Below are 72,089 nucleotides of genomic sequence, written 5' to 3'. Positions count from 1 at the left end.
CTTTATTCAATCATATATCAATGGAAATTTTAGCTGCTTTCGTAATTTGGCTGTTATCATAAATGATGAAGCAATAAACATAGGGGTGCATGTATCCTTTCAAATTAGTGTTTTTGTATTTTTGGGGTAAATACTCAGTAGTGTGATTACTGGATTGCAGGGTTGTTCTACTTTTAACTTTTTGAGGAACCTCCATACTTTCTTCTACAGTGACTGCACCAGTTTGTATTCCCACCAACAGTACAAGGGGGTTCCTTTTTCTCCATATTCTTAAAAACACTTGCTGTTTCTTGATTTTTTTTTTTTTTAATTTTAGCCATTCTGACAGATGGGAAGTGATATCCAATTGTGGTCTTGATTTGCATTTCCCTGATGATGAGTGATATTGAGCATCCTTTCATGTGTTTGTTGGCCATCTGAATGTCTTCATTGGGGAAATGCCTGTTCATGACTTCTGCCCATTTTTAACTGGCTTTTATGTTTTTCAGGGTGTTGAGTTTTGAGTTTTATAAGTTCTTTATACATTTTGGATACTAACCCTTTATTGGATATGTCATTTGCAGATACCTCTCTCATTCACTAGGATATCTTTTCGTTTTGTTGATTATTTCCTTCACTGTATAGAAGCTGTGTATTTTGATGTTGCCCCAATAGTTTAATTTTTGCTCTTATTTCCTGGCTCCAGGAGACATCTAGAAAAATATTGCTGTGTCACATGTCAGAGAAATTACTGCTAGTGCTCTTTTCTAGGACTTTTATGATTTTAGGACTCATATTTAGGTATTTAATACATTTTGAATATATTTTATGTGTATGGTGTAAGTAACTGACCCAGTTTCATTTATTGGCATGTAACTGTCCAGTTTTCCCAACACACCTGTTGAACAGACATTCTTTTCCTCATTGCATGTTCTTGTCTCTTTTGTCAAGAACAAATTGAGTATATAATTGTAGGTATATTTCTGGGCTTTCTATGCTGTTCACTGATCTATGTGTATATATTTGTGCCACTACCATATTATTTTGATTACTACAGCTTTGTAATATAACTTGAAGTCTGGAATTGTGATACTTCCAGTTTTGCTTGCCTTTTTCAAGGTTGCTTAGGCTACTAGGATTTTTTGTGATTCCATACAAATTTTAGGAACATTTGTTCTAGTTCTATAAAAATATTCTGTTGGTATTTTTATATGGATTGCATTAAACATGTATATTACTTTGGGTAGTATAGGCAATATAACAAAATGTGTTTTTCCAATCCATGAACATGCAACATCTTTTTTCCTTTTTTCCTGTCATCTTCGATTTTTTAGTCAAGGTTTTATAGTTTCCAGAGTACAAATCTTTCACCTCCTTAGTTAAGTTTATTCTTACATATTTGCATTAATTTTGGTGCAATTGTATATGGAAGGAATTGTTTCTTTCTTTTTAATGTTTATTTTTGAGACAGAGGGAGACAGAGCGCAAGTGGGGGAGGGGAAGACAGAGAGGGAGATACAGAATCTGAAACAGGCTCCAGGCTCTGAGCCTGAGACTGATGCGGGGCTTGAACCCACGAACCGTGAGATAATGACCTGAGCCGAAGTCAGACGCTTAACTGACTGAGCCACCCAGGCGCCCCTAGAATTTCTTTCTTAATTTCTCTTTCTGTTGCTTCATTATTAGTGTAAAGTAATTCAATGAATTTCTGTACATTGATTTTGTATACTGTAACCTTACTGAATTATTTTGTCACTTCTAGTAGTTTTTGTATATATAAAATTTTTCTACATGTGTATTATATCATCTACAAATAGTGAAAATTTTAGGTTTTATTTACCAATTTGAATGTCTTTTATTTGTTGTTGATGCTGCTTTTGTTGTCTGATCGTTGTGACTAGGACTTCAATATCGTGTTGAATGAAAGTGGATACAGTGGATATCCTTGTCTTGTTCCTGATCTTGTGGTGAAACTCTCAGTTTTTCAACATTGAGTATGACGTTAGTTGTAGGTTTCTCATATATGGCCTTTATTACATTGATGTATGTTCTCTCTAAACCTACTTTATTGAGAGTTTTTTTTTTTAATCATGATGTTGTTCTTTGTGAAATGTTTTTTCTGCATCTATTGAAATGATCATTTGGTTTTTAGTCTTTATCTTATTGATGTGATGTATCACATTGATTTATGAATATTGACCCACCCTGCGTCTCGGGAATAAATACCACCTGATTGTGGTTAATTACTTGTAACGTCTTGCTGGATTCGTTTTGCTAATATTTTGTTGAGGACTGTTCCATGTATATTCACCAGACATGAATAGTTAATTCTATTTTTTTCATAGTGTCTTTATATACTTTTAACAACAGGGTAATGCTGGTCTCACAGAATGAAATTGGAAGCTTCCTTTTCTCTTCCATTTTTGGAGTAGTTTGAGAAGAATAGGTATTAACTCTTTTTAAAATGTTTACTAGAAGTTACTTGTGAAGCCATCTAGTGCTAGACTTTTGTTTATCAGTATTTTTTAAATTACTGATTTAAACGAATTGCTGGTGCTCAGTCTATTCAAACTTTCCATTTCTTCCTGATGCCATTTTGTGAGGTTATGATTTCAGGATTTAGTCCATTTCATCTAGGTTGTCCAATTTGTTGGTATATATTTTTCATAGTATTCTCTTATAATCCTTTGCATTTCTGTCATGTTGGTTGTTATTTCTCCTCTGATTTTGATTTTGATTATTTCAGTCCTCTCTCTCTCTCTGTCTTCTTCAGGTTTTTATTTAAATTCTAGTTAACACATATGATAAAATTGGTTTCAGGTGTAAAATTTAGTGACACCCATTTCTCATCACAGGTGCCCTCCTTAATACCCGTCACCCATTTAGCCCATCCACCACCCACCTCCTTCCATCAATCCTCTGCTTATTTTTTATAGTTAAGAGTCTCTTAATGTTTGCTTCCCTCTCTCTTTTTTTCCATTCTCCTATGTTTATCTGTTTTGTTTCTTAAATTCCACATGTGAATGAAATCATATGGTATTTGTCTTTCTCTGACTTGTTTTGTTTTTGTTTTTGTTTTGGGTCTCATTAAAGTTTTACCAAGTTTGTTGATCTTTTCAAAGAACCAGCTCCTGGTTTCATAGATCTTTTATATTGTTTTTGTTTTTGTGTTTAGTTCCTATTTTCTTTATTTCTGCTTTAATTTTTAGGTTGTTTATTTAATATTTTTCTTACTTTTTGAGTAAGCATATATTGCTCTGAACTTTCCTCTCAGAATATATTTGCTGTATTCCTCAAATTTTGGATCGTTGTATTTTCATTTTTAATTGTCTCCATGTATTTTTTAATTTTGTCTTTAATTGTTGTTGCTGTTGTTTACCCATTCAATGTTTAGTAGCATGTTATTTGATCTCCGTGTATGTGAGCTCTTTCCATATTTTTTCTTGTGGTTGAATTTTAGTTTCATAGCATTGTAGTTAGAAAAGAGGCATGGAACAACTGCAATCTTTTTTTAATTTGTTGAGTCTTGTTTTGTCGCCTAATATATGATCTATTCTGAAGAATGTTACATATGCACTTTAAAATAGTGGTATCCTGCTATTTTAGGATGGGATATTTTAAATTTACCTGGCAAATCCACCTGTTCCAGTGTGTTATTCAAAACCAGTGTATCCTTGTTGATTTTCTGTTTGGAAGATCTATCCATCAATATAATTGGGGTGTTAAAGTTCCTTACTATTATTTTATTATGATTACTTCCTGAATGTTTGTTATTAACTGATTTAAGTATTTGGGTGCTCCCATATTGGTTGCATAAATAATATATCTTCTTGTTCTATTGCCCCTTTAATGATTATGCAGTGTCATTTGTCTCCTGTTACCATTTTTGTTACAAAGTCTATTTTGTCCCATATGAGTATTGTTATCCTGGCTTTCTTGTCACGTCCATTTGCATGATAAATGTTTCTCCATCTCTTCACTTTCAGTCTGCAGGTGTCTATTGGTGTAAAATGAGCCTCTTGTAGGAAACATGTAGATGGGTCTTTTTTTTTTTAATCCATTCCATCACCCTATGTCATTTGATTACTTAGTCCATTAACATTCAAAGTGATTATAGATAGATATGTATTTACTGCCATTTTGTTACATGTCATATGAATTAGAAAACTTTTTTTTTTGTATTTTTTTCTCCATTCCTTTCTTGTCTTGTTCTCTTCTCTCATGATTAGTTAGCTTACTTAAGTGATATACTTGGATTCTTTTTTTTTTCTTTATTCTTTGCGTATCTATCACTGGTTTTTGATTTGTCATTAACATTCAGTTTTTATATAATACCTTTGGCATATAGTAATCTATATTAAGTTGATGGTTGCTTAAGTTTGAGCCCATTATTTACTTCTTTCTTTCCCACATTTTAGGTGGAAGGTGTCATGCTTATATCCCTTTATTTTGTGAGTCAATTAACTGATTTTTACAGATATACTTATTTTACTGCTTTTGTGATTCCCACTCTCCTTACTCTTGCTTATGGTCTTTCCTTTCCAGTCAAAGAGTACCATTTAACATTTCTTGTAGGGGAGTTTAGTGTTCATGATCTTTTATAACTTTTGTCTGGAAAACTTTTTATGTCTCCTTCTATTCTGAATGATAGCCTTGCTGGATAGAGTATTTTTGGCTGCAGATTTTTCACTTTCAGCACTTTGAATATATCATGACACATCCTTCTTACCTAAAAAGTTTTTTGTTGAAAAATCATCTGATATCCTTATGGAATTTACCTTGCATGTAACTGCTTTATTTTCTCTTGCTGCTCTTAAAATTCTCTTTATTACTGCCTGTTGCCATTTTAATTACTATGTGTCTTGATATGGACTTCTTTGGGTTGATTATGTTGGAGGCTGTCTGTACCTCCTGGATCTGGATTTCTGTTTCCTTGCCCAGATTTGAGAAGTTTGTAGGTATCATTTATTCAAATACATTTTCTTTCCCCTTTTCTTTCTGTTCTTCTATTAGGATTCTTATAATGGGGATGTCTTTACACATGATGATGTTGCTGAGTTCCCTGAGTCTATTCTTATTTTGCATAGTTTTTCCTCAAACCTGCTCAGCTTGATCGCTTTCCACTACTCTCTTTTCCAGGTTGCTGATTCATTATTTTGCTTTATCTAGCCTACTATTTTTTTTATCTTTTATATTATTAATTTCATGTATTGTATTCTTCATCTCTTTTCTATTCTCATTAAGAGTCTTACTGATGACCTCCACTCTTTTCTCAGGTCCACTGAGTATTTTTATGTTCATTACTTTAATTCCCTATCAGTCATGTTATTTACCTTCATTTCACTTCGGTCTCTTTCTGTGATTTTGTCCTGTTTTTTCATTTGGGACATATTTCTCAGTCTCTTCATTTTGTCTCACTCTCTGTTTCTATGTGTTAGGAAAGACAGCTACATGTCCTGCACTTTAAAGTAATGGCCTTATGAAGAATAGGTTCTCTAGTGTCCTGCCTTGTAGTGGCTCTTGTTCACCATAACCTGACACTTCAGGGGTGTCTCTGATGTGTAATGTGCGTGCCTTATTTTTGTGGCTGAGCCACCTTTTCCTTCAACCCAGCCATCTGCAATGGCTCTCTTTGACTATTGTGGATAGTATTTGGTCCCTATGGTGTTGGTGGGCCAGTCTGGGTACTTCTAAGACTTGAGTTGAGTCAAACCAAGCATTTGCCAGTGATACAGTAGCACTAAGATGCAGGGTGTTTTCCCTGTGTTGCCTTCTGAGAAGCTTTCAGTGAGGGGTGGGGTTTCAGCCTGACTAGTTTTCTTCCTCCAGCCCACTGCTGGACCTTCCTCTGACTGCTTTGCATGGTTACCTTTCCCTCTTTCTGGGGAAAAAGTCACTTTGGAGTGGTTCTGGTCACTGTAGTGGCTGCTTTCACACTGCCAGGTTTTGACATCACCCTGAATGGGCTCTGGCCAAGAATGTATTGGAAAAGGCAGATTTGCCAAAGCATAGCATGGGAGGTGGGGGGCAGGTGACATTGCTAGCAAGCTTTATGTACCACCATTCCTCTGCAGGAGAGGGCCTGCAGTTCCTGGATTGAGTTAGGTTGTCAGGATGGGTGGATTGGCAAAAGGTGAGTGTGGAAGGGGAGGTGGCAGTACTAGCAAATTAGGTAGTGTGTTCTTCAGGTGGCTGAGTGTTTATGTTGAGGGAGGGAGGAGGAGGGAAATGGCTTGTGTTAGTTCCTTTGTTCTTAGAGAAGATCGTGTGATTTCTGTCCCTCCAAGACATGCTTTGAAATTAAAAACTTTCCCTCCTGTATTCTCCGTGAGCTTTTCAAACTGCTGATTCTATTTTATATCTACATAGGCTGTATGTTGTGCTTTCTCTTTAAGAGTAAGGACTTGGTTTCCTCTTGTTTAACCCACCTGCTCTCCCAGAGCTGAGCTCACCAATTTGTTTTTTTTTTTTTTCTTTTAAGTTCCAGGTTTTAAGTCCTGCTGATTCTAAGACCTCATGAAGTTTGGCCCCTCTGTTTTTCAGAGCCAAATATTATGGGGATTCATTTTCCCTGTGCAGGCTTCCCAGTGTGGAGGTCCATTTATCTACTTTCTCCATGCCCTCAAGGTTCCTCTCTCCCACAAACTGTCTCATGAGTCCCTTTAGTTCCTAATGGCATCTCTGCCATTCCTATCCCCCTCAATGTGGCCTCTTCGTGGGTCATTTTCTGGGTTATTTACATTGATGTGAGTGTTATCTAGTGGTTTCCTGGGAACCAGGTGTACCTAAGGTCCTTTTACTGCACCATCTTCCCCAGAAGTCTATGTTTTGTCCATTTTATTCATATTTTCTATTATCCAGTATTTGTCTGCATTGATGTTCTTTGTTTTTTTTTGTTGTTGTTGTTGTTTTTTTATAATTTATTTCCACTTTAAATTTAATGAATTTCTTCTGTCCTCTTGCTTGGGATTTTGCCCATATCTCTTATTTTCTAGTTCTTTTAAGGTGTAACAACAGGATACTGATAACTTTCTTCTTTTAATATCTCTGTTTTCTGCTATAAATTTACCACTTAGCTCTGCTTTAAATGCATCTCATAAGTTTTACAATGTTCATTTTTGTTTTAATTTGTTTCTAGATATTTTCTAATTTCTCTTATTATTTTTTCATTGGCCCAGTGGTTGTTTAATATTATAGTCTTTAATTTCCACATATTTGTAAATATTTCAGTTTCTATTAATTTTCAGTTTTAATCCAGTATGATAAAAATTATGATTCCAATATTTTTAAAAATGTTATTATGACTATTTTTGTGGCCTATGTGTGATCAGGCTTGAAGAATATTTCATGTGCACTTGAAGAAAATTTACATTTTGCTATTCCTGCATGTCGTGTTCTATATATATATATTAGGCCTAAACTGTATATAGTGTTGCTTCATATCTTCTATTTTATTGTTTATCATCTCTGTGGGTGTTCTATCAAAAATTGGATGTGAAATATTGAAGTTTCCAAATATTGTTGAAGAACTTTCTATTTTTTTCATGAATTTTAACAATGCTTACATCATATATTATAGGATTCTTCTGATTGATGCATATGTGTTTTCAATTATTATATCTTCTTGATGAATTGACCCTGTTATCAATAACATCCTACTTTGTCTCTTGTTACAGTTTTTAAATTAACTCTGCTTTGATATTAATTTAGTTATGTCAGCTTCCAATTGATTCCTATTGGAATGGGGTCCCCTTTTCTGTACACTTTCAACCTATTTGTTCCTTTAGATATAAAGTAGGCCTCTTATAGACAGCAGTGTTGGATCATGTGTTTTCCTCCATTCCATCAATTTCTGTCTTTTAATTAGAGAGTTTAATCTATTTACATGTAATGTTCCTGAAAACAAAGGACTATTTGTTTCCTGTATGTCTTACAGGTTTTTTTCCCCTCTCATTTTCTTCATTACTGCCTTCTTTTGTATTTAGTTGATTGTTAAAGTGACATACTTTGTTTCCCTTTCATTTCTTTTGTGTATATTTTGTAGTTATTATGTTTTGATTGCCATTGGGACACATAAAATCTTAAAGTTGTAAAAATATAAGTTTAATTGATAACAACTTAAACTTTAACTTCATACAAAACGTCTCCTGTAGAACTTCACTCCCTTTTATATTATTACTGTCACAACTTACATGTTATTATATTCTGTTCCTTTAACAGATTTGTAATTATTTTTAAGCATATGTCTTTTTAATTATGCAAAATATGAAAAGTAAAGTTGCAAACTAAAATTATAATAATTTTGGCTTTTATATTCACCCTTGTATTCATATTTATGAAAATTATTTATTTTTTCATATGTCTTCAAAATTGCTGTCCTGCATCAATTTATGTTGATCCAAAAGACTCCATTTACTATTTGTTTTATGGAAAATCTAGTGTTAATAAACTCCTTCAGGTTTTAATTTTTCTTTTAGGGATGTTTTAACTTTTCCCTAATTTTTAAAAGTACGTTTTACCAGATGTAGAATTTTTGGTTGACAGACTGTGTTCAATACTTTAAATAGACTATCTCACTGCTTTTTGGTTCCCAAGACTTTGAATGAACACTGGGCTGATAATCCTGTAGAGAATCCATTAAATGTCATGATTCACTTTTGTATTCCTGCTCACAAGCTCCTCTCTGTCTTTGGCTTTCAATAGTTTGATTAAAATTGTCTCAGTCTTATATCTTTGGGATTATCCACTTGGAGTTTTTGAACTTTGGACTTTGTATATTGATGCCTTTTATCAAATTTAGGACATTTCTTGCCATTATTTCTTTAAATTAACTCTCTGAATTATTTTTTCTTCTCTCTTTCTCTTCTGGGACTTACATAATATATATATATATATATATATATATATATATATACACACTTAAATGTTTATGACAAGTACCTTAGGTTCCGTTTATTTTTCTCCTTCTTTTTTTATTTTTTATTTACTATTATTATTTATTTTTATTTTTGAGAGAGAGAGCAAGCAGGGGAAAAGGGAAGAGGGAGAGAGAGAGAGAGAGAGAGAGAGAGAGAGAGAGAAATAATCCCAGGCAAGCTCCACATTCAGTGTGGAACCCAATACAGGGCTCGATCCCATGACCTTGAGATCATGACTTGAGCTGAAATCAAGAGTCATACACTCAACTGAGCCACCTGGGCACCCTAACTTTTTCTCCTTTTTTCCTTCCTTCTCTATATACTAAAAAAATTTCAATTTCCTTATCTTTAAGTTCTCTACTTATTTTTTAATTAAAAAAAATAATGTTTATTTTTGAGAGATAGAGATAGAGTGCATGTGAGGGAAGGGCAAAAAGAGACAGAGACATAGAATACAAAGCAGGCTCCAGTCTCTGAGCTGCCAGCAGAGAACCCGACACTGGGCTCAAACTCATGAAATGCAAGATAATGACATGAGCCAAAGTCAGAGCTCAGCCAGTCAAGCCACCTAGGTGCCCCTCTTATTCTTTCTTTTTCCTACTCAAATTTGCTGTTGAAATCTAGTGAATTTTGTATTTTAGTTATCATACTTTTTATTTCCAAATTTCTGTTTCATTCCTTTATGTAATTTCTACATCTTTGTTGATATTTTCATTTTGTTCTCATGTCATTTTCCTGATTTTCTTTAGTTATTTCTCCACATTCTCCCTTAACTGAGTATATTTAATATAGTTGTTTTAAAGTCATTGTTTAGTATGTCTGATGTTTGCTCTTCAGAAACAGTAGTGTATTTTCTCTGTTCTTTTGAATAGGTCATGGTTTCAATTTTCACACATAAATTATTATTTTTATGGAAAAATTTGTATTTAAATAGTATGACATTGTAACTCTAGAAATCAGGTTTTTCTCCTTTCAACAGTGTTTGCTGATTTTTAGTTGTTGAATAATTTTCCTATATTTTTCCAAACTCTTTTTGCAAAGATTATTCCTTGTCATGTGTTACTGATGTCTCCCTTCCTTTACCCATGTCCAGAAATTTCCTAGAGTGCAAAGAACTGAAACAAACACAAGCACATAAAAATATAAAGAGAGAAAGTAGGAAAAAAAAATACCTATCTTAGTTTTTACTGCTTTTCTCTGTGCTTAGATACTTCAACACTTATTTTCTTAGTATAAGTATTAGCTCAAGGTGAAAGCTTAAAGTTTTTTCTCAAAAATTTCTGAGCATGTATCTTGCCTGGGCTTGTTCATGGTTTTCTAAATGCTTCGGTATACATGGCTGTTTTAGAATATTGTAGTTTAACAAAGATTTCCATCCCAGATTTTTCTCCCTTTCATAGATCATCTCTTGTATGTTGGAAGGCATCCATAATTTCTTGTCCCAAATGTCTATTGGTTTTAAGTCCCTCTGGAAGCTTTCACAGTAAATGTCAACTGCTTTTTCTCCATTAGATCTAACTTAAGCAAAACAGAGATGTTCATCTTGCATCATTATTTCAGGTAATGCCCAGTCATAGTAGAAAATAAATTACACAATAATTTGAAAATTAGGTATGTTGTTTCCTCTGAATTTAGGCATGTAATTGGGAACCAAGCAGCTCCCAATTCAAGACTAAGACTGCTACCACACAAGGAAGGGTGTGAACCAAGGGTGAATAAAAACACTAGAAAATATTCTTAACACTTTCAAAACAGATTTTCTTAATTGGATGTTTACTTGGTTGCTTTAAGTCTTTGGGGCGCCTGGGTGGCTCAGTTGGTTAGGCCTCTGACTTCGGTTCAGGTCATGATCTCACAGTCCATGAGTTTGAGCCCTGCATTGGGCTCTGTGCTGACAGCTCGGAGCCTGGAGCCTGCTTTGGATTCTGTGTCTCCCTCTCTCTCTGCCCCTCCCCTGCTCGTGCTCTGTCTCTCTCTGTCTCAAAAATAAATAAAAACATTAAAAAAAGTTTTTGAATGTTTTCCAGAGCATTGATATAGTGGTTCAGATAGTTTTTAAATGTTTCAATGTTTCTGTGTAGATTAAGAGGTTTGAGAACCTTAGTTTCCAGTTTTGCTGATGTTATTCCCAGTGGCACAACAGGAAACAGAATATATGGTAGTTATCATCAGCATGAAAAAAAGGAAGAATGAAAAATATTTCTGCACTTGAAAAGGGGAATATGTCAGGAGGAGCCAATATGGTGGAACAGCATGGAAGCTTTTTGTGTGTCTCACATCCATGAAATACAGCCAGGTCAACACTTAACCATCCTGCACACCTAGAAAACTGATCTGAGGATTAAGACAACAATCTTCACAACCTGAAGCACAGAAATCAGCAGGTATGTGGTGCAGAGAAGTGAACTGGGGAAGGGAGAATCCGCAGGGGGCGGGGAGCTGTTTTTGTGTATGGAGAGAGAATAGAGATCAGGGGAGAATATGGGAAAAGCAACCCCCCCAAATCAGCTGGAGAGAAAGTGGAAAAGTGGAAACAATCACAGGGACTGAACTAAAAAGGGAGAAAGTAGAAAGAAGAGGGTTTAAATTCCATTAAGACTCTATAAACAGGGGAAGTGCAGAATATGAAACTCCACAGCTCAATACCTGGCAGTGTCCAGCAGTGTTATGGTGGGAAAAGTGAATCCCCAGGAGCAGAGTGAAGTCCAGGGGTCTTCAGGCCACATGGGGAGAGGTGGTTCCCCATCTGGTAGAGGCTTTGTGGCTCCCCCAAAAAGGCAAAGACCCCAGCATCACATTCGCTGGTGCTGGAACAGTGTCTTTAAGGGTGAAGCCTGGGACCAGAAGCGTGTTGTGATTTGCCATAATCCCTGAAACGCTGCTGCTACAGGATCTGTGAAATTTTTCTGGGGTAGGCTGGCACCCAGCCACAGTCTCTCGGCATCGGCAGCAGCACAGTCCTGGGAAGGTACCTGGGTATGGCCAGCACCCGGCCATTGCTCAGTGAGATCCTCTTGCAGAGGGGCAGAATGGGTCAAAACCTCAGTCCCCAGGAAGTAAGGGGTAGGGGAACACAGCTGCAAGTAAGATAAAAGTCAGGAGGGAGGTGCTTCCTGGGACATAGTCACGGACAGTGTAAATGTGGGGAGTGGATGGAAGCCAAAGACAAAGGACAGATGCGTGATTGGTGATCGGGAAGAACGGAGTTCTGATACAACAGACTGGGTAACGGGGAGATGCTATTTTCACTGCTCCCGAACTATATGCACCACGACAATCCACCCCAGTAAGCTAAACAGCGTCATCTAGTGGAGAACGGAGCTATTACACTAAGCCCCTCCCAACTGGGCCAACCTTGCTCTTCATGAACACAAGTCTCTTCACCTGCTAGTTTACGGACTATAAAGTGCTTATTGTTTTAATTCTAGATGAAGTAGAAGTAATTTCAATCATATTTCAGTCTGTTCACTGGTCCATCTATTCAATTTTCTTTTTTTTCCTGTTTTTATCTTTTTCATTTCTTTTCTTTTTCTTGAATACAAAAAGAGAAAAACAAGTTTTTATTTTCAATTGTTATTAAAAATATTTTCCTTAATTTTATTTCTACTATATATTTTACTTTTATGTACTTTTTTCAAATTTTATTGTACTTCGATATTTCATTTTATTCTATTTCAGTGTATTAATTTTTTCAAATCTTAAAATGATTTCCTGTTTTTTTTTTTTTCTTTCACCTTTTTTTCTCTAATGTATCAAGCCCTTTTCAACACCCAGAGCAAAACACACCTAGGATCTAGATCAGTTATTTGATTTTTTTTGTGTGTTTGTTGTTTTTAATATTTTAATTTTAATTTTTTTAATTTATTTTTTTAATTTTTCTTTAACTTCATTAATTCCTTTTCTCCTTTAAAAATGACAAAATGAAAAAAAAAATTAAAAAAAAAAAATAAAAATGACAAAATGAAGGAATACACACCAAAAGAAGGAGCTGGAAGAAACTACATCCAGGGCTTAACTAACACAGATACAAGCAAGATGTCTGAACCAGAATTTATAATCACAAAAATAACAATAATAATAGATGGAGTTGAAAATAGATTAAATTTCCTTTTTGTGGATATAAAAGAAGTAATAGCTACTCGGAATGAAATAAAACATACTATAACTGAGCTGCAATCTCGAATGTATGCAGCGGCAGCAAGGATGGATGAGGCAGAACAGAGAATCAGTGATATAAAGGACAAACTTATGGACAAAAATGAAGCAGAAAAAAAGAGGGAGATTAAAGCAAAAGAGCACAATGTAAGATTTAGAGAAATCAGTGACTCTTTAGAAGGGAACAACATTAGAATCATAGGGGTCCCAGAAAATGAAGAGAGAGGGGTAGAAGGGTTATGTGACCAAATCATAGCGGAAAACTTTCCTAATCTGGGGAAAGACACAGATATCAAAATCTTGAAGCACAGAGGACTCCCAGTAGATTCAACCAAAACTGACCATCAACAAGGCATATCAGAGTCAAATTCACAAAATACTCAGGCAAGGAAAGACTCATGAAAGCAGCACAGGGAAAAAAAGTCCTTAACGTATAAAGGAAGACAGATCAGGTTTGCAGCAGACCTATCCACAGAAACTTGCCAGGCCAGAAAGGAGTGGCAGGATAGATTCAATATGCTGAATCAGAAAGATATGCAGACACGAATTCTTAATCCAGCAAGGCTGTCATTCAGAATAGAATGAGAGATTAAAAGTTTCCCAGACAAACAAAAAGGAGTTCATGACCACTAACCAGGCCTACAAGAAATTTTAAGGGGGACTTTCTGAGGGGAGAAAAGATTAAATAAGTATATAAATAGATACCAAAAGCAACAAAAACTAGAAAGGACAAGAGATCACCACTAGAAACTCCAACTCTACAGGCAACTTAATGGCAATAGATTCATATCTTTCAGTACTCACTCTAAACGTCATTGGATTAAATGCTCCAATCAAAAGACACAGGGTAACATAATGGATAAGAAAAACAGATCCATGTATAGTCTGTTTACAAGAGACCCGCTTTAGACCAAAAGACACCTTCAGATTGATAGGGGATGGAGAACTATCTATCATTCTAATGGTCAACAAAAGAAAGCCAGAGTAGCCATACTTATATCAGACAATATATACTTTAAAATAAACACTGTAACAAGAGATGAAGAAGGGCACTATATCATAATTAAGGGGTCTATTCACCAAGAAAACTTAACAACTGTAAACATTTATGTTCCAAATATGAAAGCACCTGAATATATAAATCAATTAATCACAAACATAAAGAAACTCATTGATAATAATACCAAAATAGTAGGGGACTACAGCACCCAAGTTATATCAATGGACAGATCATCTAATCAGAAAATCAACAAGGAAACAATGGCTTTGAATGACACACTGGACCAGATAGACTTAACAGATATATTCAGAACATTTCATCTTAAAGCAGTGGAATATACATTCTTCTCAAGTGCACATGGAATTTTCTCCAGAATAGACCAAATACTTGGACACAAATCAGCCCTAAATAAATACAAAAAATCGAGATCATAACAGCATATTTTCAGATGACAATGCTATGAAACTCGAAATCAACCACAAGAAAAAATCTGGAAAAGTAACAAATACTTGTACACTAAATAACATCCTACTAAAGAATGAATGGGCCAGCTATGAAGCTAAAGAGGAAAGGAAAAAGTACAAGGAAGCCAATTAAAATGGTAACACCACAACCCAAAACCTGTGGGACACAGCAAAGGCAGTCATAAGAAGAAAGTATATAGCAGTTCAGGCCTTCTTAAAGAAGGAAAAAAGGTCATAGATATACAACCTAACCTTACACCATAAGGAGCTAGAAAAAGGAAACCAAATAAAACCCAAAACCAGCAGAAGATAGGAAATAATAAGATTGGAACATAAATTAATGCTATCAAACCAAAAAAAAAAAAAAAAAAAAGTAGAACGGATCAATGGAACCAGAAGCTGGTTCTTTGAAAGAATGAACAAAATTGATAAACCACTAGCCAGTTTAAACAAAAAGAAAAAGGAAAGGACCCAAATAAAATCAAGAATGAAAGAGGAGAGCTTGCAACCAACACAGCAGAGATAAAAATAATAATAAGAGCATATTATGAGAAAATATATGACAATAAAATGGTCAATCTGTAAGAAATGGACATGTTCCTAGAACCATAAACTACTACAACTGAAACAGGAAGAAATAGAAAATTTAAAATGACCCATAACCAGTAAAGAAATTGAATGAGTAATTAAAAATATTCCAAAACAAACAAGAGTCCAGGACCAGATGGCTTTCCAGGGGAATTCTGACAAACATTTAAGGAAGGGTTAACACCTATTCTCTTGAAGATGTTAGAAAAAATATATAAATTGAAGTAACACTTCCAAATTCATTCTATGAAGCCAGCATTACCTTGATTCCAAAACTGGACAAAGACCCCACTAAAAAGGAGGACTATAGACTAATCTCCCTGATGAACATGGATGCAAAAATCCTCAAAAAGATATTAGCCAAACGTATCCAACAATACATTAAAAAAAAATTATTCACCACGACCAAGTGGGATTTATACCTGGGATGTAGGGCTGGTTCAAAATCCGCAAACCAATCAATGTGATTCATCACATCAATAAAAGAAAGGACAATAATCATATGATTCTCTCAAAAGATACAGAGAAAGCATTTGACAAAATACAACATCCTTTCTTGATAAAAACTCTCAAACAAGTAGGGATGGAAGGGTCATACTTCAAGATTATAAAAGCCATATATAAAAGACCCAATGCTAATATCATCCTCAATGGGGAAAAACTGAGAGCTTTCCCCCATAGGTCAGGAACAAGACAGGGATATCCACTCTCACCACTGTTACTCAACATAGTACTGGAATACTTAGCCTCAGGAATCAGATAACACAAAGAAATCAAAGGCATCCACATCAGCCAGGAGGAGGCCAAACTTTCAGTCTTCGCAGATGACATGATACTTTACATGGAAAACTCAAAATATTCCACCAAAAAACTGTGAGGCTGATTCATGAATTCTCAAAAGTTGCAGGATATAAAATCACTGCATAGAAATCTGTTGCATTCCCATACACCAACAATTAAGCAACAGAAAAAGAAATCAAGGAATCGATCCTATTGACAATTGCACCAAAAAACATAAAATACCCAGGAATAAATCTAACCAAAGAGGTGAAAAATTTATACTCTGAAAACTATAAAAAGCTTATGAAAGAAATTGAAGAAGATACAAAAAAATGGAAGAAGATTCCATGTTCCTGGATAAGAAGAACAAATATTGTTAAAATGTCGATACTACACAAAGCAATCTACATATTCAATGTAATCCCTATCATAATAACTCCAGCATTCTTAACAGAGCTAGAACAAAGATTCCTAAAATTTGTATGGAATCAGAAAAGACCCTGAAAATCAAAGCAATCTTGAAAATGGAAACCAAAGCAGGAGGCATCACAATTCTGGGGTTCAAGCTGTATTACAAAGCTGTAATCATGAAGACAGTATGGTACTGGCACAAGAACAGACACACAGATCAATGGAACAGAAGAGAAAACTCATAAATGGACCCAAAAACCTATGGCCAACTAATCTTTGACAAAGCAGGAACGAATGTCCAATAGCATAAAGACAGTCTTTTCAGCAAGAGGCTGGGAAAAATGGACAGCGACATGCAGAAGAATGAACCTGGACCACTTTCTTACACAATACACAAAAATAAACTCAGTAGAGATGAAAGACCTAAATGTGACACAGGAAGCCATCAAAATCCTTGAGGAGAAAGCAGGCAAAAACCTCTTTGATCTTGGCTGCAGCAACTTCTTACTCAAAACATCTCCAGAGGCAAGGGAAACAAAAACAAAAACAAACTATTGGGACCTCATCAAAATAAAAAGCTTCTGCACAGCGAAGGAAACAATCAGCAAAACTAAAAGGAATGCGATGGAAAGGGAAAAGATATTTGCAAATGACATATCAGATAAAGGATTAGTATCCAAAATCTATAAAGAACTTACCAAACTCAACACCCATAAAACAAAAAATCCAGTGAAGAAATGGGTGAAAGACATGAATAGACGTTTCTACAAAGAAGACATCCAGATGTCCAACCAACACATGAAAAAATGCTCCACATCACTCATCATCAGGGAAATATAAATAAAAACCACAATGAGATACCACTTCACACCTGTCAAAATGGCTAATATTAACAATTCAGGAAACAAAAGATGTTGGCAATGATGTGGAGAAAGAGGATTTTTTTTGCACTGCTGGTGCAAATGCAAACTGGTGCAGCCTCTCTGGAAAACAGTATGGAAGTTCCTTTAAATTTTAAAATAGAACTACCCTATGACCCAGCAATTGCACTACTAGGTATTTATTCAACAGATACAGGTATGCTGTTTCAAAGGGGCACATGCACCCCAATGTTTATAGCATCACTTTCAACAATAAGCAAAGTATGGAAAGAGCCCAAATGTCCATCGTTGGATGAATGCATAAAGAAGATGCAGTACATATATACAATGTGGTATTACACGGCAATCAAAAAGAATGAAATTTTGTCATTTGCAACTTTGTGGAACTAGAGGGTATTATTCAAATGAAATTTGTCAGTCAGTGAAAAAGAAATATATGACTTCACTCATATGAGGGCTTTAAGACACAGAACAGATGAACATGAGGGAAGGGAAGCAAAAATAATATAGAAACAGGGAATGGGACAAAACATAAGAGACTGTTAAATATGGAGAACAAACAGAGCATTACTGGGGGCATTGTGGGAGGTGGGATGGGCTAAATGGGTAAGGGGTATCAAGGTTTCTACCCCGATATCATTGTTGGAGTGTATGATAACTAACTTGAGTGTAAATCAAAAAGAAAGAAAGAAAGAAAGAAAGAAAGAAAGAAAGAAAGAAAGAAAACAAAAAACCAGCAAAGGGAAATATGTCTACGGAATGCCTAAGGAAGATTTTCCTATAGCACACACAAAGTTTCAATGACTTTTCTTTGACATTGAGTTGAGTGAGAGTAAAAACAATATATGACAGCCAAAATTTAACGTGATATTATACAACATTAACAGAAGTACAATACTTGAAATAAGGGAAGAGATATTCCTGTTCTACTTTCTGAAGTCAAACAATACCTAAAATATTCGTTTTCTATCTGGAAATTATAGGTTTTTCATGCATTACATGATTTGAAAATAATGATAAAGATAGTAATTAGATTGGACAGATTGTCATGTGATAAATATTTTTTTTTATTTTTTTTTTAAATTTTTTTTTTAACGTTTATTTATTTTTGGGACAGAGAGAGACAGAGCATGAATGGGGGAGGGGCAGAGAGAGAGGGAGACACAGAATCGGAAGCAGGCTCCAGGCTCTGAGCCATCAGCCCAGAGCCTGACGCGGGGCTCGAACTCACGGACCGCGAGATCGTGACCTGAGCTGAAGTCGGACGCTTAACCGATGGAGCCACCCAGGCGTCCCTGTGATAAATATTTCAAATACCTTTGTTTATCTTTTGTGAGAAAGAAAAGTTCACTGGAGCACATGAAAGCTCTGCAAATATGTGAAAAGGTACTGTGTATAAAATATAAAGAGCAAGTTTGGTCTGCACTCAAGGAGCAATCTCAATTTACCATGTTTGTAAAGGATTATTAAACTAGGATCAATGGTGATATCTAAAAAAGGGAAAACAAAAATACATACATACATACATACATATATACATACATAAGGACACATAAAACCCCTGCTAAGATAGGTATTTTTTTTAACACTCTTAATGGTCTAATTGACAGCTTCAAGCATTACATAAGAAGCTTACCATAAGATTGTATAATTTTACCCATGAGTTACTCACATGGGTAAAATTTTTATTTTAAAATTTTTAGATATTATAGATAAAAGGGGAAAAGCTAAATTCAGTTCCATGTGAAAATTAGAGTGAAAAACAAGGAGAGTAGATATTAAATGACCTATAAAATTCTATCCATCTAGCAGAGCTAAATTGTAGCACTACTTACTGACTGGGGGAGATTTTCTACCATTTATACCTTTAGGCTTTATTATGTGTTACTTCAGCAACAAACACAGATCATAATAACAATTCCCATTTATTGAGTTCTTACTGTACACAGGCATTGTATTAAGAGCTTTAAATGGATTATCATATCATGTAATCCTCAAACAATCCAATAAAATAGGTATTAGTCTGAAACCTAGTTTGACAGATAAGGAAATATTTTCTTAGATTAAAAGCTTGTCAAAATTTTATAGAACTAGTAAGTAACCAAGCAGAAATTTAACCCTGTGCATATCTTACACCAAAGAAAACTATTACCCATTTTACATTATGCCCATTTACCACAAAGCACACTACCATTGATAAGAGTTTCTTTACATCCTTAATAGATTTCAGACTCTTTTAGCTCTATTTCATTGGAAATATGAAACAAGGATTCAGATATACCAGTCTTTTATTTTAATGATTTTTTTTCTGTTTATTTTAACTTCCATTAGTTAAGCCTTTTGGACAGTGTTAAAACAAGCCAACAAATCCCCCAAAAAACTCTAATTTTCAAAAACAATAAGTACTTTTTCAATGTGAATACAAACACATATACTCATATGGGTTTTAGATAAGTGCATACATGTAATATTATGCTTCCAGATTTTGGTGGAAGGTATCTGCATCCACCACTCTTGCACTTTAGGAAGCCCAGTAACATCCACTTCTACATAATAGGTTTACCATAGGTATTAGTGAATTAATAACCAATGAAATAAGACCAGTGTAATACAGAGGCTCAAATGTTTCAACATACTTTCTTCTAGTGCTCGATTTTCCTGCCAATAGCATCATAGTAGTATCATAATTTTCTTTGAAAACTACACTAGATGAGATATGCAGAAATCTGAGTTTTATACTCATCTACACCATGAACTCATTATGTACTTTGCAAAACTCACCTAGTTCTAAACCTCAGTTTCTTCTAAATAGGTGGAGAGTTTGGAACAGACAATCCCAATATTGCTTTAAGTTCCAACATTCTGGTCATGTAAAATGGAAATATGTTATTTTGGAAAGACACAAATTAAACCCTATTAGTTTATATTACCTCATTATATAAATTTTCCAGTTGCTTAAAATTATGTAAACATATTTAGTACACTCATTATATTTGCATTATATACCTACACAATGTTTTAAGATATATCACCTCATTAACACTTGACAATAGCTCTGGGGGAAAATGTATATGGCTTTCTTTTAAAAATATCACTATCAGAAGGAGCTAAGATGGCTTCATAGTAAGAAGACCCTAGTCTTGCCTCATTCCTTGAACACAACTAGATAACTATCAAATCATTCTGAATACTCAAGAAATTGACCTGAAAAATTATAGAACAAACTGCACAATAGAAAGTCAGCAGAGGCCACATTGAGGAAGGTAAGAAGTGCAGAGATGTGGTTTGGGGGAGAAATGGATCAGGTGTGCTGCATTCATAAAGAAAAGTAAGAGAGAAAAAGCAGCACACAGGCAGAGGATTGCACAAAAAAACACTTCTCCAAAAACATTGACAGGGAAAGTAAAAGGGATTGAATTTTGGGATTTTTTGAAAACAGTGGGGTCTATGACTGGAATTTTCGAGGTCCTGTTATTGTCTGGTATAGAGACCTGAAGATGCTGCCCTTCACCTGAAAAGAAGGCAAGCAGATAACTCCAGGGCAGATTACATGATTTGAGGATCACCAAAATTGCACAGGGAGATACTGTTCCCTCTTCTTGGAGCACATCTCTGAGAGGTGGCATTGCCTTTCAGGGACAAAAGAAACTGTGGTTATCATTTTATTCCCCTATCCCTCAGCATAGTCACAGAGACACCTACTGAGGGTGGTCTAACTTGCTTACACCAAACCCTCCTCCCTGCAATCTGCTGTTACTGTATTTCATGGGCAGGTGTGCCTAAAGACCAGCAGTGGGCCTTCTCCAAGAAGACAAACACAAAACTTTGGACACAATATGTCTACTGACCATAGAATTCAACAAGCTTCAGATTTAGTGGAAATAGCATCACATCTCTTTTAGCAAGCCAACCAGAGCACAGCTAGTCAAAACTCACCACACTCTGGCCAAGGTCCAAACACCCCCTACTGCAAGCAAGGAGAAACTCTGCAGAAGACTGATCTGAAGGATAAAGAATACATAACACAGCAGCAAAATTCACACAGCACACATCAGAGACACTTCCTGAAAGCCCAGTGCCTGGACATGATATGATCTCTTCTTCATAAAGCCATTACTCTTAGGAGTAGGACACTTTACAAGCTTTCCTAACACAGAGAAGAAGAAAGTAGCTTAGACAAACTGACAAAACAGAGGAATGAATCTCAAAAGAAAGAAACTGAAATTCAAAACCAAGTGAATGTAAAGACTACAAGAATGGAAGAAGCAAGGAACAAATAACTATATAAAAGACAGAATTATGAAAAATAATGAAGCTGCACAAAAGAGAAAAAGAAAATGTTCAATCACAAGAGCAGACTTTGCAACTCAGTGACTCCATTAAACAAAATACCTTTCCTATTATGAGTCCCAGAAGAAGAAGAAGGGAAAGAAAGCGGGGCAGAATGTATATTTGAGGAAATTATAGCTGAAAATATCCCTAATCTGGGGAAAGAAACAGACATCCAAATCCAGTAGGCACAGAGAACTCATCAAAATAAAATGAAATAGGCCAACCCCAAGATTTATTGTAGTTAAATTTGTAAAGTATGGTTATAAAGAAAAAAATCATAAAAGGAGCAAGACAAAACAAGTCCAAAATTTATAAGGGAAGACCAATAACATTATCAGAAGATTCCTCCACAGAAATGTGGAAACCAGAAACGAGTGCATGATATATTCAACATGCTGAATGGGAAAAATCTGGTGATTATCCAGTATCGAAGGTGAGATAAACAGTTTTCCATACAAACAAAAACTAAATAAGTTTATTACCACTAAACAAGGCCTACAATAAATATTAAAGGGGATGCGGTAATTGTAAAGGAAAGAGTAAAAGTGACAAATATAAGAAAGGAACAGAGAAAATCCCAAGAAACAACAACAAAACAAATTATAAAATGGCACTAAATACATATCTATCAATAATAACTGTGAATGTAAATGAACTAAATGCTTCAATCAAAAGATATAGGGTGTCAGAATGGATAAAAAATGTGTATTCTGCCTACAAGACACTCATTTTAGACCTAAAGACACCTGCAGGTTTAAAGTGAGGAGATGGAGAAATATTTATCCCACAAGTGGGCATCAAATGAAAGTTGGAGTAGCAATACTTATATTAGAAAAACTAGATTTTAAACCAAAATCTGTAACAAGAGATGAAGAAAGGCGCTATATATAATCAGAGGGAAAATCAAAAAGAATATCTAACAATTGTAAATAGTTACGTCCCCAATATGAAGGAATCAAAATATGTAAAATACTTAAGAAAAAACATAAAGTAACTCATTGATAATAATACAATAATCATAGGAGACTTTTAGCACTCCACCTACATCAATGGGCACATCATCTAAGCAGAAAATCAACATGGAAACAATGACTTAGAATGACATAATGGAATAGATAGACAACATTTATATTCATAATTTTCCATCCTAAAACAGCAGAATACACATGTCCCCCCCCCCCCCAAATGCACATGGGACATTCTCTAGAATACATCATATACTAGGTCAAAAATCAGGCCTCAACAGTACAAAATATTTGAGATCTTTCCATGCATGTGTTCTGAGCACAATGCTATGATACTTGAAGTCAACCACAAGATAAACTACAAAGACTGCAAATACGGGTAAGTTAAACAACATGCTATGGAAGAATTAATGTGTCAACAAAGAAATCAATGTAGAAATTTAAAAGTACATTGGAACAAATGAAAATCAAATCACAATGGTTCAAAACCTTCTGGATACAGCAAAAGTGGTTCTATGGGAGAAAATAAATAGCAATTTAGGCCTACTTCAAGAAGAAAGAAAAATATCAAATAAACAACCTAACCATACATGTAAAAGGATAGAAAAAAGAACAAGAAACAAAGCCTAAAAGCAGAAGAAAGAAGGGAAATAAAAAGATTAGAGTATAAGTTAATGATATAGAAACAACTTTTTTTTTAAAGTAGAACAGATCAGGGGTGCTAGGTGGCTCAGTCGGTTGAACATCTGACTTTGGCTCAAGTCATGATCTCACAGTTTGTGGGTTCGAGCCCCATGTCAGGCTCTGTGCTGCCAGCTCAGAGTCTGGAGCCTGCTTCAGATTCTGTGTCTCCCTTTCTCTGCCCCTCCTTTGCTCACACTCTGTCTCTGTTTTTCTCAAAAATAAACAAACATTAAAAAAAATTAAAATAAATTAGAACAGATCAATAAAACCAGGACTTGGTTAATTGAAAAAATTAATAAAATTTATAAACCCCTACCCAGACTTTTCAAAAAGAAAAAAGAGCTAAATAAATAAAACACAAATTATAGACAAGAAGTAACAAATAACATCACATAAATACAAATAATTATAAATGAATATAATGAAAAAATATACGCTAACAAATCTGACAATTTGGAAGAAATGGATAAATTTCTAGAAACATATAGACTACCAAAACTGAATCTGGAAGAAATTTAAAACTTGAAAAGACCAATAACCAGCAAAGAAATAGAATTAATAATCAAAAATCTCCCAACAATTAAAGTTAAGGCCCAGATGGCTTCCCAGGGGAATCCTTTCAAACATTTAAAGAAGAGTTAATACCTATTTATCTCAAACTATTCCAAAAATGAAACGGAAGGAAAACTTCCAAACTCTTTCTATGAGGCTAGAATTACCTGGAAAAGACTCCACTAGAAAGATATTTATAGACTAATACCCCTGATGAACATAAATGCAAAAATTATTCACAAACTACTAGCAAATTGAATCCAACAATATATTAAAATAATTATTCACTGTGATCAAATGGGATGCATTTCTGGGTTGCAGGTATGGCTCAATAACAAGCAACGTGACACAGTGCATTAAAAAAAGAAAGGATAAGTACAACATCCATTTATGATGAAAACCCTTAACAGAGATAGAATATATCTCAACATAATAAAGGCCATATATACATAACCCACAGGTAATATCATCTCCAGTGGGAAAACACTGAGAACTTTTCTTCTATGGTCAGGAACAAGACAGGGATATCTACTCTCACCACTGTCATTTAACATACCACTGGAAGTCCTAGCCTTAGCAAAAAGAAAACAAAAAGAAACAAAGTGCATCCAAATTGGCAAGAAAGAAGTCAAATGTTTCCTATTTGCAGGTACCATGTACCTATATGACATGGTACACTATATAAAAAACCCAAAAGACTCCACCAAAAAATTGCAAGAACTGATACATAAATTCTGTAAAGTCACAGGATACAAAATCAATGTCCAGAAATCTGTTGCATTTCTACACACTAATAATGAAACAGCAGAAAGAGAAATCAAGGTATCAATCCCATGCACAATTGCACCCAAAACCATAAGTTTCCTAAGAATAAACCTATCCAAAGAGGAAAAACTTCTGTACTTGGAAAACTATAAAACTCTGATGAAAGAAATTGAAGATGACACAAATAAATGGCAAAACATTCCAAGATCATGGATAAGAAAAACAAATATTGTTAAAATGTGTTTACTACCCAAAGCAATCTACACATTCTATGCAGTCCCTACCAAAATGCCACATAGTTGGAACAAGCAATCTTATAATGGGTATGGAAACTCAAAAGACCCTGAATACTCAAAGTAATCTTGAAAAAAAAAAGCTAAAGACATCACGATTCCAGATTTCAAGTTATATTACAAAGCTGTAGTGATCAAGACAGTATGCTACTGGTACAAAAATAGACACATATCAATAGAACAGAATAGAAAACCAGAAGTGAATCCACAAGTATTTGGTCAATTAATCTTCAACAAAGTAGGAAAGAATACCCAACGGAAAAAAAGTCTCTTCAACAAAAGTTGTTAGGAAAAGTGCACAGCAACATGCAAAAGAATGAGTCTGGACTAGTTTCTTTCAACATACACAAAAATAAATTCAAAATGATTTAAAAGTCTAAATTTGAGACAGAAATCCATCAAAATCCCAGAGGAGAACACAAACATTATCCTCTTTGACATTAACCATAGCAACTTCCTACTAGATATCTTCCCTGAGGCAAGGGAAACAAAAGGAAAAATAAACTGTTGTTATTTCATCAACATAAATGTTTTCTGCATAGTGAAAGAAACAATCAACAAAACCAGAAGACAACCTTCAGAATGGGAGAGGATATTTGCAAATGGCATATTTGGTAAATAGCTCCAAAATATATAAAGAACTTACCAAACTCAACACACACACTCACACAAACACACACAAAATAATAATAACAGTCAAGTTTAAAAAATTGCAGAAGACATGAATAGACATTTTTTCCAAAGAAGACATCTAGATGGCTAACAGACACATGAAAACATGCTCAACATCCCTTATCATCATGGAAATACAAATGAAAACTACAATGAGATATCTCCTAACACCAATCAGAATGGCTAAATAACAACACAGGAAACACCACATGTTGGCAAGGATGTAGAGAATGAGGAACACTTTTAAAATGTTCATGAGAGGGGCGCCTGGGTGGCGCAGTCGGTTAAGCGTCCGACTTCAGCCAGGTCACGATCTCGCGGTCCATGAGTTCGAGCCCCGCGTCAGGCTCTTGGGCTGATGGCTCGGAGCCTGGAGCCTGTTTCCGGTTCTGTGTCTCCCTCTCTCTCTGCCCCTCCCCCGTTCATGCTCTGTCTCTCTCTATCCCAAAAATAAAATAAAAAAACGTTAAAAAAATAAATAAATAAATAAATAAATAAATAAAATGTTCATGAGAATGCAAACTGGTGCAGATACTCTGGAAAGCAGTGTAAAGGTTCCTCAAAAAGTTAAAAATAGAACTACCCTACAACTCAGCATTTGCACTACTAGGTATTTACCCAATCAATCCAAATATACTGATTTGAAGGGGTACATGCACACTGATGTTTATAACAGGACTACCAACCATAGCCAAACTGCAAAAATCTCACATGTCTGTCAACTGAAATGGGTAAATAAGGTGTGGTGTGTGTGCGTGTGTGTATGGGATTGAATAATATCCCTGTGATGTGTGTGTATACACACACACACACACACACACACACACACACACACACACATATGTACAAGGATACACACCACAGGGATATTATTCAATCTCAAAAATAATGAAAAAGAAATAATGAATTATTTCCATTTATAGTGATGTGGATGGCGCTAGAGTGTATTATGCTATGCAAAATAAGTCAGTTAGAGAAAAACTAATAACATATGATTTCACTCATGTGTGGAATTTAAGAAATAAAATAGATGAACATAGGGGAAACCACAAGAGGCAAACCAGAGAACTGACCTTTAACTATAGGGAACAAACTTGGGGTTACTGGAGTGGAGATGGGTGGAGGGATCTGTCACATGGGTGATAATTATTAAAGAAGAGATTTGTAAGAGCCCTGGGTTATGTATGTAAGTGATGAATCACTAAATACACATGAAACTAATATTACATTGTTTGTTAACTACCTGGAATTTAAATAAAAAGTTGGAGAAATATAACTATCATCCCCATTTTCCAGAACAGAAAATTAATTTGATCAAGGACACTTACTTCAAAAAACATTTTAGACTTGAGTCTAAATCCCATGGTTATGTCATAGTAATAATAAGAGTAAAAATGAACATTAAATGGAGAAATTATTAAATGCTGAGCACTGTATTAAGTACTTACTAAATGGCCTCATGTAATCTTCATTAAAACCTCATTATAACCTCATAAGGTAAACATTATCATTTATCATATATGACAAACAAGAAACTAATAGATTTGTAAAAAGGGGCACTCACTCAGAGTAGACTACTACCCAGCCATAAAAAGAAGACAGACCTGCATTTTGCAACAACTTGGATGAACCTAAAATGCATTAGAGTGAGAAAGATAAGCCAAAGAAAGACTGTGTTTTCACTTATAAGTGTAATCTTAAAAAAATGTCAACCTCAAAGAAACAGAAAAAAAATGCCAAGGACAGGTAAATGGGGGAAAAGGAGACATATTAGTAAAAGGGATGAAACTTTCAGTAATAAGTTCTTTAGTTCTTACATATAGCCTGGTGACTATAGTTAAAAATACTACAATGTATACTTGAATTTGATAATATAATAAGGTTAATTATTCTCACCACAAAATAAATGTAACAATGTGAGTTGATTGATAACTAACTTGATATTGGTAAATATTTCACAAAATAAACATATATATCATTTGTACACTTTCAATATATATAATTTTATTTGTCAGTTATGCCTCTACAAAGCTGGAAAAAATAAAGAATATGGAAACAAAGTACCTATATGTTTTTACTTATTTAACAATTTTTTTCAGTGTGCCTACGATGTACTAGCTATTGCTTTAGATATGAAAGACACATCTCTGAAAATAAAAATACAACATAGAGACCTTCTTATACATTTTTAAATTTACAATAGTGTTTTTATTCGGTTAGCCAGCTTAATAAATAAACAACAAAATTAAGATTTTTGATCTCAATTTTCCTCATAGTCTGAATGTCAGAGAACTTCAACTCTGAAAGCCCCAGGAAACAACAGTATTTGAAAGCATAACACACATAGCATTGGTGCTAAACCAAACATTGTCTTTCATTCTTCCATACATCTTAATAATTTTCCAGTTTTTCATTCACTTGTTCATTTATTCATAAATATTTAATAATCATCTATTATTTTCCAATCATTGGGCTAGTTAGTGAGATATAGTAATAAACAAGAAAGATGTGGTTCCTGGCCTGACGGAGCTAATAGTCTAATGGTAGAGTCTAGGAATAGACAGAGATTAAATCACATAAAAGAAACCTAGCCAAAATGACAAAACAGAATAAATAACCTCAAAAGAAATTCCAGGAAGAAATTATAGTCAGAGAATTGCTCAAAACAGATAAAAACTATATATCTTTTTTTTTTTTTATCTTTGGAATAAAAAAAGCATATTTTATTTTATTTTATTTTATTTCATTTTATTTCATTTTGTCTCATTTTGTTCTCCATGTTTAGGGTGTTATAAATGGAATCATCAAATGTATCATTATAGTCCAGAAAATTGAGGGATGATACATACAATTTTCAATTACTTTAAAGTATGAATATTGTATTAATTCAGTTTTACTGCAATGAAAATTTTGGAAATTGGTTTTCTGATATTGTTTCTCCAAACACTGCAAGATCTTTATTTAACAGTTATGAACTAATCCAATGTGTCAAGAGAAAAAAATGATCCATCTGATTCTTCACCAGTTGGACATAGCCCATTATATAATTGTAGACATGCATCCATGTCTGTGTTTTTATGGAACAGGTTCATCAAGGACTCACATACTCCAAATATCCCCCTCCTACCTCCAATCCATCCTGGTGTCAAAGTATGGCCCGTTCCATTTAGATCAACACCATTTAGTTCATTTTTACTCACTTGGTCTCTCTACTTGTCATGCTGCTGCACTTCCCCAATTGACCACTAATGTAACATTTCTAAAATGCATATCTTTTTTTTTTTTAATATATGAAATTTACTGTCAAATTGGTTTCCATACAACACCCAGTGCTCATCCCAAAAGGTGCCCTCCTCAATTCCCATCACCCACCCTGCCCTCCCTCCCACCCCCCATCAACCCTCAGTTTGTTCTCAGTTTTTAACAGTCTCTTATGCTTTGGCTCTCTCCCACTCTAACCTCTTTTTTTTTTTTTCCTTCCCCTCCCCCATGGGTTTCTGTTATGTTTCTCAGGATCCACATAAGAGTGAAACCATATGGTATCTGTCTTTCTCTGTATGGCTTATTTCACTTAGCATCACACTCTCCAGTTCCATCCACGTTGCTACAAAAGGCCATATTTCATTTTTTCTCATTGCCACGTAGTATTCCATTGTGTATATAAACCACAATTTCTTTATCCATTCATCAGTTGATGGACATTTAGGCTCTTTCCATAATTTGGCAATTGTTGAGAGTGCCGCTATAAACATTGGGGTACAGGTGCCCCTATGCATCAGTACTCCTGTATCCCTTGGATAAATTCCTAGCAGTGCTATTGCTGGGTCATAGGGTAGGTCTATTTTTAATTTTCTGAGGAACCTCCACACTGCTTTCCAGAGCGGCTGCACCAATTTGCATTCCCACCAACAGTGCAAGAGGGTTCCCGTTTCTCCACATCCTCTCCAGCATCTATAGTCTCCTGATTTCTTCATTTTGGCCACTCTGACTGGCGTGAGGTGGTATCTGAGTGTGGTTTTGATTTGTATTTCCCTGATAAGGAGCGACGTTGAACATCTTTTCATGTGCCTGTTGGCCATCCGGATATCTTCTTTAGAGAAGTGTCTATTCATGTTTTCTGCCCATTTCTTCACTGGGTTATTTGTTTTTCGGGTGTGGAGTTTGATGAGCTCTTTATAGATTTTGGATACTAGCCCTTTGTCCGATGTGTCATTTGCAAATATCTTTTCCCATTCCGTTGGTTGCCTTTTAGTTTTGTTGGTTGTTTCCTTTGCTGTGCAGAAGCTTTTTATCTTCATAAGGTCCCAGTAATTCACTTTTGCTTTTAATTCCCTTGCCTTTGGGGATGTGCCGAGTAAGAGATTGCTACGGCTGAGGTCAGAGAGGTCTTTTCCTGCTTTCTCCTCGAAGGTTTTGATGGTTTCCTGTCTCACATTCAGGTCCTTTATCCATTTTGAGTTTATTTTTGTGAATGGTGTGAGAAAGTGGTCTAGTTTCAACCTTCTGCATGTTGCTGTCCAGTTCTCCCAGCACCATTTGTTAAAGAGACTGTCTTTTTTCCATTGGATGTTCTTTCCTGCTTTGTCAAAGATGAGTTGGCCATACGTTTGTGGATCTAGTTCTGGGGTTTCTATTCTATTCCATTGGTCTATGTGTCTGTTTTTATGCCAATACCATGCTGTCTTGATGATGACAGCTTTGTGGTAGAGGCTAAAGTCTGGGATTGTGATGCCTCCTGCTTTGGTCTTCTTCTTCAAAATTACTTTGGCTATTCGGGGCCTTTTGTGGTTCCATATGAATTTTAGGATTGCTTGTTCTAGTTTCGAGAAGAATGCTGGTGCAATTTTGATTGGGATTGCATTGAATGTGTAGATAGCTTTGGGTAGTATTGACATTTTGACAATATTTATTCTTCCAATCCATGAGCAGGGAATGTCTTTCCATTTCTTTATATCTTCTTCAATTACCTGCATAAGCTTTCTATAGTTTTCAGCATACAGATCTTTGACATCTTTGGTTAGATTTATTCCTAGGTATTTTATGCTTCTTGGTGCAATTGTGAATGGGATCAGTTTCTTCATTTGTCTTTCTGTTGCTTCATTGTTAGTGTATAAGAATGCAACTGATTTCTGCACATTGATTTTGTATCCTGCAACTTTGCTGAATTCATGTATCAGTTCTAGCAGACTTTTGGTGGAGTCTATCGGATTTTCCATGTATAATATCATGTCATCTGTAAAAAGCGAAAGCTTGACTTCATCCTTGCCAATTTTGGTGCCTCTGATTTCATTTTGTTGTCTGATTGCTGATGCTAGAACTTCCAGCACTATATTAAACAGCAGCGGTGACAGTGGGCATCCCTGTCGTGTTCCTGATCTCAGGGAAAAAGCTCTCAGTTTTTCCCCGTTGAGGATGATGTTAGCTGTGGGCTTTTCATAAATGGCCTTTATGATCTTTAAGTATGTTCCTTCTATCCCGACTTTCTCAAGGGTTTTTATTAAGAAAGGGTGCTGGATTTTGTCAAAGGCCTTTTCTGCATCGATTGACAGGATCATATGGTTCTTCTCTTTTTTTTTGTTAATGTGATGTATCACGTTGATCGATTTGCGAATGTTGAACCAGCCCTGCATCCCAGGAATGAATCCCACTTGATCATGGTGAATAATTCTTTTTATATGCTGGTGAATTCGATTTGCTAGTATCTTATTAAGAATTTTTGCATCCATATTCATCAGGGATATTGGCCTGTAGTTCTCTTTTTTTACTGGGTCTCTGTCTGGTTTAGGAATCAAAGTAATACTGGCTTCATAGAATGAGTCTGGAAGTTTTCCTTCCCTTTCTATTTCTTGGAATAGCTTGAGAAGGATAGGTATTATCTCTGCTTTAAATGTCTGGTAGAACTCCCCTGGGAAGCCATCTGGTCCTGGACTCTTATTTGTTGGGAGATTTTTGATAACCGATTCAATTTCTTCGCTGGTTATGGGTCTGTTCAAGCTTTCTATTTCCTCCTGATTGAGTTTTGGAAGAGTGTGGGTGTTTAGAAATTTGTCCATTTCTTCCAGGTTGTCCAATTTGCTGGCATATAATTTTTCATAGTATTCCCTGATAATTGTTTGTATCTCTGAGGGATTGGTTGTAATCATTCCATTTTCATTCATGATTTTATCTATTTGGGTCATCTCCCTTTTCTTTTTGAGAAGCCTGGCTAGAGGATTGTCAATTTTGTTTATTTTTTCAAAAAACCAACTCTTGGTTTCGTTGATCTGCTCTACAGTTTTTTTAGATTCTATATTGTTTATTTCTGCTCTGATCTTTATTATTTCTCTTCTTCTGCTGGGTTTAGGCTGCCTTTGCTGTTCTGCTTCTATTTCCTTTAGGTGTGCTGTTAGATTTTGTATTTGGGATTTTTCTTGTTTCTTGAGATAGGCCTGGATTGCAATGTATTTTCCTCTCAGGACTGCCTTCGCTGCATCCCAAAGCGTTTGGATTGTTGTATTTTCATTTTCGTTTGTTTCCATATATGTTTTAATTTCTTCTCTAATTGCCTGGTTGACCCACTCATTCGTTAGTAGGGTGTTCTTTAACCTCCATGCTTTTGGAGGTTTTCCAGACTTTTTCCTGTGGTTGATTTCAAGCTTCATAGCATTGTGGTCTGAAAGTATGCATGGTATAATTTCAATTCTTGTAAACTTATGAAGGGCTGTTTTGTGACCCAGTATATGATCTATCTTGGAGAATGTTCCATGTGCACTCGAGAAGAAAGTATATTCTGTTGCTTTGGGATGCAGAGTTCTAAATATATCTGTCAAGTCCTTCTGATCCAATGTATCATTCAGGGCCCTTGTTTCTTTATTGACTGTGTGTCTAGATGATCTATCCATTTCTGTAAGTGGGGTGTTAAAGTCCCCTGCAATGACCACATTCTTATCAATAAGGTTGCTTATGTTTATGAGTAATTGTTTTATATATCTGGGGGCTCGGGTATTTGGCGCATAGACATTTATAATAGTTAGCTCTTCCTGGTGGATAGACCCTGTGATTATTATATAATGCCCTTCTTCATCTCTTGTTACAGCCTTTAATTTAAAGTCTAGTTTGTCTGATATAAGTATGGCTACTCCAGCTTTCTTTTGGCTTCCAGGAGCATGATAAATAGTTCTCCATCCCCTCACTCTCAATCTAAAGGTGTCCTCAGATCTAAAATGAGTCTCTTGTAGACAGCAAATAGATGGGTCTTGTTTTTTTATCCATTCTGATACCCTATGTCTTTTAGTTGGCGCATTTAATCCATTTACATTCAGTGTTATTATAGAAAGATATGGGTTTAGAGTCATTGTGATGTCTGTATGTTTTATGCTTGTAGTGATGTCTCTGGTACTTTGTCTCACAGGATCCCCCTTAGGATCTCTTGTAGGGCTGGTTTCGTGGTGACAAATTCCTTCAGTTTTTGTTTGTTTGGGAAGACTTTTATCTCTCCTTCTATTCTAAATGACAGACTTGCTGGATAAAGGATTCTCGGCTGCATATTTTTTCTGTTTAGCACACTGTAGATATCGTGCCAAGCCTTTCTGGCCTGCCAAGTTTCAAAGGAGAGATCAGTCACGAGTCTTATAGGTCTCCCTTTATATGTGAGGGCACGTTTATCCCTTGCTGCTTTCAGAATTTTCTCTTTATCCTTGTATTTTGCCAGTTTCACTATGATATGTCGTGCAGAAGATCGATTCAAGTTACGTCTGAAGGGAGTTCTCTGTGCCTCTTGGATTTCAATGCCTTTTTCCTTCCCCAGTTCAGGGATGTTCTCAGCTATAATTTGTTCAAGAACCCCTTCAGCACCTTTCCCTCTCTCTTCCTCCTCTGGGATACCAATTATGTGTATATTATTTTTTTTTAGTGTATCACTTAGTTCTCTAATTTTCCCCTCATACTCCTGGATTTTTTTATCTCTCTTTCTTTCAGCTTCCTCTTTCTCCATAACTTTATCTTCTAAAAACTATATATGTTAACAATAACTTAGTATAATATTAATGAGACTAATAGCTAGGCTTGAAAAAAGCATAGAAGACAACAGAGAATATATTGCTGCATAGATCAAAGACCTAAGAGAGGGTCACAATGAATAAAGAAATGTAAATGAGATGCAAAATAAACTAGATGCAGTGACAGCAAGGCTGGAAGAAGCAGAGGAGATAATAGGTGAAATAGAAGATAAAATTATAGAAAATGATGAACCTGGAAAAAGAGGGAAAAAGAAATTACTAGACCATGAGGGTAAAATGAGAGATCTAATTGAGTCGATGAAATGGAATAATAACTGTATCACAGGAGTTTCAGAAGAATAAGAGAGATAAAGGGGCAAAAGATTTTTTTTCTTTTTTTTAACAAATTATAGCTGAGAACTTCCTTAATCTGAGGAAGGAAATAGACATCCAAGTCTAAGATGCACAGAGAACTCCCATCTAAATCAACAAAAACAGGTCAACACCACATCATATCATACTGAAACTGACAAAATACAAAGATAAAGAAAGAATTCTAAAAGCAGCTAGGGACAGATGGGCCTTTACCTAAAACAGTATACACATAAGGGTAGTAGCAGATCAGTCCACTGAAAGTTGGCAGGCCATAAGGGAGTGGCAGGAAATATTCAATGTGCTGAATAGGAAATATATGCAGCCAAGAATCCTTTATACAGCAAGGCTGTCATTCAGAACAGCAGGAGAGATAAAGGCTTTCCCAGACAAAACAAAAACTAAAGGAGTTCATGACCACTAAACCAGCCCTACAAGAGATACTAAGAGGGATTCTATGAGTGGAAAGCAGCAAAGACTGCAAAGGACCAGAGACTTCAACACAAGCACAAAACCTACAGATAACACTATGATGCTAAATCCATATCTTTCAATAATCACTCTGAATGTAAATGGACTAAATGTCATAATAAAAAGATATAGAGTATCAAAATGGATGAAAAAATAAGATCCAGCTGTATGTTGCCCTCAAGAGACTCATTTTAGATATGAGGACACCTAGAGATAGAAAGTGAGGGCATGGAAAACCATCTATCATGCTACTGGATGTCAAAAGAAAGCCGAGTATCCATACTTAGACAAAATAGATTTTAAAACAAGTACTGTAACAAGAGATTAAGACAGTATATAATAAGTAAGGGGTCTATCCATCAAGAAAAGTTAACAATTGTAAATAGCCAAATTAATGTTGAAAAAGAAAACCAAAACTGGAGGCATCACGATCCTGGACTTTTGCAACATGGATCAAACTGGAGGGCATTAAGCTAAGTGAACTAAGTCAGAGAAAGACAGATATCATGTTTTCACTCATATATGGAACTTGAGAAGCTTAACAGAAGACCATGGGGAAAGGGAAGGGGAAAATAGTTTCAAACAGAGAGGGAGGCAAACCATAAGAGACTCTTAAATACAAAGAACAAACTGAGGGTTGATGGCGGTAGGAAAGTGATGGGAATTTAGTAGGGTCCTTGTTGGGTTGAGCACTGGGTGTTGTATATAAATGACGAATCCCAGAATGTACTCCTAAAGTCAAGACTACACTGTATGTTACTAACTTGACAATAAATTGAAAAAAAAATACAATTAACAAAGAAATAATTTTCAAAACTTACAAGTAGGATTAAAAGGAGCACCTGAGTGTCTCAGTTGGTTGAGCTTCTGACTTCCGCTCAGGCCATGTTTCATGAGTTCAAGTCCCAAATGGGGGTCCCTGCTTTGAGTGCCAACCCCACTTCAGACCCTCTGTCCCCTTCTCTCTCTTCCCCGTCCCTACTTGCCCTCTCTCAAAAATAAATAAAACATTTAAAAAAACAAGTAGCAATAAGAAAGCAAGGTGTATGATGAAAAATTATAATGTCCTTTTGATTGCTATTTAATGAATATATAAAAATAAGAATTTATGTAAGAAACAAATTATTATAGGTAATTAAGAATAATTTAATTTAATGCAGGAAAGAAGATAAATTGTTGAAATTGTTGAAAGACCTAAAAGAGGAGGAGTCTTGTGCCACTACTGAGTTGTGAATTAAAATAACCTAATTAAAAGGCAGTTTTACATTTGTCATGTAAAAACTTCTGATAATAATCTCTGTATGAAAAACAAAGACATGGGAAAAATTGTCAAAATGCATTTTTTGTAACTCTGAAAGTTAACCAATAATTTAAAACTATCTGAAAAAAAAAACTATCTGAGAAGCATTTATTCAAGAAAAACAACTAAATATTAGGAAGAACAACACATTTTATGGCATGTTAATTTGACATAACTTTATTCCTTTTTTTATGTTGCACTGTAGCATTAAAAATTAACAGCCTCTTTGGAGTGCCTAGGCGACTTGGTTAAGCAGCATCTGACTCTTGGTGTCAGCTCAGGTCATGAACTTGCATTTCCTGAGATGGTGACCCACATCAGGCTCTGCACTGACAGCATAGAACCTGCTTGGGATTCTCTCTTTCCCTCCCAAATCTTTGCCTCTCCCTTGCTCATACTTTCTATCTCTCACAAAATAAATACATTTTAAAATAATTTTAAAATAGTTAATGTAACTATATTAATTAATGCAACATTATTTAATTAATATAACATTATTACATAATGTAATTAATGTATTAAAATAATTTTAAAATAATTAGTGTAACTATTAAAGTAGTGAAAAAGAGTAGTAAATGAAGTGAAAACTGGCAGTAACTGGAAGGAGAAGAATGGGTCTAGAACTCCCTCAAAGCCATGATCCCCTTGGAACTGTCACTATTTGACCTTAGAAACTAACTAAAATCTCAATTATTAGTGTTTGTCTTTATTTGACCTATGTCAGAGTTTATGCAAACACCCCATTCCCAGGGTATGTGTTGAAAAGAATCAATGGTAATTGTTCAAAATTGTAGCTTTCTGAAGAGGTAATTCTAACTGGTATTAACATTAGTCTGGTTAGAAAAGTAAAAACTAGGAAATTAGATGTGTACAAAAGGCATTGAAAAAAATTTATATATTCTAGGAATATAAAATACATGCACATTCATAGGGTTGTGCACATATCTCAAAAAACCTAAGAATTTGACAACTTCTCATGTCTGGCTGACCATGATGTTGCTTACAGAAGGAAGTATAGGCTAAGGTAAAGTGGTAGTTATGTCTTTAGGAGCTTATAAAGCATGTCCCAATACTCTCAAAGGCTGGGAAACTAATTAGTTCAAGATATGTAAGGAAATATCTGTCCAAACATTGGCCATTCATTAACAAAGTAGGGACTTCAATAGAGAAATGTGGCAAAAAATACACTTCAGAATTATGCCAGGCTAATCATTTAAAAAGACCAACAACAAATGCAAACAAAAGAAACAAACTCTAGGGTGGGGATATCCAATTTCTAGATTTGCAACATTATTGTATTTTAATTATCCAGTTTTGAACAAAAAAATACACTTTAAAATATAAGAAATTATGACCCATACATAGAAAGAAAATGAACAAAATCTACATTTGAAGAAGCCTACATGTTACACTTACTAGAAAAACACTTTAAATTCGCGATTAGAGATGTAGAAATCTTATAAATAAAATTTAAATTTATTTAACCATGTCTAAAGAACTACAAAAAAGTGTAAGAATGATGTCTTAAAGTAGAAAATGTTAATATAACATTAAAATTGTAACAGAAACAAATAAAAATATTGAAGTTGAAGTATACAATAATATAAATTTTAAAAATAGTTAAATAGGTTGAACAGCATATTGGAAGAGACAAAGATAGCATCAGGAAACTCAGAAATAGTTCAGTTTAGATTATACATAACAGTTTAAGGAACAAAAACCAAAATAATAAGGAAATATAAATGGAGCTCAAAGTGACACCATAAAGTTTACAAAATTATGCATAATGGGAATCCCAGAACAATATAAAAAAAGAGGAAGAAGAATAAATGTTAAAATAATAATAATAATAATAATAATAATAATGGCTGGAGTGCCTGAATGGCTTTAGTTGGTTAAGCGTCTGACTCTTGATATCAGCTCAGGTCATGATCTCAAGTATAAATTTCCTCAATATGATTAACAGATGTCCTGAGAAATCATGAGGGACAAAAGACAGTAAGATGACATATTCTGAGTGCTGAAAGGAACCAAACTGTCAATCAAACATTTTTTTATCTGGAAAACCTATTAAAGTTAAAGGAATAATCACGACATTACCTCACAAACAAACCTATTAGCAAACCTGCCCTACAAGAAAACATAAAGAAGTAATAGGAAACTATATACTAATACAAATCACATGGGAAACTAGATACTAATACAAATCATATGAAAAATAAATAATTCTGGTAAAGGTAACTACATAGGTAAATATAAAAGATCATCTAAATTTATTTTTTTTGACAATTTTCTTCTATTTGATTTAAATGATAATTATAGGGGTGCCAGGGTGGCTCAGTCAGTTAAGCGTCCAACTTTGGTGCAGGTTATGATCTCATGGTTTATGGGTTCAAGACCCACATTGGGCTCTTCACTGACAGCTCAAAACCCGGACCCTGCTTTGGATTCTCTGTCTCCCTCTCACTGCCTTTCTCCTGCCTGCTCTAAATAAATAAATAAATAAATAAATAAATAAATAAATAAAATTTTAAAAATAAATAAATGATAACTATATAAAGATGTAATTTAAAACAGTTTCAATGCTCTTAAATATATAAAATTTAATTTGTGTGGCAATAATAATACAAAGGGAGAGGAGATAGTGTTATTGGAGAAAAAATTTATATACTACTTAAATTTAGTTATATTAGTCCAAACTACAAGATTTAAGATGTTCATCATTATCTTCAGGAAATTACTTAAAAATCAGTTTTAAAAAACACAAAAACAAAATACCAAGGACATTAAAATGATATATAAATAAAATGTGTTTAATCACAAAAGAAGATAGGAATGGAGTAGAGAAACAAAAGACATAAATCATGTATATGAAACAATAGCAAAAAGGCAGATTAAAATGCAACCTTATCACTTATTAGGTCAAATATAAATGGATGAAACATCCCAATCAAATGTCATAGATTGGTAGACCAGATTAAAAAGCACAAAACATGATTTACTTATATGCTGTGTGTAAGACTTACTTTGATTTAACAACACAAATTGGTTAAAAGTAAAAAGATGAAAAAAGATACATCATGCAAACAGTAACTAAATTATATGTAAAATATCTATACTGATATCAGGCTAAATACACATTAAGACAAAAATTGTTATGAAAACTAAGGAAGGATATGTTATAACAACATTAAAAGTGTTAATTCATCAAGAAGTCATAACAATTATAAATATATACACACTTACCAACAAGAAATGAATCAAAAACTGTCATAATTTGAGGGTACATATAGAAAATTTATGACTAAGTGTTGAAGAATTAAATTTTGAGGGAGGAGTCAACATGGCAGAGAAGTAGGGGGACCCAAAGTTCCCTTGACCCTCAAACACAGCACTATTGAGGCCTGAAGACTTGGAATTCCAGGAATCCAGAGTACAGAGTGACAGAAAAATCTCCAGGGGCCCGTAAGGACAACAAGGTGGGCCATAGATGCATGATTGCGAACTGGGAAAGATAAAATGGGTGGTGTAGGAATGGAGGGGAGGGATCCCCTTCTGTGGAGAGACAAAAGGAAGAGAAAGAGAGTCTGTGGAAGTGTAAGATTGTATTTGGACAAGAGAAAAAAACACGGATGGGAAATGGAAAAAATGAAAAAAAAAAGAACCAATTTTTAACTGTGGGGCTTTCTTGGCTCTATTCAGGTGCCTTTGGAGGAGGGGAGCCAGCCCCAGACTCCATAGCTAGATCACAGGAGCAGTGAGAGAAAGCAATCATCTACACTGAGTGCTGTGGGAAGAAGACAAATAGCCATTCAAAGAATAAAAGACCCTGCAGGCCCCCCGCCAGCCAGAGTCCCTTTGTTGGCTGGCTGGTGGAGTGAAACTACCCCAGGACCTGAGTGTGTGGAGCAGAATCCTTTAAGACTTTGGGGTTTGAATCCCAGCTGAGTGCCAGGGAGGTGCGGGAGATGGTGGAGTGGAACATAGTGGTCCACTCATGCCCACTCAACACTGTGAGGAGCCATAGGCCCTTAGTTGGCTGGCTGACTGGAGTGGCACTTGAACATAACTAGGGCACATAGAGCATGATCCTTTAAGACATCGAGGTTTGAATCCCAGCCCAGCACCTAGGAGGCAAGGGAGACTGTGGAGAGGAAGAGAACCAGCCCGCTCGTGCCCTCATAGCACTGTGAGGACAGCCTGAACAGAGTGATTTGAAACACCCAGGCCAGGGAGTAGAGACTGGGGTTTCGTCATTTTTCTCCCCATCACCAACAAGGTAAAGTTTCAAGGTATGGACCATGGGCACACAGACACCAAACCATGCCCCTCTGTGCCTGGTAACTGTATGTATAACAAAGCAATATTGACACTGACTGAACCAGACAGTCCCTCTTACAGACCAGTGCAGGCACCAGTTCCAAGGCACCATCAGATATTGGTCCAGTGGTTTTGAATTCTCTGATTGGTCAATTCTTATTTTTGTATATAATATATAATATATACTATATATATATATTATATTTATTATGTATAATTAATTATTAAATATAATGAATATATACTAAATTATATATATTTCTTCCTCTTATTTCTTCCCTTCTCTAGTCTGGTCATTCTGGTTGTTGGTTTCTTTAAAAACACATTTTTAATCTATTCTTGTTACATCTTTTCTGTATCTCCTTTTTTATTTTCCATGCTTTCTCTCTGGACTAAGCTGTATAATTTCTCTGATTCTCTGAGTGGTCAATTTTTTTGTTTGTTTGTTTCATTTTCCCCACCCCTGTCATGTATCTCTTTGTATGGGATAAGGCCTTTTCCACTACCCCGCCTTTAAAAATTCTTTTTTCCAGGGAGACTTCAATGAACAAATCAAAGAACACCTGACGGAAGGTCCAAACCACCACTACAAGTAGGGTGATAAAGCAACCAGAGTGTCAACAACAGAGAACATGAAACACACTTGAAAAACACCTCGTGAAGGGTGAGGCCCTGGGCAGTATTATGACACCTTTTTAATATAGTAGTGCTCGCAGGTACAGGACTCATAAAAAGGTATTAAAACACACACAGGATAGAAAACTAGCCAAAATGACAAGACAGAAGAATTCTCCTCAAAAGAAATTTCAGGAAGAAATGACAAATAGGGAATTGCTCAAAACAGATATAAGCAATGTAACTGAGAAAGAATTTAGAATAATAGTCAGAAGATTAATAGCTTGGCTGGAAAACAGCATGGAAGACAGCAGCGAATCTATTGCTACAGAGATCAAGAAACTAAGAAATAGTCACAATGAATTAAAAATGCTGTAAATGAGGTGTAAAATAAACTAGATGTAGTGACAGAAAGGAATGAAGAGGCAGAGGGGAATAAGTGAAATAGAAGATAAAATTATGGAAAATGATGAAGCCAAGAAAAAGAGAGATAAGAAATACTAGATCACAAGGGGAGACTAGAGAACTAAGTGATCAATGAAATGTAATAATATCCATACCATAAGAGTTCCAGAAGAAGAAGAGAGAGTGAAAGGGGCAGGTTTACTTGAATGAATTAGAACTGAGAACTTCCCTAATATGGGGAAGGAAAGGGATGTCCAAATCCAGGAGGCACAGAGAACTCCCTATAGATTTAACAAGAATAGATCTTCTCCAAGGCATATCATAGTGAAACTGGCAAATACAAAGATAGAGTTCTGAAAGAAGCTAGGGACAACTGGGCCTTAATCTACAAGGGTAGACAAATAAGGGTAGTAGCAGACCTATTTACTTAAACATGGCAGGCCAGAAGGGAGTGGCAAGAAATATTCAATGTGATGAATAGAAAAAATATGCAGCCAAGAATCCTTTATCCAGCAGGGCTGTCATTCAGAACAACAAAGGAGATAAAGGCTTTCCCAGACAAACAAAAACTGAAGGAATTCATGACCAGTAAACCAGCCCTGAAAACGATCCTAAAGGGGACTCTATGAGTGGAATGCTTTAAAGACTACAAAGGACCAGAGGCATCACCACAAGCAAGAAGCCTACAGATAACCCAATGACACTAAATCCATTTCTTTCAATAATCACTCTGAATGTAAATGGACTAAATGTTCCAGTCAAAAGACATAGGGTATCAGAATGGATAAAAAATGAGATCCATCTAAATGCTGTCTAAAAGAGACACATTTTTTATCTGATGACACCTTCAGATTAAAAATGAGGGTGTGGAGAACCATCTATCATGATACTGGAAGTCAAAAGAAAGCTCGAGTAGCCATACTTACATCAGACAAACTAGATTTTAAACTAAAGGCTGTAAAAAGAGATGAATAATGGCATTATATCATAATTATGCTATTCATCAAGAAGAGCTAACAATTGTAAATGTTTAGGCTTCCAACTTGGTGCACCCGTAACTATAAATCAATTAATCAGAAACACAAGCAATCTTATTGGTAAGAATGTGGTAATTGCAGACAACTTTAATACTCCACTTACAACAATGGACAGATCATCTAGGCAAAAAAAAAATCAATAAAGAAACAATGGCCTTGAATGATACACTGGACCAGGTGGACTACACAGATATACTCAGAACTTTTCTACTCTACTACAAGGCTGTAATCATCAAGACAGTATGGTACTGGAACCAGAACAGAGACATATACCAAGGGAATAGAATAGAGAACCCAGAGTTTGACTCACAAATGGATGGCCAACTAATCTTTGACAAAGCAGGAAAGAGTATCCAATGGAGAAAAGAGTCTCTTTAGCAAATGGTGCTGGAAGAACTGGACAGCAACATGCAGAAGAATTACAATGGACTACTTTCTTACACCACACACAAAAAATAAACTCAAAATAGATGAAAGACCTAAATGTGAGACAGGAAACCATCAAAACCCTAGAGGAGAAAATAGGCAACCTCGTTGACATCATCTGCATAAATTTCTTGCATGACATTTCTCTGAAGGCAAGGGAAATAAAAGCAAAAATGAACTATTGAGACATCATCAAGACAAAAATATTCTGCACTGCAAAGGAAACAATCAACAGCATTAAAATGCAACTGACAGTATGGGAGAAGATATTTGCAAATGACATATTGAATAAAGGGTTAGTATCCAAACTCTATAAAGAACTTACCAAACTCAACACCTGAAAAACAAATTAATCCAGTGAAGAAATGGTCAGAAGACATCAATGGACACTTCTCCAAAGAAGGCATCAAGATGATCAACAGACACATGAAAAGATGCTCACCATCACTCATCATCAGGGAAATACAAATCAAAACCACAATGAGATACCACCTCACACCTGTCAGAATGGTTAAAATTAACAACTCAGGCAACAACAGCTGTTGGCAATGATGCAGAAAAAGATGCACACTTTTGCACTGCTGGTGAGAATGTAAACTGGTGCAGTCACTCTGAAAAACTGTATGGAGGTTCCTTAAAAAATTAAGAATAAAAGTACCTTGCGACCAAGCAATTGCAGTACTAGGCAGTTTTCTAAAGGATACAGGAATGCTGATTCGAAGGGGCACATGCACCCCAATGTTTATAGGAGCACTATCAACAATAGCCAAACTATGGAAACAGCCCAAAGTCCATCGACTGATGAATGGATAAAGAAGACATGGTATATATATACAATGGAATATTACTTGGCGATCAAAAAAAATGAAATCTTTCCATTTGCAACAACGTGGCTGGAACTAGAATGCATTATGTTGAGCAAAATAAGTCAGTTAGAGAAAGACAAGTATCATATAATTGCCCTCACACGTGGAATTTAAGATACAAAATAGATGAACATAAGGGAAGGGAAGCTAAAATAATATAAAAACGGAGAGGGAGACACACCATAAGAGATTCTTAAATACAGAGAACAAACTAAGGGGTACTGTTGTGTGTGGGGATAGGCTAAATGTATGAGGGGAATTAAGGAGGACACTTTTTGGGATGAGTACTGGGTGTTATATGTAATTGATGAATCATTAAATTCTATTCCTGAAATCATCACACTATATGCTAACTAATTTATATTTAAATTTAAAATTAATTAATTAATGAAAGTGAAAATACTACAAAGGATGCTATGAAATAAAAAGCATCAAAGATTACTATTATGAATAATCATATGACAATATTTTGTATAACATAGAAAAAATGGATACATGCCTGGAACATAAAACCTACCAAGACTGAATCATGAAGAAAGAGAAATCTGAATAGGTTTATCACTACCAATCACTAGATTAAATCAGCAAGCAGAAACCTTCCAACAAAGAAAAGTTTCAAACCAGATTACTTTACCAGTGAATTATAATAAATATTTAAAAATAATTTACATCAATTTTTCTTAAATGCTTCTGAAATTTGAAAAGGAAACATATCCAAACTCACGAGGACAGGACTTGCCTGATACTGAAACAAACAAAAAAAGACACTACCAAAAAAAAAAGACATATTTCTGTTGTATATAAATTAAAAATTTTTCAACAAAGTATTAGCAAGTCAAATTCAATAGTGGACCACATACCATGAGCAAGTGGAGTTTATGTTTGGAATCAAAATATTTCAAAATGTAAAAATAAATTAATGTGAAACACAACATTAATAGAGTAAAGTATGAAACAATCACAAGATGATCTTAATAGATGCAGATAAAGCCTTTGAAAAAATTCGAAACTTTTTCATGATTAAGAAAAAACGCTTGGGGGCACCTGGGTGGCTCAATTGGTTAAGCGTCTGACTCTTTATTTCAGCTTAGGTCATGATCTCATGGTTTGTTACTTCTAGCCCCACTGTTAGTGCAGAGTCTGCTTGAGATTCTCTCTCTCCCTCTTTCTCTCTGCCTCTCTTGCACACGTGCCCTCTTTTTCTCTCTCTCAAAATAAATAAACTTAAAATAAAAACAATGGAATGTAATTACCCCAACATAGTAAAGGCTCAACATAAAAAGTCCACAGCTAACATGGTGAAAACTTGAAGGCTTTTACTCTAAGATCAAGAACAAGACAAGGATGCACTCTTGTCACTTCTATTCAATATAGTACTAGAAGTCATAGCCAATGTATTTATTCCAGAAAAATAAATAAAAGACATCCAAATAAAAAACAAGAAGTAAAATTATCTCTGTTCACAGATGAAATGATTGTATATGTAGAAAAGTAAAAATACTTAAGAAAAACAAACTGTTAGAGCAATTAAATTCAGTAAAGTTGCAGAATCAAAATCAACATAAATAATTTGCATTTCAATAAACTAACAATGAAAACTCCAAAAAAGAAGTTAAGAAAATCTAATCTGCAATGACAGCAAAAATTATAAAATACTTAGGGAAAACCAATTAAGGAGGAGAATGACTTATACAATGAAAAGTAAAAAAGATTAAATTAAAGACACAGATAAGTAGAAAGATATCCATGTTAATAGATTAGAAGACATTTTTTCAAAATATTTATAGTACACAAAGCAATCAATGCAATCGTTTTCAAAATCATAAAATCACCTATGTTGTTTTACAGAAACCAATTTTTCCCCTAAGATTCATATGGAACAACAATAGGCCCTGAATAATCAAAACAAAAATAAAACTAGAGGCTTCACAATTCCTGATTTGAAATCACATTACAAAGCTAGAGTAATTTTAATAGTATTGTATTGGCATAAAAATAGACATATAGACCTATATAACAATATAGACAGTCCTGAAATAAATCCACACATATATAGCTAAGTGATTTTCAAAAAAAAAAAAAAATTCTAGACTACAAAATAGGGAATGGGTAGTCAATTCAACATATGATGCTGGAAAAACTAGATATCCACATGAAAAAGAATAAAACTGGACTCTTTAATATCACTATATGCAAAAATCCATTCAACATTTTAGCATGTATTTTTCTAAAACAAGGACATTTTCATATAATAAAAATGCAATTTTCATATCCAATAAATTTTTATATAATACTATAATATAACACACAATCTACATTCAAATTCTGACAATTTAAAAAAAAACTAAGAAAAAAGTCTGCCAATTGCTCTAACAATTTTTTACTTCAAGAATAATTAACATACAGTGACCTATTAGTTTCAGGTGTACAATATTATGATTCAACAATTCTATACATTACTCAGTGCTAATCACAATAAGTATACTCTTTATTCCCCTTCATCCATTTCACCCATCTGCCCACCCACCTCCCTTGTAGCAACCACCAGATTGTTCTTTGTATTCAAGCGACTTTTTTTCTCTTTTTTCTTTGTTCTTTTGTTTATTAAATTCTATGAATAAATAATATCATATGGTATCTATTACTGTCTAATTGACTTTGCACTATATCCCCTCATTCCATGCTAAATTATTCAGATTTATAGAAGTGTGACATCTACAATGCACTCTCAAATGGTTCAGAAAAAAATATTACAGACAGAGATATAGGAAGCATATGTGGCAAAATGTTAACAATTGGTTAATCTAAATACAGGGTATATGAAAGTTATTTGTATTTTGCAGCTCTTCTGTATGAAAGTGTAAGTTTAAAAATAAAAATAATCTAAAACTGTTACAGGAATATAATAAAATGAAACCTATCTAAGAATTATGGTTAATTTTCAGCTCTCTAGGTAATTGCACATTTTGTGAACATTGACTGTACCTGGTTCACTATTGTATTTGTAGTGCACATCACAGAATAGATGTTAAATGAATATTTGTTGAATTAAGAAATCAATTATAAAGAGTGCAATGAATTTCTTTAAAAATCAACTCAAAATAGACTAAAGATTTAAACATAGGACCTGAAAGTATAAAATTCCTACACAAAAACAGAAGAGAAAGTATTCAATATTAAGAATTCAAAATTCAACATTTTCAACATCTAATACAGTTGAACTCATTGAAGCATAAAGTGGTGGATGTCACATTTTTCTTGACAACAATTTCTTGGGTGTAACACCAAGATCACAGAAAACAAAAGCACAAACAGACAAGAGTGGCTACATCAAACTACAAATCTTCTGCACAGCAAAGGAAATAATCTACATAATGAATAGGAAATCTACAGAATGGGATAAAATAATTACAAATGGTACATGTGGTAAGAGGTTAATTTCCAATATATAGAAGGAACTTCTACAGGTCATCAGGAGAGAAACAAATAAAATTATTTAAAGATGGGCAAAGAAAAAATTTATTTTAAAGATGAATTGAGTATGCATTTCTCCAAAAACAATAGCAACAATAAAATGACCACATGAAAACAAACAGCAAGTAAAAGGAAAAGACATTCAATGTTAGTAATAAAGAAATACAGTTAAACCTAGAAATAAGTATCACATCACAACAGTTAAGATCGTCATTGTATATTTAAAAAGGGGAAAAAAGAAAATAACAAGTATTGGACAGCATGCTAAGAAATAGGGACTTTTGTACACTATTGGTGGACATGTGAGATGATTCATTCAGTCATTATGTAAAACAGTATGGAGGTTCCTTTAAAACTAAAAATAGACTACCATATGGTACAGCCATCATCTTACTTCTGGGTATTTGTTTAGAATAATTAAAATCAGGTTTTCAAAATAATATTTAAACACTCATGTTTATTGCAACATTATGCACAATTGGTGCAAACAATCTGTTGATGGATAAATATATAAAGAAAATATATATACATACAATAGAATATCATTCAGTCATAAAAAAGAAAGAAATCTTATCAGTTTGGACAACATCTATGTATCTATAGGACATTATTGTAAGTGACATACACCAGACAGAGAAAAATCATGTATGTCATCACTTACATGTGGAATCTAATACAGTTGAACTCATTGAAACAGAAAGTAAAGTGGTGGATGTCATGAACTGGGACAAATGGAGTAAGAGTGACATGCTCTTCAATGGGTTTAGTGTCTGGACAGATTAAAAAAAAAACCAAAACGCCTATAGCAGCACTTTCAACAATAGCCAAATTATGGAAAGAGCCTAAATTTCCATCAACCGATGAATGGATAAAGAAGTTGTGGTTTATAGATACAATGGAATACTACTTGGCATTGAGAAAGAATGAAATATGGCCTTTTGTAGCAACGTGGATGGAACTGAAGAGTGTTATGCTAAGTGAAATAAGTCATACAGAGAAAGACTGATACCATATGTTGTCACTCTTATGTGGATCCTGAGAAACTTAACGGAAGACCATGGGGGAGGGGGAAGGGAAGGGGAAGAAAATGTTAGAGAGGGAGGAAGGCAAACCAGAAGAGACCCTTGAAAACTGAGAATAAACTGAGGGTTGATGGGAGGTGGGAGGGAGGGGAAAGTGGGTGATGGGCATTGAGGAGGGCACCTGTTGGGATGAGCACTGTGTTGTATGAAAACCAATTTGACAATAAAATTTATATTAAAAAAAACAAAAACAAAAACAAAAGACCTAAATATATGATACCTACAAAAGACTCAAATAAACTTAAAGTGAATGGATGAAAAAGATATTACATACAAATAGGCAGCAAAAGAAAATGGGGGAAACTATACTTATTTCAGACAAAATAAACATGAAGCCCAAAACAGTAATATCAGACAAAGAAATCATTATATAATGATAAAAGTTTTAATTGATTAAGAAGATATGACAATTAAAAATATGTGTTCCCAAATTTGAATTACCTAAGTATATCGAGAAAATACTAATAGATCTGAAATGAGAAATTGACAACAGTACAACGGTAATAGGGGAATTCAGTGCCCCTTTTTCAGCAATGGATAAATCATTCAGAGAGAAAATCAACAAGGAAACATTGGGCTTAAACAATACATTAAACCAAATTGACATAACAGATATATACAGAGCATCCCATTCAACTGTATTAGAATACACATTCTCTTCAAGTGCACTTGAAACTTTCTCCAGGATAGATCATATGATAGGTCACAAAACAATTCTTACCAAATTTGAAAAGATTGAAATCATACCAAATATATTTTTTACCACAATAGTATGAAACGAGAAATCAACAAAAGGAAAGCTGACAAATTATCAAGTATGTGGAAACTAAACAACACACTCCTTAACACCAATAGGTCAAGAAGAATGTAAAAGAAAGATCAAGAAATATGTCAAAACAAATGAAAATGGAAGTATAGCACATCAAAACATATTGGATGCTGCAAAAGCAGTAATGATAGGGAAATTTATTTATGATAATAGTGTACATTAATAAACAAGAAAGAACTCAAAGAAACAAACTCATTTTATACCTCAAGTGGAGAAAGTAGTTCTGAAAGAAAAGTTTATAGAGATAAATTTAATTATTAAGAAAATAGAAAGATTGATTGCCATGATCTTGGGAAAACAGTGCCTAAAATGAAAAGGAAAAATCCCCAACAACCTCCTCCAATATTTTTCTTGTCAATACAGTACTATTTCCTGGAGACTGGGATAAGGAATATGATAAAAAAAAGACAAAAATAAATGAAAATAAAATGTGAATATAAAATCTTCCTCTGAGCATAAGGAGTCATTTAATCACATTTTAAGCCTGAACAAGGGAATTTTCCTTGAGCTCTTTCTGTCTCATGCGGATGTCCCATCCAGGCTTCCAGCTGCCTTCAGTGCAGGCCATGAAAAATGAAAATAAAAATAGGAAACTCACTATTGGTTTGATGATACTTCAAAGGCTAGTGTCTCTCCCAGTCTCATTTCTAGTGATTTACATTTCTAAGTGTTTGTAAAGCCCATTCTGTTCAGGCCCATAGTGACATTAAATGGTAGAAATGGTGGTGTATTTTTATGATATCTTAAATGGGACCTGAGAATTATAACATTATTTTTAACATAGAAAATTTAATCAACCTGAACACAGTTGGAAAAAAGTTGAAAATCAGTTTTAAAATCTTTTTGAGAGAAAAAAGGAAGGAATATTTTTACAATGTTTCTATTTCTTCAGTGTTCTAGGAAAAAGAGGTCATTGTTATTATGCTGTGTGCAGGTGATGAGGTAGAGGGAAACCAAAAAATAAAAGCAAAAACAAAACCCTACATGTCTATAATCAAAGAAATAAATCATATGTAAATAGAATAAGAACCTGGATAATACAAACTTTAAAATACCCTTCCTGTGTACAATTAAATGTTTTATTTTCAAATCATCCCTTTATTCTCTGATAAATCTTTCCATGGTCACTTTTAATGGGTAGTGTAATTAACTCTTCATCTTCCCAACTGCCAATCAGACTCAGAGAAAGGGCAGGTGTCTTGGAAAGTGTCTGGAAAGATGGGTGAGTAGGAGGATCCTGAGCTCACCTCTTTCCCTGGTTACAACAAAAAAACAGACACATTAGTGAAACTTACTCTTAAAATGATCCCAAGACTGGGAGAATAGGCTTTCCAAAGTTAATTGTAGTGAGGAAGCAAAGCTGAAAGAAGTAAGGGGGATAGAGATGCAGTTAGGCACCAACTCTTAGCAAGACTAATTGTAAATTGGAGGAACACCACAGAAACAGAATAGCCAAAGGATCAGATCCCATATCAGGTACCCCAGGCATGGGAGACCTGCATGGGGAAGACAAGTCTCCATAAAATTTGGCTTTGAAAACTAGTGGGACTTGATTTTGCAAATTTTTAGCATCACCAGGGCTTAACTTGGGGTACTTTAAAAATCAGAGGGCTTATTGGGGTGCCTGGCAGGCTCAGTCAGTATAGTACATGGCTTTTGATCTCAGGTTGTGAATTTGGGCCCCAAGTTGGGTGCAGAGATTGCTTAAAGAAATAAACTTGCTGTGATAAGCACTGGATGCTGTATTTTAGTGATGAATCACTAAACCCTACACTTGAAACTAATATTACACTGTATGTTAACGAACTGGAATTGAAATGGAAACTTGGAAGATAAAAAAAAAATAGGTGATTGGTATTAAGGAGGGCATTTGTTACTTTCAGCACTGAGTATTGTATGTGAGGGGTGAATCACTAAACCCTATACCTGAAACTAGTATTGTACTGTATGTTAACAAACTGGAATTTAAATGACTTTAAAAAAATAACAAACACAGGAAGTTAGATAAAATGAGGAGACAGAGAAATACATTTTATATGAAAGAACAGGACAAAACAACAGAAGAGCTAAATGAAACAGAGGCAAGCAACATGCCTGATAAAGAATTCAAAGTAATGGTCAGAAATATACTTGTCTGACTTCATAAAATGTGGAGGATCTCAGTGAGACCTTCAAAAAAGATATAAAAAACACTATCAGAGATGAAGAACTTAAAATAACACTAAAGAAAAACAATAGCAGATTACAGGACACAAAACACATCAGCAATCTGGAAAAAAAAATGTAATGGAAAACAACCAAGATGAACAACAAATACATATATACATACATATATATCATAAACAAGAATGGATTACAGAGACTCAGTGACATGATCAAGAATAATAGCATTTGCATCACAGGGATCCCAAAACGAGAATAGAAAAGGCAGAACATTGATTTAAAGAAATAATAGCTGAGGGGTGCCTGGGTGGCTCCGTCGGTTGAGTGTCCAACTTTGGCTCAGGTCATGATCTCGCAGTCCGTGAGTTCGAGCCCTATGTCAGGCCCAGAGCCTGGAGCCTGCTTCTGATTCTGTGTCTCCCTCTCTCTCTGCCTCTCCCCTGCTCATGCTCTGTATCTCTCACTCTCAAAATGAATAAACGTTAAAAAAAAACTTTAAGAAATAATAGCTGAAAACTTCCTAATCTGATAAAAGAAAAAGACTTCAGGATACAGGGGCAGAGTTTCCAACAATATCAACTGAAGAATATCCATACCAAGACAGATAAGAATAGAATGAAAAAAAAAGTAGTGATAAGGTGAGAAAATTAAAAATAGGAAGAAAAAGATAAGATACAAAAGGGAAGCCCCATAAGGCCATCAGCTAATTTGTCAGCAGAAACATTGCAGGCTAGAAGGAAGTGGCATGATATAATTAAAGTGCTGAAAGGAAAAAACCTGCAAACAAGAATATCACATATATCATATCATTCAGAATAGGAGAGCTAAAGAATTCTCCATACAAAAGTTAAAGGGCTTTATTTCCACCAAACAAGCCATATAATAATTATTAAAAAAATCTTTTGAATGGAAAGAACATGACATAAACAGGAATGAAAAATTAGGAAAGAAAAAAAATTTCACAGGTAAATGCAAACATATAACAAAAGCAGATTAATCACTTATAAAAACAGTATGGAGGATAAAGCACAAAAGCAGTAGAATTAATTAGATCTACAAATCAGTCAAGGGATTCACAAAATAAAAGGCTGCAAAGTATGACATCATATACATAAAACATGGTTCAGGAATAAAATATTAGTGCTTTTAGATTGGGTTCAAATTTAAGTGACCATAAACTTAATATAGACTGCTATATGTGTAAGATGTTACATATGAACCTAATGGTAACCCCAAATCAAAAACCTATAATAGATACAGAAAAAATAAACAGAAAGGAATCCAAGCATATAACTGAAGAAAGCCATCAAAGCATAATAGAAGAGAGCAAGTAATAAAATGTGAAAAGGTACATACCTGTCAATAATTACTTTGAATATAAATGGATTAAATTATCCAATTCATGAACATACTGTGACAATGAATAAAAAACAAGACCCATTGATGCGCTGCCTACAAGAGACTCGCTTCATACCTAAAGACACATACAGATTGAAAATGAAGGAATGGAGAAACACTTACCACACAAATGGAAATAAAAAGGAAGTTGGGGGTGCAGTAGTTGTATTGGACAAAATAGACTTTAAAACAAAGATTGTTAGAAGGAAAAAAGGACACTACATAGTCATAAAGGGAACAATCCAACAAGAAATTATAACCATTGTAAATATATATGTACCAAACACGAAACACCTGGATGCATAAAGCAACTATTAACAGAGATTTTAAAAAGGAATTGACAGTATACAACTTTAACACCCCACTTACATCAATGGACTGATTATCAAGACTGAAAATGAACAAGGAAACAGTGGCTTTGAATGACACATTAGACCACATGGTTCAAACAGATATATTAAGAACTTCCCATTAAAAAAAAAAAAAAAGTAGAAGGGCACCTGAGTGAAGCAGTCCATTAAGCATCTGACTTGATTTCAACTCAAGTCATGATCTCATGGTTAATGGGATTGAGTCCTGCATCAGGCTCTGTGCTGACAACATGGAGCCTGTTTGGGATTTTCTCTCTTTCCCTCTCTCTCTGTCTCTCTCTCTCTCTTTCTCTCTTGGAATAAATAAATACATTTTAAAAATAAAAATAAAAATAAAACAACAACAGAGCTTTGAATCTGCTACTTTAAATAGTGCAGCTTGAGCTTCCATACTTTACTTGAGCATATTCAACCTATAAGACAAAATAACCTCTCATTCTAGGAAGCTTCTCACACAGGATAACCCTGGGTTTAGAAAATTAAGTTTTTGAAATCGAGTCTAAAAAGAAATCAGCAGATTTCACAGTCTTTAAAAGTGCACATGGAACATTCTTCAGGATACATTATATGTTAGACCACAAAACAAGTCTTATTTTGGCCCAGAACCATTCATTGTATTAATGTGATGTATCACATTGATTTGCAGATATTAGACTATCCTTGCATCCTGGAAATATATCTCACTTAATAATGGTGAATAATATTTTTAAAAATATTAATTTCATATATATATATACACATATATACATATATGTTCATATGTATACACATGTATACATATATGTACATGTATACATATATGTATATATATTTATGTATATATATTTTTTTGAGAGAGAGAGAAGGGGGTAGGGGCAAGATAGAGGGAGAGAGATAATTTCAAGCAGGCTCTGCACTGTTAGTTCCAAGCCCAAAGTGGGACTCCATCTCCCAGTGAGATCATAACCTGAGCCCAAATCAAGAGTCAGACACTTAATGGACTGAACCACCCAGGCACGCCTGAAAGATCTTCTTAATGTATTAATTCTTGTTTGCTAATAATTTTTGAGGACTTCTGCATCTATGATCATCAGGGATATTGGCCTGTAGCTTTTGTGTGTGTGTGTGTGTGTGTGTGTGTGTGTGTGTGTGTGTGTGTCTGGTTTTGGTATGAGAGAATGATGGCCTTGTAGAATGTATTTGGAAATTTTCCTTCCTCTTTTATGTTTTGGAAGACCTCGAGAAAAATACATATTAATTCTTGTATAAATTTTTGGAAGAAACACCTGTGAATCCATATGGTCCTGGACTTTAATTTTTTGGTGATTTTTGATTACCAAATCAATTTTGTTTGTAGTAAAAGGTCTGTTTCTATTTCTTCCTGATTAGGAATGTCTAGGGATTTATCTATTTCTTCTAGATTGTCCAATTTTTAACATATATTTTATATATACTCATATTCCTTTGTATTTCTGTGGTGCCCATTGTTATTTCTCCTTGTTTGTTTCCGATTTTATTTATTTGAGTTTTGTTTAACTTGATGAATTCAGCTAAGGATTATTAAAATTTATTTATATTTATCATGGTTGGTTTCTTTTCAGAAATTGACAAGCTGATTCTAAAATTCACATGTAAATGCAAGAAGCCAAGAACAAAATAATATTGAGAAGAGAAATATAGCCAGGGCACTCTCACTTCCTGATTTCAAATTTTACCACAAAGCTACATGATCAAGACATTAAGGTAATAGCGTAAGTGTAAACATTTAGTTCAATTGAATATAACTGAGAGTTCAGAAATAAACACATACAGTTATTGACAAAAGATTTTTAAATTTTGTATCTATTTTTAATTCCAATATAATTAACCTACAATGTTATATTAGTTTCAGGTGTACAATATGATTCAACAATTATATACATTACTCAGTGTTCATCAAAAAAGTGTACTTTTAATCTCCTTACATATTTTACCCATCTACATACCTACTCACCTACCCTCTGAAAACCAGAAGTTTGTCTTCTATATTTAAATCTCTTCTTTTTTGGTCTGTTTTTCATTTGTTAATATGTTTTGCTTCTTAAATTCCACAAATGAGTGAAATCATATGGTATTTGTCTTTCCCTGACTGACTTATTCCATTTAGGATTATGCACTCTAGATCCATCCATGTTGCTGCAAGTGGTAAGAACTCAGTCATTTTTATGGCTAAGTAATACTCCATTGTACACATACACAATATCTTTTTTACACATTTATCTATAAATGTACACTTGGGTTGCTTCTATATCTTTGCTATTGTAAATAATGTTGCAATAAATATAAGGTGTATATATTTTTTGAGTTAATATTTTTATTGCCTTGTGTAAATACCTAGTAGTAGAATTACTGGGTCATATGTTAATTCTATTTTTAATCTATTTAGGAATCTTCATGTTTTCCACCAGCTTTCATTCCCACAAAAAGTGAACAAGGGTTTTTTGGTTTTTTTTGTTTTGTTTTCCACATCCCTTCCAAAACTTTTTCGTGTGTGTGTGTGTGTGTGTGTGTGTGTGTGTTATTTTAGCTGTTCTGATAAATGTGAGGTGATAGCTCATTGTAATTTGCATTTCCTTAATGATGATGTTAAGCATCGTTTCATGTGTCTTCTATGGGAAAATATCTACATGTCCTCTGCCCATTTTTAAAATTGGATCATTTTTTTCTGGTGTTGAGTTGCATAAGTTCTTTATATATTTTGGATATCAACCTGTTATTGGGTATATCATTTGCAATATATTCTCCAATGCAGTGTGTTATCTTTTTGTTTTGTTGATGACTTACTTCATTGTGCAATATCATTTTTTTATTTTAAATTTTTAGAGAGAGACAGAGTGAAAGAGGGGGAGGAGAAGAGGAAAAGGAGAGAGAGAATCTTAGGCTGGCTCCATACTTGGCATGAAGGCAGACCTGGGGCTTGGATTTCATGACTGTGAGATCATGACCTGAGCTGAAATCAAGAGTCAGATGCTTAACTGACTGAGGCACCCTGGCAAAAGCTTTTTAGTTTGGTGTAGTCCCAATAGGTTAATTTTGCTTTTGTTTGCCTTCCAAAAGGAGACATATCTAAAAAAAATGTTTTCAGTGGCTAATTCAAAGAAATTACTGCCTATGTATTAGTCTATAAATTTATGGTTTCAGGTTCCCATTTAGAACGTGTATCCATTTCAATTTACACATTTCAATTTAATTTTGTAATGATGTAAGAAAGTGAACCATTTTTTTTATTCTTTTGATGTAGTTGAGCAATTTTCCCAACATCATTTGTTAAAAAGACTGTCTTTTTGCCATTGTATATTCTTGCCTTTATTGTCATATATTAATTGACCATATAAAATGGGAAAAAGACAAAAAGAAGCAAAATTAAAAACTCATCTATATGCTGCCTACAAGAGGCACATTTCAGACCAAACTATTACTGTAGACTGAAAGGGAGGGGATGGAGAAATATTTATCATGAAAATGGATGTGAAAAGAAAGCTGGAGTAGCAATACTTATATCAGACAAAATAGAAGAGAACACAGGCAGTATTTTCTCTGACATCAGCCAAAGCAACATTTTTCTATATATGTGTACTAACGCAAGGAAAACAAAAGCAAAAATAAAGTATTGGGACTGCACCAAAAACAAAACAAAACAAAACAAAACAAAAAACAGTAACAACTTTTACACAGTGAAGGAAATCAACAAAACAAAAAGACAGGCTATTGAATGAGAAAATATATTTGGAAAAATATATCTGATAAGAGGTTAATATCCAAAATATATAAAGAACTTACAACACTTACCACAAAAAAAAAATAAATAATCCAATTAAAAAATGGACAGAGGACTGAATAGACATCTTTCTAAAGAAGACACATACAGCCAACAAACAGATGAAAAGATGTTCAACATCACATATCATTAGTGAAATGCAAATGAAAACCATAACAAGATAACACCTCATGCCTGTTAGAATGGCTAAAATAAGGAAGACAAGCATCAACAAGTGATGGCGAGTATGTGGAGAAAAAGAACACTTGTGCACTATTGGTGGGAAGGTAAATTGATATAGGCACTGTGGAAAATATTATGGAACTTCCTCAAAAATTAAAAATAAAAATACCATATGATCCAACAATTCCACTATTGGCTAATTACTCAGGGAAAACAAACAAAACACTAACTCAAAAATATATAGTCTTTCCTTTGTTTATTGATGCATTATTTACAGTAACCAAAACATGGAAGTAACCTAAGTGTCCACCAATAGACAAATGGATAAGGAAAATGTGATATATTTGTATATCTATATCTATTTATCTATCTGCCTATCGATCTATCTATATCTATCTATATATCTATATCTATATCTATATCTATATCTATATCTATATCTATACACACACAGACACACGGGAATATTATACCACCATAAAAATCATGAGATAGCGCCATTTGAGACAATGTGGGTGGACACGGAGGTTATTATGCTACATGAGATAAGTCAGACTGAGAAAGACAAATGCCATATGAATCCACTCATAAGTGGAATCTAAAATTAAAAAAAAAACTTGAATAAGCGAACTCAGAAAAGAATCAGAAATATAAATGCGGAAAATAAACTTATGGTTGCCAGGAACAGGAGTAGAGTGTTGAGAAAATGCGTGAAGGGGAGAGGGAGATACAGCCTCCAGTTATGGAATGAATACATCATGGGAATAACAAAGCAGAGCATAAGGAATGCAGTCAATGATATTGTGATAGAAATGTCAGGTGGTAGCTATACTTGTGGTGAAGATAGCATAACGTATACACTTGTCAAATCACTGAGGTGTACACTTGAAACTAATATAATATTGGGGCGCCTGGGTGGCTCAGTTGGTCAAGCGTCCAACTTCGGCTCAGGTCATGATCTCGCGGTCCATGAGTTTGAGCCCCGTGTCAGGCTCTGTGCTGACATCTCAGAGCCTGGAGCCTGTTTCAGATTCTGTGTCTCCCTCTCTCTCTGACCCTCCCCCGTTCATGCTCTGTCTCTCCCTGTCTCAAAAATAAATAAACGTAAAAAAATTAAAAAAAGAAACTAATATAATATTGTTTGTCAACTGTAGTCAAATTTAAACAAAATTAAAAAGAAAATTTTGTTAAGACAATTGGATATCCATTTATAAAGAATGAATTTGGATTCTTACCTGATACTATACATGCAAATCAACTAAAAATGTATCAACAACCCAAATGTAAGAGCTAAAACTATAAAAATCTTTTTAAAAATTTTTTAACTATTTATTTTGAGATAGAGAGAACACGAGCAGGGGAGGGGCAGAGAGAGGAGAGAGAGAATCTGAAGCAGGATCCATACTGAGCACAGAGACTGATGTGGGGCTCAAATTCACGAACCATGAGATCATGACCTGAGCCAAAACCAAGAGTTGGACACTTAACTAACGGAGCCACCAGGCATCCAAAACTACAAAACTCTTAAAAGAATACATAGGTATAAATATTTTTGACATTGGATAACATAATAATTTCTTAGATAACAAACCAAAGTAACAAAAAAAAAAGATCAAGTGGATTTCATAAAATTTTAGTTATGTATCTCAAAAGACACCATAAAGAAATTTAAAATAAAACCAATCTAATAAGAGAAAATATTTTGAAATAGTATATTTAATACGATACTTGTATACAGAATACATAAATAAAACCTACAATTCAGGGGCACTTGGGTGGCTGTCGGTTGAGCACCAAACTTTTGATTTCAGTTCAGGTCATGATCTCACAGTTCGTGGGATCGAGTCCAAAATCAGGCTCTGTGCTGAGAGCATAGAGCCTATGTTGCATTTTCTCTCTTCCTCTCTCTCTGCTGCTCCCCTGCTTATGCTCTCTCTCACTCTCGCTCTCTCAAAAATAAATGAGAAACCATTACTTTTAAAAAACATTTTAAAAAAAGAAAGCCTACAATTCAATAAAGACAAATAATCAATTAAACGCCTTAATTGAAATGGGAAAAATAATTTGAAGAGATTTTTCGTTAAATAAGATACACAAATGGCCAATAAGCACCATTAAAGATGCTCAAAACATTCATTACTATGAAAAGCAAATTTAAACCACAATGAAAAATAATTGCACATGAATGGTTAACACATCAAAAAGATAGGCAATAACAAGTGTGAGAAATTATACATTGTGTATAGGAAGGTGAAATGTCACTTGGAAATGGCCGACAGTTCTTCCAAATGTAAACAGAGTGACCATATGATTGATTGATTTTACTCCAAGATGTATACACAAATTCATTGAAAACATATGTCCACAGGGGGGAAAAAACTTGCATCTAAACATTCATAGAGACATTATTCTAATAGTCACAACTTGGAAATAATCCAATTTCCATCACTTGATGAATGGATAAAAAAATGTAATATATCCATAAAATGGAACGTGACTAAGCCTTAAAAAGAGTGAAATATGATACATACTACAACATGGATGAAACTAAAAAAAATAGATCAGTGGCTGCCAAGAACTAAAAATAGAAAATGATAAGTAACTGCTAATTGACACAAGTTTTCTTTGGGGGATGATGAAAGGATTCTTGAATAGATAGTGGTGATGGTGGCACAATTCAGAATCCACCAAAAACTACTAAAAATTGTATACTGTGCAATTGTAAATTTTATGGCATGTGAATTACATCTGAAAATAGTTATTTAGATAATGTTAAAAATAGAAGAGAATATCATCAAAGCTGTGATCCAGAGATCATAAAGCTGTTCTTGCTACAACCACTGCTTCTGCCACAGTTGTCACTTGATACACATGAAATTGGTGATTAGCCACTGAAACGCTGAGTCTAACCACTGCAATTGCTTCTCAATTTTTACACATCCATGATTTTGTTTGTTAGCATATATGGCAATAATAAGAAACCTCTGTCTCCTTTCTGCTGTTCTATTCTCACAGGAGTGTATACAACTGGTGGAACCTCATTGTCCTCAGGAGTAAGTAAAATAAATCTGAGGTATATATCATTTTGTTTTGTTTTGCTTTACAGACTCTGAATTGGAAGCTAATGGTAAATTGTCCATTGAGTAATCCAATAGTCAATAACCCATAATAGAAGTCCTTTCCAGGAATATGACCCCTAAGCTGCCTACTGAAAATGAGAAGGGACCAGCTATTACCAAGGTAAAAATCTGTGGGCAAAGCTTTACACTAGTGGGAGTAAGATATCTGAAAATTCTGAAATGAGAGACTATTTGTCTTGCTTGATTTCAGAAAGAAGACATTTGTATCTCTAGTTATTGCATTTATATTTTTCCTCTTTGTTTCTCCTTGCTGCATTGTAGTACTGGCACAAAAACAGACACACAGACCAATGGAACAGAATAGAAAACCCAGAAATGGACCCACAACTATATGGTCAACTAATCTTTGACAAAGCAAGAAAGAATATCTAATGGGAAAAAAAGACTGTGTTCTCAACAAATGGGGTTGGGAAAACTGGACGACTTGTAGAGCAATGAAACTGGACCACTTGCCTACATCATACACAGAAATAAATTCAAAATGGATGAAAGACCTAAATGCAAGACAGGAAACCATCAAAATCTTCGAGAGAACATAGGCAGCAAACTCTTTGACACTGACCATGCAAATTCTTACTAGACATGTCTCTGGAGACAAGGGAAACATAGAAAAAATAAACTTTTGTGATTTGACCAAGATAAAAAGCTTCTGCATGGGAATGCAAGCTGGTGCAGCTAATCTGGAAAACAGTATGGATATTCCTCAAAAAACTAAAAATAGAACTACCCTACAACCCAGCAATTGCACTACTAGGCATTTATCCATGGGATACATGTGTGCTGTTTCGAAGGGACACATGCACCCCCATGTTTATAGCAGCACTATCAACAATAGCCAAAGTAGGCAAAGAACCCAAAAGTCCATCGATGGATGAATGGATAAAGAAGATGTGGTATAGATATACAATGGGGCATTACTTGGCAATCAAAAAGAATGAAATCTTGCCATTTGCAACTATGTAGATGGAACTGGAAGGTATTATGCTAAGTGAAGTGAGTCCGTCAGAGAAAGACAAACATCATATGACTTCACTCATATGAGAACTTTAAGAGACAAAACAGATGAACATACGGGAAGGGAAACAAAAATAATATAAAAACAGGGAGGGGGACAAAACAGAAGAGACTCATCAATATAGAGAACAAACTGAGGGTTACTAGAGGGGTTGTGGGAGGGGGGATGGGCTAAATGAGTAAGGGGCGCTAAAGAATCTACTCCTGAAATCATTGTTGCACTATATGCTCACTAATTTGGATGTAAATTTTAAAAAATAAAAAAAATAAAAGCTTCTGCAGAGTGAAGAAAACAACAAAATAAAGGGCAAGCTACAGAATGGGAGAAAATATTTGTAAATGACATATCAGATAAAGGGTTCATACCCAAAATCTATAAAGAACTTACCAAATTCAATACCCAAAAATAATAATCCAGTTAAGAAATGGGCAGAAGCCATGAACAGACATTTTTCCAAAGAAGACATCCAGATGCCTAACAGATCCATGAAAAGATGCTCAGCATCACTCATAATCAGGAAAATACAAATCAAAAATATGATGAGATACCACCTCACACCAATCCGAATGTCTAAAATTAACAACACAAGGAACAGGTGTTGGTGTGGATGTGAAGAAAAAGGAACCCTCTTGCACTCTGTGGGGATGCAAACTGGTGCACACTCGGGAAAACCGTGTGGAGGTTCCTCAAAAACATGAAAATAGAACTATCCTATGACCCAGCAACTGCACTACTAGGCATTTACCAAAAGGATACAAAAATACAGATTCAAAGGGGTACATGTAACCCAATGTTTATAGCAGCATTATCAACAATAGCCAAATTATGGAAAGATCCCAAAATTTCCATCAACTGATGAATTGGAGGGATTGTGAATAACTTGTTCTGCAAGAGTTCCTCAAGATGAGCAAACATACCTAATAAATTTTAATCTCATAAACGAACAATCTCTTGCAAGGCAAGTTGTACATGCTGCCATTATACATAGATGATGGATAGATGGATAGATAGATAGATAGATGATAGATAGATAGATAGATATGATGATATAGATAGATGATATAGATAGAGAAGGAGATATAGATATAGATACAGATATAGATATTACTCATCCATAAAAAAGAACGATTTTTTTTTCCATTTGCAAAGATGTATGGAGCTAGAGTGTATTATGGTAAGTGAAATATGTCGGGCAGAGAAAGACAAATACTATATGATTTCACTCATGTGAATCTAAGAACCAAAACAGATGAACATAGGGTAAAGAAAAATTAAAAAAGAGAGGGAGGCAAACCATGAAAAAGGCTCCTAACTATAGAGAAAAACCTGAGGGTTGCTGGAGGGGAGGTGGACAGGGGTATGGGCTAAATGGGTGATAGGTATTAAGGAGGGCACCTGTTGTGATGAGCACTGGGTGTTATACGTAAATGATGAATCGCTAAATTCCAATACTGAAAACAATATTATACCATATGTTAACTAACTAGAATTGAAATAAAATCTTGAAACATTAAAAAAATGTAACATGAAAAATATCTTGCTCCTTGTGGCATTTTATTGTGTTAAACATGAATTATATTACTTGGTTTATAACCTGTTATTTTCTTTACCCACTTTGGTGATTTGAATTTGGGCTATAAATCCACAGGAGTTATACTTATAACTTCTCAGGGATGCCTTCTCCCAACCCCTGTCAACCTGATTATCTGGGTACCAAGGGGGAAAAAAAAAGGTGCTTTTCTGAGAAATGGGTAATGGGTTTATTTTCAGGAACTTTTACCCTCAGGGTATAGATTTTTGGAATTCAGATTTTATTGGTAAAACATTATCTTACCATATCCTCTAAAGTAATAAGGTACTGGACTTTTACCTTTCTTAGAAGCTCAAGTTCACTAGGACAGGCAAATCCCTCAGAGGGAGGAAAAATAGCTTCAGTGTTCTTTTTTATTATCTGGGTTCTCTTTGTACATTAGATTTTGTCTTTTTCATTGCTTTCTTGTCTGCTCTTTAATAATTTTAATATTTTTTAAATGTTCTTTATTGTAACACTTTTAGAAAGTCTTATTGGGATTTTTATTGTTCTGAGTAACCTAGCCTATTATCCATGTCATGTATTAATTGTATCTAAATCTATATTAATTCAGATTATCTTACAATATGCTATTAAAATAACTAATTAAAAATAACTACCTATAAAGTCAAATACTGACTTATAAACCAAATACTGACTTTAAGAAAAAAAAAAGAAAAAGATCTGTCTCTTAACTGAAACAAACCTTAACTGTATCCACTAGGAGTCTTTTCCTAGAGTTTGGTTAAAATGACCCATTCTCATTTTTAAATTCCTATGAATACTACCTCCAGCTGTTCAAGACCTCTTGTATCAATTCTCTTGAAAGCAATTGAGCTGATCCTCCAAAAGCTAACTTTTAATCATGTCACTATTCCGCCTCCCAGCTTTAATTTTTTAATATTTAATTATTTATTTTTGAGAAAGAGAGAGAGAGAGCATGAGTGGGGGAGGGACAGAGAGAGAGGGAGACACAGAATCTGAAGCATGCTCCAGGCTCCAAGCTGTCAGCACAGAGCCTGATGCGGGACTTGAACTCATGAACTGTGAGATCATGACCTGAGATGAAGTCAGTCGCTCAACTGACTGAGCCACCCGGGAGGCCCATGCCTCCCACCTTTAATGCCTTCTCATTCCTCTTTGGATAAAGTTCAAAATAGTGACTGACTATTACCTTCCAAAGCATTCATGGTCTCAGCATCTTGGTGTTCTCATCTACCACTATTTTCTCTTAATTGCCATATATCAGGCATTCCCCTTTTCTCCATGGAAATACCTTCTTGTCTCAAGGTCCTCACAAATACTATTTCCTTTTACTTAATAATGTCTTTCTCCTTTCATCTGACTAATTTCAGATTACCCTTTCAGCCTCAGCTCAAATGTGACTTCTTTAGAGAGAAGTCTTCCTTTACTACTCCAAACTGAAGTATACATACAATTATATATTTTCACGACTCTGTAATTTTCCTTCACCAAATGCAATTAAATAATTATTTACATATCTCTTCAATGTATATCCCCCCTGCCTAGCCATAAGATCCTTCTTACTAGTGACAGTTTGGTTCATGTGTAAATTCAGACTGGCTTGATTTCTCAATTTCTAGCACATCATCTTAACTATGATTACACCCTTTCATAGCATACTTACTACTGAAATGATAATGTTGTAAGTTTTAGAACCCATGTGTTAAAATTGCCTTAGCTCCTCTTCACTCAGCCAGAGAAGAAAGCTCATTGACACAATAATCTCAATGCACCTTTATGATTAGATTCTTTCCACTCATAAGGAAAATAATTTCCATTTTTACTTTGTAGCTAAGAAATTGTTTTCACAAAATCATAGTTCTTATCAAAACCTTAGCTTTGCTTTTAAACTTGCAACTTCCACAAATTGCTTTGTAGCAAAGAATTTTCCACAAACTGTTTTTGGTAAAGCTTGTTTCCCTTATGCAAAAGAAAATACTTTGAATAAAATTTCTGAACAGTAATGCAACTAGTTTCATGACTATAAGAATATGTTTGTGAACAACTGAGATTTTCATATGCCCTAAACATCTAAATGATCAAATGATCTACCATTGTGCTTCTCTAACTCTGGCAAAGGACCTATACAATCTGCGACAAAAATGTACTTTTGTTAAATAAAATAAATTACTAGAAATGTGAAATTTAAAAAGCAAATAAAATTCAAGTCCACTGATCACATTTGTATGTTGTAGCAATGTCAAATTGCCATAAAAATTTCTAAATACTTTTCTTTAATTTCCATTTTTATCTTGCCATTGACCAGTTCCCAAACCACCTCCAGGCCTCAAACACTTAATGAGTAACACTGATAGAATGCATTTGATTAGTGTTTATCCAATTGTAATAATCATAAGAATATGAATGGGACTCTTGTTAACATGCAAGTTCTAAAAGTTCTGGAATTGGGTCTGAGATTTGGCATTTCTAGTTAGTTATCTGGTGAAGTCTACAGTGCTGGTGGAGGACACCTTGGAAATACTCAGTGAGTTGTACAGTTATCTGGTGAAGTCTACAGTGCCACAAGTTCAGTAACAAATCTATAAGACTAAGTGGTAAAATACTGTGTATATTTATTTTTATATTCTCAGTACCAGGCACAGAATAGGTGAATAAGAAAAGTTTTGCGTGTAAAGAAGTTATGCACTTGATGACACTTCCACTTCCATAGATGCACAGACTTTAAAAAAAAATCCATAACTTTTTATATGAGCAGGCAGTGATGGATATTCCTTTAAAAATATATATCCAATCTATTGCAAAGATACTTTTGTAAAATACATTACAAACAAATTACTAGAAAAATGAAATTAAAAGTATACAAAATTCAAGCCCATATTTGGATGTTGCAGCAATGTAAAATTTTATCCATTATGATTCTGTCACTTAATTTAAATTCATGGAGCTGTTTCAAGGAAATGATTGCCTGAATCTACATGGTCCACTACAACAATGATTCTGCTACGGTGATAGAGATGGTGTTTCTTAAGCAGATAAAAGTTTCATTGTTTTCAATGAAGAATTAATGCAACTATGACTTTGAAAAATTGTTGGAATTTTGTATTTCTGTCTTTTTCACCTTTCACTGAGCCAACACATTGACTAGTTTAACTTGGTAGGCTGATTATACATACAAAATAGGATGAATATGACAAGGCCTGAGCAATTAGGCAACAAAGCTCCATGAAAGCTGTTCTGAATATTGTCTTAATGGTTTTAAGAATACATTATCTTTTAAGTATGACATTTTACCAAGTCTGTGACTCATGTCACTGTCATCAAGTTTTTTTTCTGTTTTGGTCCTACCTTCTCTGGGCAAATTGTAACATGTGATTTTAGCAAAAGAATTTTCAAAAAGCTTATTAAAAAACTTTCAATTCTCCAGATTCAAGTAATTCAAGTAATTCTGTCAAAATCTGATTTGAAGTGTGCCACACAAAAGAACCAATTCTTAGAATTATAAGAAATGGCTTTCAAAATGAGGTGGGAGCAGGGCTGAACAAAAAACACTGTGTTCAACCAATCTTGTAAGACCCATCAGTGATTTCAAAGTTTGAAGCTTACATACTTGCTAGAGATGATCTTTAAAAAGTCCCATGTGGCCTTGATGCCATGGGATTCCTCTACATTTCTTTCCCTTTGGAGCCTTTGTATGTTCACTTACCAAACTACAGAAACCAAGAAAAACCTAGATGATCCTTACTGTCAACAGAAACAACTTTAAATTCCCTTAAGTGGATAATAAAGTATTTGTCAACTGGTGTCTGAACCAATCAATAGTACTTTTGATAGTTTTGACATGCATATTATTATTTTTTATTTTATTTTTGTAAATTTATCACTCAGGAGTCCAATTCTTCCCTTTATCACTCAATCTTTGGTAAATGTGGACTACTTTAAGGACTACTTGGTATAATAATAACAAAGTAGTACTAGAAACTATCACAATATATATATCTTACTCAGGTTGTTTCAAATCTGCCTCCCTCACCAGGTGCCCCATCAGAGCAGAGATCTTGCCTGTTTTGCTTACTGCTCCAATTTCAATATCTAGAACAGTGTCTGGCTCATAGAAGATGTTTAACAAGTATTTGTTGAATACATGTTCAATTACTGTTCCAAACACTTCATTCAAAAATATATACGTGATTAATTGATATCTATGTCTGTATCTATAGATAAATAGTCATGGAAACATAAAGTCAATTATCCTGGTTTTTAATATTGCAGAACTAATATGAAACACTAAAATATAAAAGAAAGGCTAGGTAATACATGCTTTTAAAGACATGTTCACTTATATACAATATGTTACTTTTCTTACTAATCTTTAATATGCCACTCACAACTTAATCTAAATCTGGTGTTTGCCACATGTTACATAAAATATTTCTTTCCAACTCATTATAACTATTCTAACTTATCTGAGAGTCAAATCTTTCCTATCTCTGCTGGTGCACATGTTCAAACTTAGATCAGGTCTATTTGGGAAGGGGAGCACTCCACTACAAATGATGGATTACTTACACAGAACAAATTATTTTTGAAACTCTCTGTGTCATAACATCAACTGAAGTAGACCTTCATATTAGAAGAGGAAAACTAGAGGCAAAGAAAAGTATCTGTGACATCTCTTACTCCCCCTTCCACCACCACTCCTAATCAGAAAGTCAGTTTCTATTATTCTCTTAAAGAAGAACACCATCTTCTCGCTCCTCAAGGAAATTTTCAGTTATTTAATAGTGGTTACCAATATCTTGGCAGCTTATAACTTCTACTGTTTCCCACTGTTGATGCAAACTGCTTTCTTAAAGAGTAAGCATCTATTGCCATAGAGCAATCCACTTTAAAATATTTTTTAATTAAAAACAAATTTAAGTAGGCTCCACACCCAACGTGGGACTTGAACTCATGACCCTGAGATCAAGATTCATATGTTCTGCTGACTGAGCCAGCCAGGCACCCCAGAACAATCGACTTTGAGCAAAAATCTGAAATATCAAAGGCCTTACTGTCTTCCCTTATTCCTCAATTTACTCCAACCACAATAACCTCCTTGCTGTCCCCTAGAATGTTACAGGAATATTTATGTCTTCCTTGCCTTATTTTTCTCCGTGGTCCTCAAACCATCTGTCATCCAATTGGTTTTATGTACTCATTTTCTGTCTGTATCCTCTCACTTTTTTTTAACATACATATATATTGCTTCTTTTGTGCTCTGTTTTATAAGTATTAACACTCTAATCCTCATAATCATTGTGAGGTTGTACTCTATTAACATGTCTATTGTGCAAATGAAGTAAAAGACCATAAATAGATACAGTAACATTAATAACACGATAAAAATATTAGCTGGCAGAGTTGGGGTTAAGATGCAGATAATTTTGGAATGCCTAGCTGGCTCATTTGGTTAAGCATCCAACTCCTGATTTTGACTCAGGTCATATGTCACAGTTTGTGAGATAGAGACTCACCTTGCACTCTGCGCTGACAGAATGGAGCCTGCTTGGGATTCTCTCTCTCTCTCTCTGCCTCTGTCTCTCTCTCTCTCTCTCAAAATAAATAAATAACTTATTTTTTTAATGTGATCTTTAAAAATGAAGATAATTTTGACCCCGTCCATCCCCTTAAACAATATAGCATAAATTAGAATGTGAGGCTTGTGAGGACATAGATTTTTGACTGTTTTGTCCAGTGATGTATTCTCAATGACTGGAAGAAATGTCTGGCTCAGAGTAAGTTTTAAATAATTATTTGTTGAATAAATTAATATATTACTTTAAGTGTGAAAAAACAAGGAAGGATGTATTCAAACTCTCTGGAGTTTTTATCTACTTTATGGAGTTTATCTAGACATGACATAGAAGTCCATTAATAAGGGAGGACATCTTGGAAATACTCAGTGAGTTGTACAGCAGCATAATGTTGTACACCGGTTGTCAAGGTTATTATGCAGTTTTTAGAAAGTCTTTTAAGATTGTGAAAGGAGTTAATGAGAAGTTAGGGCTCTGAGCACGCAAATTCATCTTTCAAATAAGTATCTTTGTATCTTGTTTTTTTTTCTTTTTTTCTTTTTTTTCAATATATGAAATTTATTGTCAAATTGGTTTCCATACAACACCCAGTGCTCATCCCAAAAGGTGCCCTCCTCAACACCCATCACCCACCCTCCCCTCTCTCCCACCCCCCATAAAGCCTCAGTTTGTTCTCAGATTTTAAGAGTCTCTTATGTTTTGGCTCTCTCCCACTCTAACCTCTTTTTTTTTTCCTTCCCCTCCCCATGGGTTTCTGTTAAGTTTCTCAGGAGCCACATAAGAGTGAAAACATATGGTATCTGTCTTTCTCTGTATGGCTTATTTCACTTAGCATCACACTCTTCAGTTCCATCCACGTTGCTGCAAAGGGCCATGTTTCATTCTTTCTCATGGCCATGTAGTACCCCATTGTGTATATAAACCACAATTTCTTTATCCATTCATCAGTTGATGGACATTTAGGCTCTTTCCATAATTTGGCTATTGTTGAGAGTGCCGCTATAAACATTGGGGTACAAGTGCCCCTGTGCATCAGTACTCCTGTATCCCTTGGATAAATTCCTAGGAGTGCTACTGCTGGGTCATAGGGTAGGTCTATTTTTAATTTTTTGAGGAACCTCCACACTGTTTTCCAGAGGAGCTGCACCAATTTGCATTCCCACCAAAAGCGCAAGAGGGTTCCCGTTTCTCCACATCCTCTCCAGCATCTATAGTCTCCTGATTTCTTCATTTTGGCCACTCTGACTGGTGTGAGGTGATATCTGAGTGGTTTTGATTTGTATTTCCCTAATGAGGAGCGACGTTGAGCATCTCTTCATGTGCCTGTTGGCCATCCGGATGTCTTCTTTAGAGAAGTGTCTATTCATGTTTTCTGCCCATTTCTTCACTGGGTTATTTGTTTTTCAGGTGTGGAGTTTGGTGAACTCTTTATAGATTTTGGATACTAGCCCTTTGTCCGGTATGTCATTTGAAAATATCTTTTCCCATTCCGTTGGTTGCCTTTTAGTTTTGTTGGTTGTTTCCTTTGCTGTACAGAAGCGTTTTATCTTCAAAAGGTCCCAGTAGTTCATTTTTGCTTTTAATTCCCTTGCCTTGGAGGATGTGTCAAGTAAGAAATTGCTACGGCTGAGGTCACAGAGGTCTTTTCCTGCTTTCTCCTCTAGGGTTTTTATGGTTTCCTCTCTCACATTTAGGTCCTTTATCCATTTCGAGTTTATTTTTGTGAATGGTGTGAGAAAGTCGTCTAAGTTTCAACCTTCTGCATGTTGCTGTCCAGTCCTCCCAGCACCATTTGTTAAAGAGACTGTCTTTTTTCCATTGGATGTTCTTTCCTGCTTTGTCAAAGATTAGTTGGCCATACATTTGTGGATCTAGTTCTGGGGTTTGTATTCTATTCTATTGGTCTATGTGTCTGTTTTTGTGCCAAAACCCTGCTGTCTTGATGATTACAGCTTTGTAGTAGAGGCTAAAGTCTGGGATTGTGATGCCTCCTGCTTTGGTCTTCTTCTTCAAAATTACTTTGGCTCTTTGGGGCCATTTGTGGTTCCATATGAATTTTAGGATAGTTTGTTCTAGCTTCGAGAAGAATGCTGGTGGAATTTTGATTGGGATTGCATTGAATGTGTAGATAACTTTGGGTAGTATTGACATTTTGACAATATTTGTTTTCCAATCCATGGGCACGGAATGTTTTTCCATTTCTTTATTTCTTCTTCAATTACCTTCATAAGCTTTCTATAGTTTTCAGCATACAGATCTTTTACATCTTTGGTTACATTTATTCCTAGGTATTTTATGCTTCTTGGTGTAATTGCGAATGGGATAATTTTCTTTATTTGTCTTTCTGTTGCTTCACTATTAGTGTATAAGAATGCAACTGATTTCTGTACATTGATTTTGTATCCTGCAACTTTGTTAAATTCATGTATCAGTTCTTTTTTTTTTTTTCGATTGTATTTTAAATTTATTATTTTTTTTATTTTTTTTATTTTTTTTTATTTTTTAATTTATGAAATTTACTGTCAAATTGGTTTCCATACAACACCCAGTGCTCATCCCAAAAGGTGCCCTCCTCAATACCCATCACCCACCCTGCCCTCCCTCCCACCCTGCCCTCCCTCCCACCCCCCATCAACCCTCAGTTTGTTCTCAGTTTTTAACAGTCTCTTATGCTTTGGCTCTCTCCCACTCTAACCTCTTTTTTTTTTTTTTCCCTTCCCCTCCCCCATGGGTTTCTGTTATGTTTCTCAGGATCCACATAAGAGTGAAACCATATGGTATCTGTCTTTCTCTGTATGGCTTATTTCACTTAGCATCACACTCTTCAGTTCCATCCATGTTGCTACAAAAGGCCATATTTCATTTTTTCTCATTGCCACGTAGTATTCCATTGTGTATATAAACCACAATTTCTTTATCCATTCATCAGTTGATGGACATTTAGGCTCTTTCCATAATTTGGCTATTGTTGAGAGTGCCGCTATAAACATTGGGGTACAGGTGCCCCTATGCATCAGTACTCCTGTATCCCTTGGATAAATTCCTAGCAGTGCTATTGCTGGGTCATAGGGTAGGTCTATTTTTAATTTTCTGAGGAACCTCCACACTGCTTTCCAGAGCGGCTGCACCAATTTGCATTCCCACCAACAGTGCAAGAGGGTTCCCGTTTCTCCACATCCTCTCCAGCATCTATAGTCTCCTGATTTCTTCATTTTGGCCACTCTGACTGGCGTGAGGTGGTATCTGAGTGTGGTTTTGATTTGTATTTCCCTGATAAGGAGCGACGTTGAACATCTTTTCATGTGCCTGTTGGCCATCCGGATGTCTTCTTTAGAGAAGTGTCTATTCATGTTTTCTGCCCATTTCTTCACTGGGTTATTTGTTTTTCGGGTGTGGAGTTTGATGAGCTCTTTATAGATTTTGGATACTAGCCCTTTGTCCGATGTGTCATTTGCAAATATCTTTTCCCATTCCGTTGGTTGCCTTTTAGTTTTGTTGGTTGTTTCCTTTGCTGTGCAGAAGCTTTTTATCTTCATAAGGTCCCAGTAATTCACTTTTGCTTTTAATTCCCTTGCCTTTGGGGATGTGCCGAGTAAGAGATTGCTACGGCTGAGGTCAGAGAGGTCTTTTCCTGCTTTCTCCTCGAAGGTTTTGATGGTTTCCTGTCTCACATTCAGGTCCTTTATCCATTTTGAGTTTATTTTTGTGAATGGTGTGAGAAAGTGGTCTAGTTTCAACCTTCTGCATGTTGCTGTCCAGTTCTCCCAGCACCATTTGTTAAAGAGACTGTCTTTTTTCCATTGGATGTTCTTTCCTGCTTTGTCAAAGATGAGTTGGCCATACGTTTGTGGGTCTAGTTCTGGGGTTTCTATTCTATTCCATTGGTCTATGTGTCTGTTTTTATGCCAATACCATGCTGTCTTGATGATGAAAGCTTTGTAGTAGAGGCTAAAGTCTGGGATTGTGATGCCTCCTGCTTTGGTCTTCTTCTTCAAAATTACTTTGGCTATTCGGGGCCTTTTGTGGTTCCATATGAATTTTAGGATTGCTTGTTCTAGTTTCGAGAAGGAGTTAACCGTTCCTTAAATGTTTGGTATAATTTTCCTGAAAAGCCATCTGGCCCTGGACTCTTGCTTTGTGGGAGAGTTTTGATTATTCATTCAATTTCTTTACTGGTTATCGGTCTGTTCAAATTTTCCATTTCTTCCTGTTTCAGTTTTAGTACTGTATATGGTTCTAGGAATTTGTCCATTTCTTCAATATTGCCCATTTAATTGGCATATAATTGTTCATAATATTATCTT

The sequence above is a fragment of the Panthera pardus genome, unplaced genomic scaffold (genome assembly GCF_024362965.1).
Source record: "Panthera pardus isolate Hobbes unplaced genomic scaffold, ASM2436296v1 HiC_scaffold_27, whole genome shotgun sequence".
Lineage (NCBI taxonomy): Eukaryota > Metazoa > Chordata > Mammalia > Carnivora > Felidae > Panthera > Panthera pardus.
This window is presented reverse-complemented; position numbering follows the sequence as displayed.